The sequence below is a fragment of the Geotrypetes seraphini genome, chromosome 1 (assembly GCF_902459505.1).
Source record: "Geotrypetes seraphini chromosome 1, aGeoSer1.1, whole genome shotgun sequence".
In the NCBI taxonomy this organism is placed as follows: Eukaryota; Metazoa; Chordata; class Amphibia; order Gymnophiona; family Dermophiidae; genus Geotrypetes; species Geotrypetes seraphini.
In genome coordinates, this window is record NC_047084.1 from 8,484,519 (window position 1) to 8,556,607 (window position 72,089).

Genomic DNA, 72,089 nt, shown 5'->3' on the forward strand with positions numbered 1-72,089 from the left:
GCTTGCCATAAGGCTTTTCTTGCACATGAAGCCCGCATTAGGGCTTAGTGCACTTTAGTAAAAGGGCCCTTCCAAGTGATTTAGTCAGTAGAAAAACAGGTTCAGGGTACCAAGATTAAGGGCTCCTTTTACTAAGCTATACTAGCGGTTTTAGCGCGCGCTGCATTGCCGCATGCACTAGACGCTAATGCTGCCATTGAGCTGGTGTTAGTTTTTACGCGTAGCATGGGGGCAGCGCGCGCTAATCTGCAGCGTGCGCTAAAAATGCTAGCGCACCTTAGTAAAAGGAGCCCTAGCTGTTACGAAGGTATGCTGAAAAGCTCTCAGCCCAACCAACTTCCCAAATTCCGAGCGTTATTTTGCCACCGTAGCTGAAAAGGGGGTTATCGTATTTCATTAAGTGCCAGTTTGCAGCAACAAAAATTTGATGTTTTGACATGGTTTCAGATCATTGACTGAAACATCTCCACACCATTCTCTTCTTGGTTGGGCTGAGAACTTTTCAGCACCCACTCGTACATTCTTTTTCTCATTAAATATAGTCTAGTGGCCCAGTGATAATGAGTCTGCATTTGCAATAGTGATACCAAGTTGTAAGATGTAGCGTATAAACTATCTCATTTTAGCATGTTGCCTCTCAGACACAGAAGAGGAGGGTATGGCGAAGTGGTTGAAGCTACAGCCTCAGCACTCTGGGGTTGTGGGTTCAAACCCCGCGCTGCTCCCTGTGACCCTGGGCAAGTCACTTAATCCTCCATAGCTCCAGGTACGTTAGATAGATTGTGAGCCCACCGAGACAGATAGGGAAAATGCTTGAGTACCTGATTGTAAAACCACTTAGATAACCTTGATAGGCGGTATATAAAATCCGAATAAAACTTGACTCTAGTATTGCCTTGAAAATGACATCTACTGCCCAAATTAAATACCATCGCTGGCTGCGGTAGAAGTTTCTAACGCGGCCCAACGAGGTAAGTGCTCCGATGCGGCTTTGTAAAAGGAACCGTATGAATATTAAGGAGGGATCTTTAAGGAAGCTGAAGCCAGCTTTTATCACTTCAGAAGATTATTTGCAGTGCATGACCTACATACACGAAGTGGTATGCAAGAGAGCTAGAGATAAAGTAAAAGCTTGCATAATGGAACTGCAATTAGTGCTATATTATAATTATAACTATTTTAATTTTAAGAATCACTGACAATGTACATGCTGAAAATAGATCAGTCAGTACAAGAAAACAGTGAATGCCTAAAGTAAGTCACATAGATACTACACAATGTTGATAATATTTCTGGCTCATAGCGCATACATTTTGAAATAAGGACTAGCACAGCAGACCGGTACTAATCTCACCAGGTAAAAGAAAAGACTCGGTGAAGGGGCTATTTAATTGTTAGGAACCAGCCCTTACTTTGCCAATACTCCAAGAGTGTTGGATATTATGGAAAATTAAACACTAAGCAGGAAAATATAAAGTTATTGCCTAAAAGAGCTGCAATAATTTGATTGTGGGATACATAATTATTTTGGCATAAATAATGCACCCTATATCAGGATGCTTTATAACAAATACATATTTTATGTTATTGTATGGTATTTTCTTAAAATAGCAGAGGATATGTGAGCAGTTGCACTGTTTATGTCAGCCCTTGGGGTAGTGAATTACCACAACTTTTCTTCCTAGTGATGCAAGGTTTGTGTTGCCATGGGAACATCAGGCTGCAGCTCTCTAGTGACGTTTCCTCACTGGCAGCCGTATATAGTTCATGCTGTTTTATCATCTGGCCAACCTATGGTACCATGAATGAAGCATTCCTTGGCTCTCAACATTTAGCTCTATACAGCTCTTGCTGTGTGGCAGCATTCCCAGAAGGTGTAGAGAATGCTCTTTTCTTCAAACACTGAATGCTGCATTTCTGTTGCTGCCTCCACAGCTTTGAGTCAACAAATCTTCTTCCCGATCAAGAATGTTGGAAAGGATAGTGGAAAGTGGAAGGGTTACTGAAAAGATAAGGAGGGGGGGCAGAAGGGAAGGGACTAGTGAAGAACAATAGGTAGGAAAAATCAAGGGTATTAGAGAAAACAAGAGGTGGGGGGAAGGGAAAATGTGAATGAGTATCCAGGGGGAGTGTTTTAAATTTCAGACAATAGGAAGAAGGAAAGCAAAGAATATGGCTGGATGTTGGGGGAGGAAGATGGAAATGTACTTGAGGTAGGGGGGGAAGGGAATACTAATAAGTGTTTGATGATTGTGATAGTGGATTGGGGTAGGTTATGCATTGCCAATTTTTGCCTATGGTTAAAAAAAAATGGACATCTGACTCATCTAAGTCTGTAAGCATGTGTGAAATCAAGGAACTGAAAGAAAAAAATTTACATGGAGAGATAAAGAACAAAACTGAGTAATAATGAAAACGGCAAAGATATGAACAGAAAAAAAAGAAAAGATATGGGAAAACAAATTCAAAGACTGAAAAAATGATGATAAACAAGAGGATTTAGGATATAGAAAGCACATGTTTAGAAACTAAGGATCCCTTTTACAAAGCCATGGTAGCGATTCCCATGCAGCAAATGCAACACAGCCCAATCAATTCCTGTAGGTTGTGTCGCATTTATCATGCCAATACTCGCTATCATGGCTTTATAAAAGGGACCCTAAAGTGGGCTTTTACAAAGTGGCTTTGCCAAGCAGCGTATGCTAAATGCCAAGCCACCCATAGAGATAGAACAGGCAACTCAGCATTTATTATATGCTGCTCAGCAGTGCAGCATTGTAAAAAGGACCCGTAAACTTTAAAAGCATAATTTTAACTACTCAGAAGGAAATGGCTATTTTTTCTCTCTCCCTCTCTCTTCATCTAAAAAGTTGGTTTATTTCTTACTGATGATGTAGTTTGTAGTTTAGGAATTCTATAAGTGTCAGAGCTGCTACTGCTGCAGACAACAGAAAAACCATGCTACGCTTTTGTAGAAAAGGGAGGGGGGGGATAATTATTAATGGAAATCATAAAAACATATGCCCTATCAAAACAACTGAATGAAGGCTCCCAAACTAACCTCAGTTATAGAGAATTGGCAAATTGTAACAATCCTTTAGATTTTGTTTTACTCTGATTTTTGCTTTTTAAAGCATAACTACAATTTTTTTAAAATAATTCACAATATCTTCAGCAATAATATAATCAAAGTAAATTAAAAGGCACATAAAATCAAGAAATATCCAGAATAACTTTTTATTTTTGATACCTACTGAGATAATCACTACTTACTGTAAATATTATATAATGAACCATGAAATAAGTTACATTTAATGCTATTTAACACCATTAAGTTGTTTTAATGCTCCCAAATTACATATTAATTACAATCAATATTTAAGGAAATGTGAAGTAATTATTGTAGTAAATGTTTATATTTACATAGAGACCGTTTATATATATATATATATATATATATATATATAAAGAGAGAGAGAGTATATATATATATTATGCTTTGCCTAGCAAAAAAGTTAATATTGATCTGATAATGAGAATGTCTATATCTTCTTTTTAAATGTATGATAAGAAATTATTGGCTCAACAAAATTTTAAATAAAGAATACATTTAAATGAAGAATATTACTCTTTAATCCAAAGATCTGTAAGATTCAATCTCTACAGCAAATGAATCATGATTAACTTACTTGTATTAAGCCAATGTAAAAAATACTGAAAGGTATTATCAAAGTGATAATTTATCATTTTGTGTTCAAATTTGTTTTATTATACCTTGACAATTGAATAGTTAGCAAGGGACTCCCTCTTGTGGTCAAATATTCTTCATCTGACGGATTTGCTCTGAACTTGGATTATTAGAACATTGGTCACTTGAAACCACTAAGATAAGTGGTTTCATTGAAGCATCTTACTGCAAATAAGAAATGAATTGTAAAGCATATGCTTTAATGTATGCTAATAACTAAAAATACTCACCATATTTTTGTTATAAATCAATTATAGGGATCTTAAGGTTTTCCCTTTTTTGTTCAGATGACTTTATCACTTCCATAATTAATTGGGGAGGGGGGAATTAATCAGCATGTACCCAAAGTAGAACGATTCCATTGAAAAGCTGGCATTTCTTGCTTTTCTGAACATTTTAATTTTTTACTAAAAAAAAAAAAAAAGTTTGTAGTTTGCTCCTGTAAAAGGCAAAATTAGTATTTACAATATATTGTTAGTGCTGGGTTTGCTACATGTCAGTAACACTCTTCTTTTAGTTATTTATTTTTTTCTGGCAATATGTTCAGTGTACTTCTGCATGAGGAAGTGCCATGCTCATTGTGGTAACATAGATAGCTGGCAATGCTGTAGCTCTGAACCTCTGCTCTCTGTACAGTTCTACATGCCAATCTCTTGAGCAAATTGGAATTGTAAAATCACTATCCTGTATGTCATGTTTATTTGCTTATGCCTGTCCCGATTCATGCCTTGGTGAAGAAACTGCAGGTCTAAACTCAGTAAACATTTAATTCAATTTGTTCAGAGTTACCGTACATAGAAACAACAATCAAATAATCTTGCTTTTTGGGAAACTATATCATTATTCTTTACTTCTGATAACACCTCTATAGTATGTCGGTTACTTCTCCTGCCTACTTAGAGTTTCTGTGTCTCTCTGTGAACTGAACAATTTTCATTTTTTTCTATAAACAGAATTATTAACTTAAACTAAGATGCATTGTGGACGTGATATCCCTAGGAGATATACTATTAGTCTGCTGATCTGTTGAAGAAGACTCATCAATCTTTTAAAAGTCAGTTCCTTGTTTCCTCCAGCTCTACGATGCATCTTTCCTTGTTAAAGTAAATGTTGACACGGCAGTGATTGCAAGTATGAGAGTAACTGAAAATAAAACAGGAACGAAAGCATATTTGGGAAGAAAAATAAAATGGCTTACTGATTTTCAAAGGTATACTATAAGGAAAAAAGCTGATATTCAATGGGATGACTAACTTATAAAGTTGTACTGGATTTTTTATCCATATGATGGTGTGCTATGGGGGTTATTTTAGAAGCCTTTTTTGAGATTTTCATGTGGAAATACTGGCATTTAAACATTTAAATGTCATCTGTATGGAAATTCTAATTTTGGGAAGATCACAATTTACACAGGGATGTGCAAGCTGTGCACATTTCCACATTAAAAAAAAAAAAAAGTGTGTCAGCATGGTATGGACAGTACTGAGGTTTACACATGTGGAGGGGCATAATCGAAAGGAACGTCTAAGTCCGTTTTTGTCTAAGTCGCAAGTCGTCCAAAGTAAAAAAACAGCCTAGGACACAATTTCGAAAAATACGTCCAAATTTTTTTTTGTTTTGAAAATCATCTAAGTATACGTCCTGCCGATCTGATCATCCAAGTCGCTAAATCGTCCATCTTTATAGCACATTTTCATCCAACTTTTTGTCCAAGTCAAAAATGCCTAGAACAAGCCCTGTTGGACGTGGGAGGGGTTTGTAAAGTGATGGACTAAACACCCAGACATGACACTTAAATAGTGGGGTACCTTACAGGGCACTGCTGTGAAATTCACAAAAAGGGTGCCATGTCTTCTTCTCACTACAGCTCCCTTATAGGTCATGGTGAGCCCCCCAAACCACCTCCAGAATCCCCTAGACCCACTTATCTACCACCCTAATAGCTGTTATGGCTGCAGGAGCCACTTATAAGCCAGTACAAAAGGGTTTTGGGGGTGTATAGGGGAGTGCACATGCTTCTGTATCAATGCAATGATTACAGGGGCTTATGGGCATGGGGTCTCCTCTCCATGGGTCCCTAACCCACTCTCAAGATGACTTAAGCCGCCTCTGTGCTGGACGACTAGGCTTTCCTATGCCAGGCGGTCAGGTGATGATGGTCTGAAGGCTGAATTTTAAAGATGTGATTAATATTTTTATGGAGGTGGAGGGGTTGGTGATCACTGGGGTAGTGTGTGGGGGGTCTGTTTTATGTGTTTGCAGTGCTTATCTGGTGACTTTAGGTGTTTTTTTGTGACTTAGACCATGTTTTACATGGTCTAAGTCACAACTTCCAAGTTCCGTCGATCCTGGGCTGTATAACTTTATACATGCAGTACGACTAAGTGTAAGCCAGCCCACGTCCCTCCCAACTCCCGCCCTCGACACTCCTCCTGAAATGCCCCATTTAGCTATGGTCATTCAGTGGCACTATGAAGGCCTAGGTCATTTAGAAAAACGTCCAAAACCCAGTTTGATTATCAGCACTTGGACGTATTTTGACAATGTTCGTCCAAGTGCCGACTTAGGACTTTTTTGGACGTTTTTTTTCTTTCAATTATGAGTCCCATAGAATTTTGCTAAGTATGTTAATGTAGAGGGCAATAATGTATATTTGAATGCCAGCTTTACAGCTGCTATATTATACATTACATATACATGCCAAATGTGGGAGTGTGTGGTACAGTGGTTAGAGCTACAGCCTGGGCACCCTGAGGTTATGGGTTCAAATCCTGCACTTCTCCTTGTGACCCTGGGCAAGTCACTTAATCCCCATTTTCCTAGGTTCATTAGATAGAGTGGGAGCCCACCAGGACAGTTAGGGAAAAATGCTTGAGTACCTGAATAATTTGTAGTCCACATAGAATTGTAGGATATGCAGAATATAAATTATGGGGTGGAAAAAAGTTCTTGTCTTTTGGGACTGCTTGCATTGTTGACTAGAGGAGTTCTGATTGTGAGTCTTTGGACTGATTGTTGTCTATGTGCATGTAGGTGTGGTTTTGGCTACCATATATTACCCCTTTCTGTATCCTGTGTCACATTAATCTTTGACAGCTTACACTGATGAATTGCAAGTGCATGAATTTGAGTTAAATTTTGTTCTGGCTATCCCTTATGATCTTTTTAATTACGATCCGAGTATCATTTTTTAGATTTTTCAGGAAATTATATTTCAAATAATATTTTTTCCAACATCCACAAAGCATGAATAGCTCTATCAAACATCAGTTCCCAACCCCCCCCCCCCCCAACCTATAGACCCAGAGCTTATAACATTTTTGGATATGGCTGTTAAAAATCTAACTTCATGGGAACATAGTATGTTGTCTTAAGCAAACAGGCCTAATATTTATTAAGCACAATGGTTAGCATTGAATGATTTGGGAGATAATAGAACTATTATAATCACACAAGCTCTTAAAGGGGGATCCATAGTTCTTCAGTCTATTTCTCAATATTTGATTGAAGCAAATAGACAACTTTCAGATACTACATATGGTAAACTCCCAGAGGATTCTGTTGCAACTTTGTGACATGAGCTTAAATAAATAGTTCATCAATTTGTGCATTGTGGTATGTTAAATTATCAAGGAAGCATCATTTTTGTGTCCTTCATATCCAAGTACACCAAGGATATATTTTCTACCTAAAGTTCATAATGACATTAATGATCATTCAGCAAGACCCATAGGGGTAGATTCTATAAAGGACGTCTAACTTTAGGCATCCACATAATGGATGTCCACCAACTTAGGTGTCCAAATAAAGTAGACAATAAGCCCAATTAACGACTTTATTAAGGATATTGAAACAAGGGGTCAGCGGGGGGGGGGGGGGAGGTGCGTCGAGGGCAGGAGGGCCTGGGATCCCTCTTGCCCGTATTTAAGTGAGGGGGTAGTGGCTTCGCCTAGGCAGGAGCAGTTGAGCTCCCTCCTGTCCAATCTGGTAGGGGGGGTTGTGGTCAGAAGGGCTTGGGCTCCCTCCTGGCCATATCGTAATCGGTGGGGGGGGGGGGGCTGGGGATCGCTGGGGCAAGAGGGCTTGAGCTCCCTCTTGCCCCAAAGCTATAGTGGACTTCTGGGGCTGATGGGGCAAGAGGGCTTGGGCTCCCTCTTGCCCCAATGCTGTCGGGGATGTTTGGAACTGGCGGGGCAAGAGGGCTTGGGCTCCCTCTTGCCCCAATGCTGTCGGGGACGTTCGAGGCTGGCAGGGCAAGAGGGCTTGGGCTCCCTCTTGCCCCAATCGTTGAAGGGAAGGGGGGTGGATTTAGTAACCAGTGTTGTTTTTGACAGACACCGATTACAGAATCCAGCTTTTAGGCGAAGGACTGGCTCCTCCTTCACCTAAAAGCTCTGGTTTTGGGCGTTTGAGAGTTAGTATAGACATAGTGGTGCTCTGGGCGTTTAAACAGATGAACGTAGTGGCAGGCCATTATAAAAAAACACTCCTTTTGAACGTTTTTTTTTATAATGGACATTTTCCTTGCTTCTACTTTCAACGTTTAAGGCCTTAGGCCAAAAGAGGTCTTAGACTTTTTTTTTTATTATGCTCCTCCAAGCGATACATATATTCGAATGCCTCAATCAGCAGCATTACATTTGATTGAAAGGAATTTATAAGCTAGTCTGGAAAGACAACATATTTACACACTTGTCTTATTTGGTTATCTCTAAAAATTGCTTCTTGTTTCAAGGTGAATACTTTCAACAAATTCAGGGAGTGGCCATGGGAGTCTTTTTAGCTCCCTCAGTGGCTATTCTCTTTGTAGCTCATTTTGAAGATATGTATATTTACAGTTCTGAGTGGAAGAGGTTCCTGGATCAAGCTATTTTTATTTGGAATGATACAGAAAACCACTTAAATTTTTTTTTCTTATTTTAACTCTTTGGATCCATAGTTAGAAATTATCATCCATTATCATCACTCCTCCATTGATTTTTTTGGACATACATATTTTAACAACAGATAATTGTTTGGAAACTACTCCCTACTCCAATGTAATGTAATGCATATTTGCATTTCAATAACTTTCATCCTTATGATTTAAAATCAAGCACTTATTGGTCAATTTTTATGTGTCAGTATATTATGTTCTTCTCTTATGGAATTTAAAATCAACCTAAAATATTGAATCATCATTTTTTGGATAGGGAATATTCCCTCTCAGGAATGGATTTGTTACTACTTGCACTAAAATCCGATAGGCCACTGTCACGGCCATAAATGTAACAATTTGAAAAAGATGAGTCATTCTCCAAAGCCTGCACATGCAAATGAGGTTCACAGAGACTCATTGAGGGTCGTTAAATATGCATGGGATGAATCACTGGTGATAGCCATTGGCACATGTGCAGAATACACCTGCAAATTTTTTAAAAAGAGACTCCAAATCAAATAGCAGGACAGATGCCCACTCCTTCCCGCCACTGCTGTCACACAACCATAGATGACACTCCCCCCAGCAGCAGGAGTGATGTCCACTCCATCCTGTTGCCATGATCACCACCGCCCAATTCCTCTCCCCCAACCCCTCATACCTCGATGCTCCCTACCTTCTTCACAAAGGCCTGCCGGAGGGATGCCTACTCCTTCCGGCTGCAGGCCCGCCTCTTCAAAATGGAAGGTCTTCCCCTTCCCGATACATTCTGGGATGCGCTGGGGAGGGACCTAAGGCTCTGATTGGCCCAGGTTGCACAGGGAAGGGGAAGGTCTGCTATTTTGAAGAGGTGGGCCTGCCATCTGGAGAGAGTAGGCATCCCTCTGTCCGGCCTTTGTGAAGAAGGTAGGGGGCGGGAAGGTCATAGTGGGATTGTCGGGGGCACGGGAGGTTGTCCTGGGGTTGGGCGACAACAATTATGGTGGCAGGAGGGAGTGGGCATCCTTCCCACTGCTGGGGGGGGTGTCATTGGGAGTTGTGCAACAGCAGTGGTGAGAGGGAGTGGACATCCCTCCTGCCGATCTTCGATTTGGGGTCTGTTTAAAAAAAAAAAATTCCATTGGGGGAGGTGTCTGAGTTGTCAAACCTTACTTTCCTGTCAGTGCCTGAACAATCAACCCTCAAACACTGATTGGAAAATAAGGCTACAACAGCTCAGACCCTGCTAGAAAAAATCGCCAGCAAATGTGCTACAACGAGGTTAGGGAATCAGCTGGCGATAATAGAGAATCACCCAGAGTGCTCATTTTAATATTAATGGCCTCATACTACATTTGCACGGCAGAGTCAGAGACAGCTAGGAAGTTTGGAAAAGACCACAGTGAGCAGTTCTGATAATCGCCCAGTAAAATACTGCCCCGCTAAACTGGCTGGAGCAGGTTTAGCAAAAGTGTTGAGAATCTTCCCCTCAGTTATTAAAAAGGTATACACTTCTCTCTCCGTATTCGCTGTGATAGGGACAAAACTACAAATACAGAAAAACCATGAATAACTTTTTCATATGTTATTCGCTGTTGTCTATTAAAAATCATCGTGAATCGTGAATCAAAAAAAACCACATATACCACACGCAAACATATCGACCCAACCATTTTTTGGTCAAATGTAGACGAAACTATCCAAGACTGCGACCCAAAAAACTTCATCTCCCACTGGAAAAATGTGTCCACCAACATCCTTGATGATCTGGCCCCCCTACAAACCAAAACCAGAACCAGCAGGAAATCAGACCAATGGTTTGATAATGAACTACTCCAATTCAAAAGACAGTGTAGAAGATTAGAAAGAAAATGGAGAAAAAAGAACCAAGATCAAACAAAAACCGAATGGAAAAAAATCAACAAACAATACAAAAATCAACTAAGGGATAAGAGGAAAAGCTACTATACTAATCTCATAGGCACGGAAACCCAAGACTCCAAAAAAATATTCCAAATCCTGAAAGAATTAACAGACACCAAACCATACACAACCACCACGAACACACCTCCACCATCACCCACCCTCTTAGCAGAACACTTCAAGAACAAAATTACCAACACCAGAGCCACTCTCATCCTTAACCCATCCCATCAAAACCCAATCACAATCCACCCTTCAGGAAAAGAGGCAACTGCAGCAGACAGAATTTGGACTCAATTCCCCAACATACAATGGTCAGAATTCAACAAATTCTACAAAAAATACAGCCATGCCTCCTGTGACCTCAACCATTGCCCCTCATATCTCCTTACCACCTCGAGTGTAAAATTCCGCACCATAATTCTACAATGGATTCAATTCACGCTCACAGAAGGCACATTCCCTGCTGACCTCAGCGAAATCGTCATCACCCCAATCCAAAAAGACCCAAAAGCACCACAAAACCACCCATCTAACTTTAGACCTATAGCCTCAATTCCGCTATATGTCAAAATTATAGAAGGCCTAGTAGCCAAACTCCTCACCAACTACATAGATGACCACAACCTACTCCACCCCATGCAATCAGGCTTCAGAACAAATTTCAGTACAGAGACACTACTAGGCTCCCTTATGGATACCGTCAGACAACACCTTAGTACAGGGAAAAAAATGCTTCTCATACAACTGGACCTAACTGCGGCATTCGACTTAGTGGATCACAACATCCTTCTACAGATCTTAGACGCAATAGGCATCTCAGATAAAGTATACTCTTGGTTTGAAGGATTCCTAAAACTCAGAACCTACAGTGTAAAATCAAACAAAGAAAAGTCAGAATCCTGGTCAAACCCCTGCGGCGTACCACAAGGATCTCCACTATCCCCCACCCTCTTCAATCTCTACACTGCTTCTCTAGGAACGCATCTGGACAATCTGGGCATAACCACCTATAGTTATGCTGATGACATCACCATCCTCATCCCATACGATCATTCTAAACCTACCATGACAGACAAACTTCACCAAACACTTGAAACAGTCACAACCTGGATGAAAAATCACAAACTTAAACTCAACCAAGACAAAACAAAATTCATCCTTCTCGAAAATGACAAGATCCAAACCACAACCAACTTAGACATAAACGCAATCAAATATCCCATCCAAACCACCATAAAACTACTTGGCATGACCATAGACAGATGCTGCACTATGCAACCGCAAATAAATAAAACAATTCAGAAATCATTCGCAGTCATGAGAAATCTGAGACAAGTCCGAAAATTCTTTGAAAGAACACAATTCCAACTTATAGTACAATCCCTAATACTAGGTATATTGGACTACTGCAACATCCTCTTCCTTCCTTGCCCTGCAACTACGATCAAACAACTCCAAACAATCCAAAATACAGCATTGAGACTCATCTACTCATTGAAAAAACATGACCACATCACTGAAGCCTTCATCAACTCACATTGGCTTCTAATCCAAGAAAGAATCCAATTCAAATTCTACTGCATATTATTTAAAACCCTACACGGAGACAGCACATCATACTTGAACAATCGCCTCATCCAAGCACCCACTACAAGACACAGAAAAACGCACTCCCCATTCATACCCCCCCCCAATCAAGGAAGTAAAAAGAACAAAACTACACGACGGCCTCCTAGCCACCCAAGCCGCAAGGCTGGACAACAAGATCTCCAACCTCTTGATGACCACCCCAGACTATAGGACGTTCAGAAAAGAATTAAAAACCACACTTTTCAAGAAATTCCTGAAGCAGCAATAACATCACGACCGTTTAATAACTCTAAAACTGACATTTGACCTACCCATTACTGCACTAATAATAACAAAAGAACTTCCACTATGACCACCTATTAACTCTTTTACAAACCACCTCACCCTCAACAACCCGCTAAATGTTTATAAGATCTACAACTTACCTCTCTTGCTAATCATTGTAACTCTGTTTTTTTTAAATTAACCTTTTGTAATCCGCCTTGAACCGCAAGGTAATGGCGGAATAGAAATCCCTAATGTAATGTAATGTAATATGGTGAAACTGCGAATAACAAGGTGGGAGACCTGGCTTGTTTCTGAAAGAGAGGCAAAACATGGTGAAGAAAGAGCCGTTAATCGGAGATTTTTCTCTGTAAATGCTCGGAATCAGCGATTTCTCTATGCAAGCTGATGTAATTTGGGGGGAGGAGTCAGCAAGCTAAGAAACGTGAATAATTGAAACGGTGATTACTGAAACTGCAAATACGGAGGGAGAAGTGTATTTGTGTGCCAGAAATGTACACTGTGAATTGATGTTGACCTATAAAGAAAAGAGAGGAGGAACTAGTAGAAGTGTTTCTATATTTTTCAGAGTTCTCCTCTGTAATTGCAATTATTTTGAAACATTGGCAAGTTTTATCTTTATACTCATTGTTTTTGGACAAACCTGCTTTTGCCTTTCAGCGAGCTAAAAACATTAGATGGATATTTTACTTATAAGAATATTGATTTTATTTCTTTAGTTACCATATTTTTATGCCGCTTTAACCAAAGCGGATTACAAAAATACATACATAATTAAAATCAACATACAATACTATAACAATCTTTGTCATTGTTTAATCTGCAGCAGTTTATTTTCACTTTTCATAAAGCAACTCTTTGGTTTTGCTGATTTTGCAGCACATCTCGTTTTTTTCCGGTCCACACTTTACTTATAGCAGCAGTGCACCAGCAACATTTTCCTTTAATATAGCATGATCCTACTTCCTGTACCCTATCCGCATTTTTCCTCTCCTCCTTACACCCAAGCCGCAATTAGCTCTCTTTCTTATGCACTGCTTAACAGTCTCTGTATATGTCACTACCTTTCACAATCTTCACATTGTCTTCTCACAACCCCTTTCTTGTGCTCTGGTCATGATATCTCCTCCATTTTCACAATCCGTTACCTCCATTTTCATAATTTGTTACCTTAACTAATTTTCTTTCATGTTATTTTATATTTTTATCTGTTGTCCTTAATGAATACATATTTCCTTTTAATTATTTCCAATTGTTATCCATAAGGTTTTCCCGTATATGGTATATTTTTGGTATGTCTCTTCATCTCTCTCCTGTTATTTTTTGCACTGGTCTCTTCACATATGGTATATTTTCATGTCCCTTCAACTCTTTTATGTTTTTCTTTGCACTGGTCTTTATGCCTCCCCATTTGTATGGTCTCCTTGTTCAATATGGCACCATGTTCCATTACATAGTTTCACATGGTTCTTCGTTTTCTATTTGATTCAGTCACATTCGACCATTATAATCACATTTTTGCCTAGCAAGTTTACTATCATACCTCCACAAATATGGCATGTGAAGTTCTTTACCACTATCACTCACAGGATCATCCGATTACATAGTCTTGCTGTCACCATTCTTATTGAATATACACATATTCATTCATACACATTTAATTGCTCACACTAGGACCCCTGAGGAAGGAATGTTTCTTCGAAACACAGACCATATCAGATCCATGTTCTCCAATCCTTGTGAATACAAAGGGGCTCATAATAAAAAAAAACACGTCTACAAAGTGGCCTAAATGGGTACTTGGACGATCAAAAAGTCTGATCGTCCATAACCAAAGCTAGTTTTAGACGCAGGGTGGGGGGGTCTGCAGGGATCAGGGGGGCTGAGCAAGGGTTCAGGGGGTGATCATGGGGGTGTATGCAATGAGGGCAGGATGGCCTGGGATCCCTCCTGCACGTATCTTAGAGGGGGTGGGGGTAGGGGGTTTCACTGGGGCAGGATAGCTTGGGCTCCCTCCTGCCCCGATGTTGTCGGGGAGGGGGATGAATCACAACAGGGGAGATGAGCCATCTCTCCTGCCGCGATCGTTGCTGGGGGGAGGGGTGTGGATTCTGTAACCGGTGTTCTTTTTGGCAGACACCGGTTACAGAATCCAGCTTTTAGACGAAGGACTATCTCCTCTTTCACCTAAAAGCTTTTGTGTTGGGCTTTTGGGACTTAGGCTTTTTTTTTTTCATTGATTATATGTGGTAAGTGTAGACGTTGTGGTGGTCTGGGCATTTAAACAGATGAACGTAGAGGCGGGCCATTCTAAAAAAAACTCTCATTTTGGACAGTTTTTTTGAGAATGGACATTTTCCCTGTTTCTACTTTCAGCGTCTAGGGCCTAGGCCAAAAGGGGACTTAGACGTTTTGTTTTTTTTATTATGCCCCTCAAACTGTTTTATGACTATATCTTTGATTAAATATATGTTTGTTCATTAAAGACGTGGTGTCTTGTGCACCATTCCTGCAGTTTTTTTCTTTTGTTTTTTCGATTCGATATATCCGATATATCACTGCAGTTTTGTTGGATTCTTTGCTTGTGTTAATCGTCACATACACATATCTATACTTTGTATATATTCCTATGGTTATCTATACATAGACCCAGTCAATTTCATCGCTCCAGAAAGGCCTTCACAAAACAATGGGCTTCTAAGAAGCTTTTAAATTGCTTCATATTTGCACAGTTCTAGAAACCCTTCATTGCCAGCTACACCCTAGCACCAGAACATAATCAGAAGGCCAAGTCAAGTGCTACAGCTGCTGGAACTAGCAGAGGAGGAAAACCTGTTGTAGTGGATGTGGTTACCCTAGAGGCCAAATAGAAAGCTATTACTGACTTAAAGACTACAGCGAATTCCAGAATCGATCAAGTAAAGGGTGAGCTTAAAACTGTGACTAATAAACTTATGGAGCTAGAAGGAGGGCAAAGAAAGTAGATGAGCTACACAAAAATTTTTTTTAAAAAAAATATCATTTTGAAGCCATAAATAAGTGCAACATATAATACAATCATATTACACTATAAAAGCACTTAAATACAATTAAAATTGTAATCTATGACAAATAGATATATCAGCCCCCCCATAATTATATTCAAAAAGTACACTCAAATTAAAAAATTAAAAATATGTTCCAACCCCGCTCCTACCCACCCACCCTGGACGTGCATGATCAGAGCAAAATCAACCATCACTCACTCATTGCAAAATTTTGTCAATGGCTCCCAAATCTTCAGAAACTTCTTATAATGTCCCTGTTGCATAGCCATAGTACGTTTCATTTTCAAGACGTAACACAGGGACTCCCACCAAAAGGTATAGTTCAATTGATCTCAGTTTTTCCAATTCCTTAAAATAAGCTGTATGGCAACCCCTGCCATAATCAAGAGAAGTTTGTTATTGTGAGATGATATTTGGCTTTTAGCTCTCATCAAAGTGCCAAATAGCACAGTGTCATATGTTAGTGCCACTGGATTTTCCATTACTTTGTTCACCTGATCCCAATTGGAGCTCCAAAATTGAAGTATCAAGGGACAATAAAATAATAAATGATCTAATGTCCCAGGTTCAATATGACAGTGCCAACATCTATTAGACTTGGAACTATCTAATTTCTGTAATGGTATTTAAGAAAATAAAGACTTTAACAGCAGGAGAGGGAGGGGGATGGTACTGAGTCAACCTTTATAGCCTTAATATTGCTAAAATGTTGGAAACCTTCTTAGACAGAGTAGAAGTTTGAGCAACTCTTGTTTCTTTTGTATTTGAGACAGATAATAATCATGTTTTGAACTTATTTTTTAAACATCATGCAGAGTTATTTTGGGGAATAAAAGATCTGAAAGCCTCCTCCAGGTGGTCCAGCAGGGGTCTTTGAGGGAAAGAGTATAGACTCCCCCCTGGTGGAAGTTTTTCATAATGTCAATAAACACACTGGGAGTATACAATATATCTCTGGGATAATCTCTAATTGACTATATGAAATCCCAGGTTGAAATTCAAACAATATTATCAATTATACAAGTGACTGCTCAGACCCACAACCCTGTGATGTAGTATAAAACCGAACCAGAGCTGCCGTCAGGACCATCATAGATAGTCACAGTCCCTACCGCCTTGGTGAAAGATAGTGCTTAAAACATGAAACAAAAAAATTAAATAACGTCATAAATTTAGCTGTAATGTGCTGAGGCGGTTGGTGAATCACTTGAATCGGTGACTGCTTTGGATCTTAGGGCTCATGGTAGAGGTTTCTACTACTGGCTGGCGAGGTAAACGCTCTGATGCTCATAGGAATTCTATGAGCTTCAGAGCATTTATCTTGCTGATCTGCAGTAGAAACCTCTATCGCAGCTTTGTAAGACCTTATGGTCTTAATTTAGAACTTAAATGGATGTCTATTATTTTGAGCAATAGTAGTTCATTGGTTGATTTCTGTCATGTGATTGAGCATCATCAGGCTTTCTTTCAAAAGAAATGGCAGCTATCTTCTATGGACTGCACTTAGACGATCTGTGAACATTCCTGTTAAGTTTTGTTTGATACATTTCTTTTTATTTAATTATGTGATAATAGTCACAACTTTTGAAATACACAATGAATTGATATTTTTGCAGGAAACCACTTATCCTGAAGAAGGCATATAAATCGTAGCTATGTCAGGAACAGGTTCTCAACAGGTGCTCAAAATATTGTTTGAATACTATTGAATATGGTTTTGTAAATTTTGCAAGATTTTGTATAAACTAAGGGGCTCATAATTGAAACTTAAATATGTCCAAAAACCCACCCAAGTTGGCACTTGGTCATCCTAAAAGACAAGTACTGATAATCAAAAAGGCTTTTTGGACATATCCAGGGACATTCTAGGCCTCTGAATCTCGCTGTGTGCCCAGAGCTGAAAGGGGTGTTTTTTGGAGGAGTGGTTAGAGCAGGATGTGGGCCAACCTAGACTTAGTTGTCCTCCAGGGATAATCAATTGTTTGATGAGATTGCCTAGAGCAATGGTCCCAATCCCTGTCCTAGAGGACCACCAGCCAGTCGGGTTTTCGGGATAGCCCTACTGATTATGCATGGGGCAGATCTGCATTCCTATCATCTTCATTACATGCAAATCTCTTTCATGCATATTCATTAGGACTATCCTGAAAACCTGACTGGCTGATAGTCCTCCAGGACAGGGTTGGGGACCACTGGCCTATAGTCTAGGCCAGACATGGGCAACTCCGGTCCTCGAGGGCCGAAATCCAATCGGGTTTTCAAGATTTTCCCAATGAATATGCAAATAGATCTCATGCATATTCATTGGGGAAATCCTGAAAACCTAATTGGATTCCGGCCCTTGAGGACTGGAGTTGCCTATGTCTGGTCTGGGCCCTAGACAAAACTTATAAGTTATAAATTAGACTATGTAAAGACAGGTTTAAGTGTCCAAAAGGTATCTAAAGTGACCAGATAACCATTGCAGAGACAAAATAAAGACCCCCTCCATTCTCCCCCTGTGTTCACTGACCCCGTAGCACTCCCACAAAGTTCAAAATAAAAACGTACATACCTTCCTCCGGAACATCAGCACCTGGCATAGGAAAGCCTAGTAGAGCAGCACAGAAGTGGCTTAAGTAGTCTGGGAGGTGGGCTAATGAACCATAGAGAGGAGGACCCAGGCCCATTAGCCAAGCTAACCAGTACATTTATGATGGAAAATGTAAGCCCACCAAAAAAAAAAAAACAACCTATCATATAGGTGGCACCTACAGCAATAAGGGCTATTGGGGTTGTAGACAGGTGGGTATAATTGGTTTTGGGGATGTTTTGGTGGGCTCACCATAATCTATAAAGGTAAGATGTTTATGTGGCACCCTTTTGTTTAAGTTCACAGCAGTTCCCTGTAAAGTGCCCCACTGCTCTGTTGCTATATCTGAGTGGCCAGTTCAACACAAAGCTGGCCCCTACCATGTCCAAATGGTCTTGTTCTGGACATTTGGGACTTGGATGAAATTTTGGTCGAGAATGTGGTATAAAGATAGACATAGTGGTGGTCTGGACAATCAAATACCTGGTCATACAGATAGCCGATTTTTGGAAAAAAACCCCAACATATTAGACATACTTTTTGAGAATGGACATTTTGCTGCTGTTGACTTTGGGTGACTAGCACCCTACGTTCAAATCAGATTTAGATGTATTTTTTATTATGACCCTCCACGCAAACAGCAAATACTGATGGTAAAGCTTTGGATTCTTGCCCAGAAATAGCTAAGAAGAAAAAATTAAAAAAAAAAAAAAAATTTATTGAATCAGGTTGGGCAGACTGGATGGACCATTCGGGTCTTTATCTGCAGTCATCTACTATGTTACTATGTTACTATGATAATGAAATAAGGTGACTGTTGTGATTTTTTATATAAGCTCAGTGAATAGGGGAACCACAAGTTCAGTAATTATTGTGTGATGAGTGATTGAAGGTACTACGATAAATCAGATGCAGAATCACTACAAAATAATAAATAGTAGTTCATAAAGATAATATCAACTTATAATGAAACCGTGCTCAGAGACATGGAGGTGAAAACAAGGGGCGAACCCCTAAACTATTACCTCACTACCCAATCATCGCATATTCAATATATTTTCAGTTGATATCTTAAAAATCTTCATTTCACTGTGTGCCCACAGGTTGATACTTTCTCATATTGTAATGGTTCAATAACTCTTCAAAAAAGGACTTATCTTAAATCCCAGGTTCCAACGTGTCCTGTTTCGATCCTGCATCAGGGAACCAAAAAGTTTGACTCCAAAATGGTGCTTCAAGGGATGTCTCTGAAACACAAGTAAATTTCCAAAACTAATTTATTTAGAAAACATATTTAAAACTTATATTTAAATCCTTATCAAAAGATCAAGGCACTCACCAAAAATTTGAAATCATTTAAAGCTGTAACTAGCACAATGTTTTTTCCACCAGTTCTAACAGCTAAAGGAATGCCATGAATCCTCTTCATTAAAAACAGCTGATGGATTGACGTTATCATGCAATCGTTTGAAGTGCGTGAAAGCAATGTAATGCTAATTTTTAAGAAAGGGAAAGTCTTTCTTCCTGATAGCTACAATACATTGTGAAACAGTGCAACAGACAAAGCTTTATGGAACAATGTTTCATAGACAAAAGGGGCAAGATAATTTAAATGTGGGCTAATCCAAAGATATATGACTGATCAAATTCCAATGAGGGTATGTACCCGATAGTAGAAACCACTGACAATCACAGGAATGCACACCATTCAATCTCATTATTGAGCCCCCCTGGCTGGAGAGTGGCAAGCTTATATATCCAACTTTGTTCTTTCACATAAACGTTCCTTCAAATTCCCCCCCCCCATCCCCCGGGAGTTCAGGTGCTTCCAACACAGAATATTGTAGCATAGTATTCAAATGATGTTTGTCTAACCAATGTTGCACAAGGGGGGCTTCCAAAATCTGCGTGGTAATCCTGCTAATATATTCCCCAATGCGGTCTCTCACACTTCTCATTCTATGGCTGATGTACAGCAGCTTGCAAGGGCATTGAATCACATATACTACCTCAGGAAACCCCACCTCCACTGATTGTTCTACCAGCGGAGTAGTGTATGTGATTCAATGCCCTTGCAAGCTGCTGTACATCGGCCATGAAAGTTTAACTTGGATTGATAACTTGTGCTGCCTGTAGGAAAGAATCCTTCAATTAATAAGATTAAGAAGAATTTGGTATGACTTCTTGTTCTCCTGTGAAAAGAGCTGTGAAAGTTTAGAAAGGATCCTAGCCTTACACAGTGGATAGATTGGAAAGAGATGTTGTCTAAAACCTCTTCCCTGCGAAAATTAATAGTATTAAAGACATTCCTGGTTAAGGATGTTTTAAAAGAATCCCTTGTTTCCAAACTGGGTTCTTCTAATATTTGAGATCTGAAAAGAAAACTTAAAATATCTGAGGTTATATTATTGGAAAACTAAATTGAAGATCTCATTTAAAAAGAAAACTTATTTTTGAAGTAATCTGAGTGAGTTAGACATTAAGGAAGAAACGTTTTAAACCTTGCCTGTCAATGGAATGTTGAGCAGCATAAGTAGCTGTACTGTAGTTATGCTGTGACTGAGGCCTAGATTCTCAAAAAAACGTGTTAAAAAATGATGGGCTACTATTGCAAGTCATTCTCCAAAAAACGTTCATGCAAATGAGATTGGTGGAGAGTAGCAACATTTGCATGTGCCTATCACTGGTGATAGCGATGGGCACATGCGCAGAATAAACACAAAAAGAAAAAAACAAACCAAAACCAAAAATGCAACAACAGTGAGAGAGATGTTCAATCTCTCCCACTCGCAACCAACCCCCTTCCCTTAGTAGCAGAAGAGATGCCTATTCTCTCCCACTGCCAAGTGAACCCATCTCCCCCAGCAGCGGGAGAGATGCCTATTCTCTCCCACTGCCACACAACAACACTCCTGTCTCCAAAGCATGGCACCCTCTCCCCCTTACCTTGTTTTTGGATGGCTGATTAGAGGGATGCCTACTCCCTCTGGCAAGCTGGCTTGCCTCTTCAAAATGGGCCTTCCTCTCCCTGGTGTATCCTGGGATACACAGTGGAGGGCCTGAGGTTTTGATTGGCCCAGGTTGTTTAAGACCCCTCCTATGGGAGGGGCCTTTTGCGTCTAGGCCAATCAGAGCCTTAACCCCTCCCTGGATGCATCAGTGAGGAGCCTAAGGCTCTGATTGGCCTAGATGCCTAAGGCCCCTCCTACAGTAGTACTCCTATGGAGGGACCTTAAACAACCTGGAAGCACCAGGGAGGGGAAGGCTCATTTGAAGAGGTGGGCCAGCTAGCAGGAGGGAGTAGGCATCCCTTCGGTCAGCCATCTAAATCAAGGTAAGGGGGAGTGGGTGCCAGGCATCGGAGGTAGGGGGTGTTGTGTGGCAGTGGGAGTGATTGGGCATCTCTCCCACTGTTGGGGTGGTTCACTTGGCAGAATGGGCATCTCTCCCACTGCTGAGATTTTAAACAGTGCTATAACTGTACTGGCAACCCTAGACCAGTCACTAATTTTTGTTGCCAAAAGATGACAACACTCTTTAAGAATGTTTTGGCAATTTTAACGAATCATTTCAATGTTGAAGAGCCCATTTGCATGGCAGTGTTGTAGATTGCTAGAAAGTTTGCTAAAGACAGAGATACACCACTTTGATAATCCGCTGCTAAAAAGCGTGTAGGCTAAATCAGCTTAGGGACCATGTTAAAGTTTTGAGAATCTGGCCCTGAGTGATTGTAGGTTCCAAAACTACATCAAGGAAGTGCTATAAATGGAATTTTGTCTCATTTGATGATTTTTAAGGACAAAAGCTGGTGTGACTACTGTCCTTGACTGAGCTTGAATGGGAAAGCAGCTGTGACAAATTACAGAGTGGGGAATCCAGAATAGGGACCCTTAAGTGATTTTATTTTTTTCTAGTTAGCAATACAAGGCTTAATGCTCAAGAAGACACTGATTTAGATCCACAGAGGGAGTTAAGGTTTTGCATACCTTTAATTTTATTTAGATTGGACAGTAGGTGGTGCAACTCCTGATCCTGATGGTTCATCCTGGTGGTCCAGTTCTGAATTAAGTAGCAGCTGGCAGAAAGTCATCCCTATGCAAGCAAGCAACTGAGGGCCCAAAGTCACCCTATGCAAGCAAGCAACTGAGGGCCCAAAGAAACAAGGTTTAAACATTTTTATTGGTGTGCACAACCAAGTTTTTCTACCTGAACAATACTTACCCGGCTTCTTGGAAGGTTTCATTGCTTGTATAGCAGGGGTGTCAAAGTCCCTCTTCGAGGGCCACATTCCAGTCGGGTTTTCCCCAGAATATGCATGAAATCTATTTGCATGCACTACTTTCATTGTATGCTAATAGATCTCATGCATATTCATTGGTGAAATCCTGAAAACCCGATTAGATTGCTGCCCTCGAAGAAGGACTTTGGCACCCCTGTTGTATAGGGATAGTAGAATAACACAAAGTTAGATACATTAAATTGGAAAAAGGATTACACTAAAGAGAAAGAAAAAGACAAAAAGAGAATACTTACTTATAAACAGGGTCTCCTTTATAGTGATACCTGTAAAAGAAAAAGACAAGATTACACAAAGCAACAGTATTTATCTAAGGTTCCTTTCCTTTTAATCACTTGCTGGAAACTGAGGAGAGAAGAGAGAAATTATTTGCACTTTATTCTGAAGATGAATACATTTTAAGATTTTATTGTGTTTTAAAGCATTTTTAATTAGAATTTCAAACTGAAGTACTTTATATCTAATTGTAAGTGTTTTTAACTGTTTTAAAACTGTATCTCAGTGTGGAATGTTCTTCTGAAACAAGATTTATCTGATAATTCTTGATACATTTTTGGTGTGTAATAAAAATTGTTAATTTTGTATGGGAACCTGGTGTCTTATTGGGTATCCTGTACATACCCGGAAGTTCTTTAAAACCTCAGCAGTGGATTAGTGGAAGTGGACCTTGTCCTAGGGGATTCCAACTTTTACCAGCAGACCACTGTGACATTAGATCTGTTTCTGTGTGTCTGGGACAAGCTTACACTGAAAATAGAAACATAGAAAGATGACGGCAGATAAGGGCTACAGCCCATCAAGTCTGCCCATACCATTGACCCCCTTTTAAGTCTACTGGCCCCCTTAACTCTACTGACCTGCTCTATTAAGTCTATATCCTAGCGACCCTATTCATTGGTATGACTCTCGCAGTGATCCCACATAGGTATCCCATTTATTCTTGAAGTCTGGGATACTGCGGGCCTCGATCACCTGTACTGGAAGCTTGTTCCAATGTTCTATCACTCGTTCCGTGAAGAAGTACTTCCTGACGTCTCCACGAAACTTCCCTCCCCTGAGTTTGAGCGGATGTCCTCTTGTGTTCGAGGGTCCTTTGAGAAGAAAGATATCATCTTCCACCTCGACCCGTCCCGTGATGTACTTAAATGTCTCAATCATGTCTCCCCTCTCCCTATGCTCCTCGAGAGTATAGAGCTGCAATTTGTTCAGTCTCTCTTCGTACGAGAGACCCTTTAGCCCCAAGACCATCCTGGTGGCCATCCGCTGAACCGACTCAATTCTGAGCACATCTTTACGGTAATGTGGCTTCCAAAATTGCACACAGTATTCTAGATGAGGTCTCACCATGGCTCTGTATAATGGCATCATAACCTCAGGCTTCCTGTTGACGAAACTTCTCTTGATACAACCCATCATCTGCCGTGCCTTAGATGAAGCCTTCTCCACTTGAGTAGCAGTCTTCATGTCTGCACTGATGATCACTCCCAAGTCTCGTTTTGCTGTAGTCTTGGTCAAAGTTTCTTCATTCAAGGTGTAAGTTCTGCATGGATTTCCATTTCCGAGATGCATGACCTTACATTTCTTGGCGTTGAAGCCCAGCTGCCAGACAGAGGACCAACTTTCTAAAGTACGGAGGTCCTGTTCCATAGTATTCTGCAGATTGTAGCCGTTTATGATATTGCATAGTTTGGCATCATCAGCGAATAAGGTTACCTTACCTTGAAGCCCCCAGGACAGGCGGAGGAAACTGACTCAGAAATGATGGAGGAAATCAAACAAGAATGCAAGACAGGCAATATAATTATATTGGGAGACTTCAATTTCCCAGGGATAGACTGGAAACTAGCAACCTCCAACTGCGGCAAGGAGGCCAAGTTCCTGGAGGTGCTAGGGGATTGCTTCCTGGAACAAATGGTAAAAGAGCCGACAAGAGGCAACGCCACCTTGGACTTGGTCCTAAATGGCCTCACGGGACCGATAACAGAAGTGGAAGTCATGGTTCCACTGGGAACGAGTGATCACAATGTAATTAACTTTAAACTTGACATCGGGAAAGGGAAACATGCCAAAACCTTAACCACCACCTTGAACTTTAAAAAGGGTAAATACGATCACATGAGAGCCATGGTAGAAAAACGACTCGAAAAGAAGGTGGACAAACTTGAAACGGTAGATCAGGCATGGTCCCTACTGAAAAATACTATCACAGAAGCACAAGATCTCTACATTCCGAGGATTTCCAAAGATCGGAGATCAAAGAGCAAAAGAGAACCGGCATGGCTTACCAAACAGGTGAAGGAAGCCATAAAAGAAAAGAAGGACTCTTTCAAAAAATGGAAATACATAAAGACAACCGAAGCCTGGAACAAACATAAAGATGATCAGAAGAAATGTCACAAGGCGGTGAGGGATGCAAAACAGGAATATGAGGAAAAAATAGCCCAGGAGGCCAAAAACTTCAAGCCCTTCTTTAGATACGTGAAAGGGAAAAAACCTGCAAAAGAGGCAGTCGGACCCTTGGACGACCAGGGAAGAAAAGGGTACATCAAGGAAGATAAACAAATCGCAGACAAACTAAATTCTTTCTTTGCGTCCGTCTTTACGAAGGAGGACACCTCAACAATACCTGAAGCGGAGAAAGTGTTTGCAGGAGAAATAGAAGACAGCCTCACCACAGTTGAAGTGGACTTAGACCAGATATACTATCAGATCGACAAACTTAAAAGTGACAAATCCCCTGGACCGGATGGAATTCACCCGAGAGTCTTAAAGGAATTGAAGGTTGAAATCGGAGAGTTATTGCAAAAACTTGCAAACCTGACAATCAGAACTGGACAGATACCGGATGACTGGAGGATAGCGAACGTCACCCCAATTTTCAAAAAAGGATCGAGAGGGGAACCGGGCAACTATAGACCTGTGAGTCTTACGTCTGTCCCCGGCAAGATGGTTGAAGCACTGATCAAGGATAGCATGGTCCGGCACTTGGACGCACACGACTTGATGAAACCCAGTCAACATGGATTCAGGAAAGGGAAATCATGTTTGACGAATTTACTCCAATTTTTTGAGACCGTGAACGAGCAAATTGATAGTGGGAAGCCGGTGGACATAATATACTTGGACTTCCAGAAAGCGTTCGACAAAGTTCCACACGAAAGACTTCTCAGGAAACTACAAAGCCATGGCATAGAGGGGGATATACAAAGATGGATAGGCAAATGGCTGGAAAACCGAAAGCAGAGAGTGGGCATAAATGGGAAGTTCTCCGACTGGGAGAAAGTGACTAGTGGTGTACCCCAGGGCTCGGTACTTGGGCCGATCCTTTTTAATATTTATATCAATGACCTGGAGGAAGGAACATCCAGTGAGATCATCAAGTTTGCAGACGATACAAAACTATGCCGGGCGATCAGATCGCAGGAGGATAGAGAGAAACTCCAGAGCGACTTGTGTCGGTTAGAAACATGGGCGGAGAAATGGCAGATGAAGTTCAATGTGGAGAAATGCAAGGTAATGCATTTAGGCAATAAGAATAAGGAATACGAGTATACAATGTCAGGTGCAACTCTGGGGAAGAGTGAACAAGAAAAGGACCTGGGTGTAATGATAGATAGGACCCTGAAGCCGTCGGCACAATGCGCGGCAGCGGCAAAGAAGGCAAATAGAATGTTGGGCATGATAAAGAAAGGAATCTCGAGTAGATCGGAGAAAGTTATAATGCCGCTTTATAGGGCAATGGTCAGACCACACTTGGAATACTGCGTCCAACATTGGTCTCCCTACCTAAAGAAGGATATAAAACTGCTGGAGAGGGTGCAGAGACGAGCAACAAAACTGGTGAAGGGTATGGAGAAACTGGAATACGAGGACAGACTTATAACACTAGGATTGTTCTCCCTTGAGAAAAGGAGACTGCGTGGGGATATGATCGAGACCTTCAAAATACTGAAAGGAATCGACAAAATAGAGCAGAGAAGATTATTTACATTGTCCAATTTGACACGGACTAGAGGACATGAAATGAAGCTAAGAGGGGACAGGTTCAGGACTAATGTCAGGAAGTTCTGCTTCACTCAGAGAGTGGTTGACACCTGGAATGCCCTCCCAGATGAGATTATTGCGGAATCGACCGTCCTAGGCTTCAAGAGCAAACTAGATGCATATCTCCTTAAGAGAGGCATGTAAGGATATGGTGGACTATAAATTACGACAGGTGTACACCTGCCAGGGCCTCCGCGTGTGCGGATCGCCGGACTTGATGGACCGAAGGTCTGATCCGGAGATGGCATTTCTTATGTTCTTATGAATCAAATCCCTAATGAATATGTTGAAGAGGAGTGGACCCAGGACTGAGCCCTGCGGCACTCTGCTGGTCACTTCCGACGTTTTGGAGAGGGTACCGTTAACCATCACCCTCTGAAGTCTGCCACTTAGCCAATCTTTAACCCATGCAGTTAGTGTTGCTCCTAACCCCATCGATTCCATCTTGTTCAGCAGTCTGCAGTGTGGGACGCTGTCAAAAGCCTTGCTGAAGTCAAGTTATACAACGTCTAAGGACTCTCCCGAGTCCAGCCTTCTTGTTACCCAGTCAAAGAAGCTGATAAGATTGGACTGGCAGGACCTACCCTTGGTGAATCCATGTTGACTGGGGTCCCGGAGATTCCCCTCATTCAAGACCGTATCTAATTTATGCTTAATTAGTGTTTCCATGAGTTTACACGCTATTGAAGTGAGACTCACCGGTCTATAGTTCGCAGCCTCAGCCTTGCAACCCTTTTTATGCAGAGGAATGACGTTGGCTGTTTTCCAGTCCAATGGAACTTTCCCCGTGCTTAGTGAGAGATTGAAGAGCACGGCCAACGGTTCTGCCAGTACATCTCTCAATTCTCTAAGCACTCTTGGGTGTAAATTGTCCGGTCCCATGGCCTTGTTCTCCTTGAGCCTTGTCAGCTCGCTGTAGACGTCTTCAGGTGTGAACTCAAAATTCTAAAACGGGTCTTCCGCAATTTGTTTTGCCTTCAATTGTGGTCCGTGTCCCGGTGCCTCACAGGTGAAGACTGAGCAGAAATATTCATTTAGTATTTCGGCTTTTTCAGAATCCGCCACTGCGTAGTTTCCGTCCGGTCTTCTAAGGCGTACTATGCCGTCTGTGTTCCTTTTCCTATCACTAATATACCTGAAGAAAGATTTGTCCCCTTTTTTAATGTTTTTTGCCAAAGTTTCTTCCACTCGAAGTTTGGCCTCCCTAACTGCTGTTTTGACCGCTGCAGACCTGGTCTTATATTCTACTTTGGTTTCCCTTCTCTGCGTAAGTTTGTAGGAAAGAAATGCTGTTTTCTTCTCCTTAATGAGGTGCGAGATCTCCTCAGTGAACCATTGGGGTTTATTGTTTCTTTGCCGTTTGTCTACCAATTTTATGTAGCGATTAATAGCTTCGTGTATGGATGATTTCAGGTACGACCACATAGCTTCCACATTACCGGTCTCTGCTTGGTCCTGCAGCGTCTGATGGATGAAATCTCCCATGCGTGTGAAGTCGGTGCCCCGGAAGTTAAGTACCTTTGTTTTTGTGATTGATTTAGGGAATCCTTTCCTAAGGTTGAACCATACCATGTTATGGTCGCTGGAGGCTAGCGTATCTCCTACCAAGACCTCTGAGACGCTTTCCCCGTTGGTGAGTACCAGGTCGCCTGGGCCCTAGTGGGCTCCTTTACCATCTGTTTTAGTTGTGCACCATTTATGGAGGCCAAAAGCCTCTTGCTGCTACTGGTGGTTGCTGAAAATGTGTTCCAGTCTGCATCAGGGGGTGCAACTAGGGGGTGCAACAAAGTCAAGAAAACTGGTGAGGCAAGATTTCTCTTGGCTGAACGCATGCTGATATTGTCCCATTAAATCATGTATGTTTGTGTTCCATAATTTTATTTTTTTAAATTGTTTCCACTGTTTTGCCCGGCACTGAAGTTAGGTTTACCAGTCTGTAATTTCCCAGATCTCCCCTGGCAACCTTTTTAAAAATTGGCATAACATTGGCCACCCTCCAATTTTCCATTATTACAGATGATTTTAACGACAGGTACAGATCACTAATAGCAGGTCATGATAACTCCTCCCTTAGAAAGGTAAGAGGCAATAAACTATTTTTGTTTCTTGGGGGGTGGGTCTGATTAGTGACATTACAATAGTACTAACCCAAGGGCTGCTGATCAACAGATATCTCATTTTTAATGATTATTCCTCCAGCATCTCTCATCCTTCTTCATGTGCCACTTTATTAGTACCAAATTATTAGAGTTACCATATTTGTGAAATCAAAAAAAGGGGACACATGACCCTGCCCCTGCCGCCGCTCCACCCGATCCCTATCTCTGGCACACATCGCACTAGTTTCACCCCTGCCCTTCCCCCCTACCTTTCACCAGTCTTGTCCTTGCACTACCCCACCTTTCACCCATTTCCTTAGTCCCCTTTTCCATCTTCTATACCTTTTTAATGCCTCTCTCTTGTCCTTTCCTTCAGCCCTCACCTCTGAAGGTTCTTCTCTCTCCTTCCAAGCCTCCATGGGTGCTTCTCCCCATAGGTAGGTGCTTCTTCCTCTGTCTCCACAAACCTCATCTCCAGTGGGTTCTTCTCTTTCTCTTTCACTCCCCCCCACACACTCCCATGGGATGGTGCTTATCTCTCTCCCCTGTCCCCCAGCTACCTCCTCACTGAAATTGAATCTTTGTGCCAGCCGGTAGAAGTAGCAATGAGGTGTGCCTACTGCCATTGGGCTGCTTCAGAAGCCTTCTTTCTGGAGTGACTTCCTGTTCCCGCATAGGCGGGATGCTCTACTTCTTTCTAATTCTGCAAATGGGGTATTCTGATCTACATCTTTCAGGTTGAAATCTCGCTGCAGAGCACCTCCCTTTTCATTCCAAAGTATTGATTATCTATGACCAGATCTTTGTCCAGCTTCTCCACTTATGTTGGAGATCTACAAATGACACTGTGTAGATAGGCATTCCATTTCTTTTTCTCAGATGAACTATATAACTTTCTTCTTTCACCAAGCCTTTTATATTTCAGCTGTTTCAACATTGTTTTTCACATGCAGAGCTACTCCTCCATCTTTTCTGCCATCTCTATCCTTCTTAAAATGATTATAGCTCAATATGGTTGTGTCCCTTTCATGGGAATCATTGAACCTTGTCTCTTGGATAGCGGTAATATCTAAGTCTGCCTCTAACATAAGACAAACTTAGATATTGTTGCTTGAACTGTGAGTATTTTACAGCTATATTTTGTTGATACTTTCCTCTTCTGCATAGCTTTTGGTCAACTCTCTTTCTCTACTTTGTTAATAATAGGGGAATTATTAAATATTTTGTTATATTATTATTTTCTCATCTCCTGTTACACCTTCCACTTTCCTGAAGGTGACTTTCTGAATTCACCTGTTTCCTTTTGCAACCTCCACCCTCTATTTTAAATAAAGAATTCTATCTGTATCTTTTGGTATCAAAAAAGATGTTTTCTAAAAATGTATACCACTGTCCATCTTTAAGAATGCTTTCCTAGAATAACATTGGCTGTACAGAAGAGATAGAGTGGGGCAGAAAGGTGGAGGTGTTGCACTATATGTTCGTGAAGAAATAGAATCTGTGAGAGAGACTATGACAGAAGAGAAAGAGAAGCTGGATTCCCTCTGGATAAAGATTCCCAGACACAACGGAGCTGACACAAAGATTGGCCTTTACTATCGACCGCCAGGACAAATGGAAGAAACAGACGTGGAAATGATAGAGGAAATTAAACACGAATGTAAGACAGGTAATATCATAATCTTGGGGGATTTCAATTTTCCTGGAATAGACTGGAACCTGGGAATTTCAAATTGTGGCAAGGAGGCAATGTTCCTGGAAGTGCTAGTGGACTGCTTTCTGGAACAATTGGTGGGAGAGCCGACAAGAGGAAATGTCACCTTGGACTTGGTCCTAAACGGCATTACGGGGCCAGCAAAGGAAGTAGAAGTCACGGTCCCACTGGGGACGAGCGATCACAACATGATCAACTTCAGACTCGATGTCGGGAAGGGAAAAACTACAAAAACCTCAACCACAACTTTAAACTTCAAAAGGGGAAGATATGATAGCATGAGAGCCATGGTGAAACAATGGATCAAGAAAAAAATGGGCAAAGTCAAAACGGTAGAACAGGCATGGTCCCTTCTGAAAAATACTATCACGGAAGCACAAAGCCTCTACATTCCGAGGATATCCAAAGCAAAGAAAACCAAAGGCAAAAGAGAGCCGGCATGGCTTATTAAAGAGGTGAAGGAAGCCTTAAAAGAAAAGAAGGACTCCTTCAAAGCATGGAAACGCATGAAAACAATCGAAACTTGGAACAAACACAAGGGTGATCAGAAGAAGTGTCACAGGGCAGTGAGGGATGCCAAAAAGGACTATGAGGAGAAAATAGCGCAGGAGGCCAAAAACTTCAAGCCCTTCTTCAAGTACGTGAAAGGGAGAAAACCCGCAAATGAGGAGGTGGGACCGCTGGACGACCAGGGAAGGAAAGGGTACATCAAGGAAGACAAACAAATCGCAGACAGACTAAATTCATTCTTTGCGTCTGTTTTTGCAACAATTCCAGAAGCAGTGAAAGTGTTCAAAGGAGTAACAGAGTACAGCCTTACCACAGTAGACGTGGACTTGGACCAGATATACCGCCAGATCCACAAACTCAAAAGCGACAAATCCCCTGGACCGGATGGAATTCATCTGAGAGTCTTGAAAGAGCTAAAAGTGGAAATCGGAGAACTATTCCAAAAACTTGCCAATCTGTCAATCAAAACAGGGCAGATACCAGACGACTGGAAGATAGCGAATGTCACCCCGATATTCAAAAAAGGATCAAGAGGAGTACCGGGCAACTATAGACCTGTGAGTCTCATGTCGGTCCCTGGGAAGATGGTTGAGGCGCTGATCAAGGTTAGCATAACCCGGTACCTAGACACACACGACCTGATGAAAGCCAGCCAACATGGATTCAGGAAAGGAAAGTCATGCTTGACGAACCTACTTCAATTTTTTGAGACAGTGAACAGACAAATTGATAATGGAGAACTGGTGGATATTATATACTTGGATTTTCAGAAAGCGTTCGACAAAGTTCCACATGTAAGACTCCTCAGGAAACTGCAGGGCCATGGAATAGAAGGAGATATACTAAAATGGATAGGCAAATGGCTGGAGAACAGAAGGCAGAGAGTGGGCATAAATGGGAAGTTCTCAGACTGGGAAAATGTGACTAGCGGTGTGCCCCAGGGCTCAGTACTTGGGCCCATCTTATTTAATATCTTCATCAATGACCTAGAGGATGGAACATCCAGTGAGATCATCAAGTTTGCAGATGACACAAAGCTATGCCGGGCCATCAAATCGCAGAAGGACAGTGAAGAACTCCAGAGTGACTTGAGCCGATTGGAGAATTGGGCAGATAAATGGCAGATGAAGTTTAATGTGGAAAAATGCAAAGTGATGCACTTAGGCAGAAAAAATAAGGAACACAAGTATAGTATGTCAGTTGCAACTCTGGGAAAATCTGAACAGGAAAAGGACCTGGGAGTATTAATCGATAGGACACTGAAGCCGTCGGTGCAATGTGCGGCGGCAGCGAAGAACGCGAATAGAATGCTAGGCATGATAAAGAAGGGAATCACGAGTAGATCAGAGAAAGTCATAATGCCGCTTTATAGAGCGATGGTCAGACCACACTTGGAATACTGCGTCCAGCATTGGTCTCCATACCTAAAGAAGGATATTATACTGCTAGAGAGGGTGCAGAGACGAGCAACAAAGCTGGTGAAAGGTATGGAGAACCTGGATTACGAGGAAAGGCTTAAGAGACTTGGGTTGTTCTCCCTTGAGAAAAGGAGACTACGAGGGGATATGATCGAGACATTCAAAATACTGAAAGGAATCGACAAAATAGAGCAGGAAAAAATGTTATTTACAATGTCCAATGTGGCACGGACAAGAGGACATGGGCTGAAGCTAAGGGGGGACAAGTTAAAGACAAATATCAGGAAGTTCTGCTTCATGCAACGAGTGGTGGACACCTGGAATGCTCTCCCAGAAGAGGTAATATCGGAATCCACCATTCTAGGATTTAAGGGTAAATTAGATGTACATCTCCTTATGAGTGGCATGAAGTAACATGGGTAGGGGTAGGCTAGTTGCACTTTTCTTTACGAGAAGCTTGGAGCGATATGGGGACCAAAACTATGCCAGGGTTCACCTGGCGGGGCCTCCGCGTGTGCGGATCGCCGGACTTGATGGACCTAGGGTCTTTTCCGGAGATGGCGCTTCTTATGTTCTTATGTTCTTATGAACAACCTCAAGGCAGCAGGAGCGGATTAAAGTAATTGTACTATTAGCTCCAAAGATCTAAAACACCCAAAAAGAACCAACAAAGCACCTAAGAAGGCTACTATCATTAGTAGTAGTAAGACCTTAAAACATCATAAGAGAGACATCACAGCACCAAGATAGCTTGGAAGGACACATTTTAAATCACTCAAGAGGGTCAACACAGCAGCAAAGTAGGTTGAATGGTTCTGAACATGGAGGAGTGTGATAGAGGAGAGTGTGGCATAGTGGTTACCGCTAGAGAATGACACGCGGACAAATTTTTCCCCGTCCCCGTGGGAAATCATTTCCCCATCCCATCCCCACGAGTTCTTTTTGGTCCCTGCCCAATTACTGCAAGCTCCATCCTCATCTGCACAAGCCTCAAATACTTTAAAATCATAAGCTTTTGAGGCTTCTGAGGTTAAGGCAGAGCTTACAGGAATGGGGCTAGGACAGGGACAGTGACAAAACTCACTGGGATGGGACATGGAAATTGAGTTCCTGGGGGATGGGGACAAATTCCTCCCCGTGTCGTTCTCTAGTTACAACTACAGTAATCCTCCATTGCCACAGGTACATTAGATATATTGTAAGCCCACTGTGATAGATATTGAAAATGCTTGAAGTACCTGTATGTAAACCACTTTGAGTGTGGTTGTAAAACTTCAAAAAGGCAGTATACAAATCCATTTCCCTGAAACATCTGAAGAAAGGCTACACAGCATCAGCAGTCACCACAAGAAAGGCATTATACAAGTCCATACCCAATCCCTTTTCTCTTAAAAACATCTAAAATGAGCCAGAAGAACACTTAGATATTTTGGAAGGCCTTAAAACACATGAAGAGGATCAACAAGAGCAGCTAGACAAATTGGGAATTTTTAAAATGTGTGTACTTGAAACAACAAACAGTGGTAAGAGCAACCTGGGGAATGCAAAAAAAAGTTTAAAATAGCAATAACAGTGAAGTTAAAACTCTAGGTACCAAAAAAGGTGCAAAACAGGAAAAAAGAGGAAGACTGCATTAGACCACTAAGACATCAGACACAGATCAACACAGCAAGAAGAGTGATAAAATCCTAAAGAACACAAAGAGGGTGAAATAGCAGAAAATACACTAGGATGAAGACCTTGAGACACCCACAAGATGCCAAGCAGAAGAATGAGGATGGGCACGTGGGATCTCCTAGTGAGAGAAAGAGATAATGGTTACTGCAGTTGGGCAGACTGGATGGGCCATTTGGCCTTTATCTGCCATCATGTTTCTATGTAACCCCCAAGGTTACTGCTTGCAGAGCAACACTAGAAAAAAGTATGAACTATGCAAAGCAGCTTCAATGGGCAAATGGCACAATAACCAGTGGCGTAATAAGGGGAGGACAGTGGGAGTGGGATCTGCCCCAGGCAGCATGTTGGTGGAGGCCATCACCACCCCTCTTCCCCTCTGCCCCACCTCTTCCCACTCCTCCCCTCGCCACACACACGCCCCCTTCCCTTCCCCCATATCTCTAGTTGTTCACCACTGCAAGCAACAACTTTAGCGTGCTCCTTGTGACCGCATCATCTCTCCCGCTGACATCACGTCCGGGTGCCACGCCTAAGAAGTGATAAGTTCTTGTTGCTTACGGCGGTGAACAACTAGAGGTACGGGGAAAGGAAGGGGGTACGGCAGGGGGGATCGGGGAAGGTGTGAGGGTGGAGATGAGGGCAGGGAGGGGCACCACCACCCCGGGTGCCTCTCACCCTCACTACACCACTGACAATATCAACCAGGGGGAAGGGGGAGGGGGAAATGCAGCACCAATAATAGCAAGGACACCTTAAGCATCTTGAAAAAGACAAAGGGCTCCTTTTACGAAGGTGCGTTAGGGCCTTAATGCACAGAATAGCGTGCTTTAGCTGCTACTAGTTCCTTTTAAGCAGGCGGTAGATTTTTGGCTAGCGCGCGCCATAGCACTCACTAATCTGATGCATGCGCTAAAAACGCTAGCACACCTTTGTAAAAGGAGCCCAAAGTAGCATCTTAAGTAAGTTTCAAGTTTATTTCGTATTTGATTAAATCACTTTTTTCAAAGATTACAAAGCGATGAACAAAAAAAATATATATTTTTTTAAAAGCGGGAGACATACAATATAGGGATAGACAGACATGCATTTCATAGGGAAATCGGGAAAGAACTACAGTTTAATATAGAAAAGAGAACAAGTAAAGATAAAACAATAGGAGTTATTTTATATTAGACCAGTACTTGCCTACTTCAGGTGGAAATATTAACTCAGTTAAGAAGGCAAATTAATTAAAGGCTTCTCTATACAAGAAACTTTTTAGTTTTGATTTAAAATTTTTAAAGGTTCTTTTCTTCTCTTACCTGAGATGGTTCCACATTTGGAGAGCAATGACAGAAATGAGTGTGGTACATCTAGTATTTATAACTGAAATTCCCCAAAGCTTGAGGAGAGGTACAAAGTTACCTAAACAAATGAAACACCCTAAAGGACCTGAATAAATTCTTCCATCTGCATCATTCAGTAACAGGACATTTTCTTAAGAAGTTTTACATCACTACCCATCTCTAGGAACAGAAAAATACTGTAACTAAAGACCTACAAACACACACACACACTCCTAGTTCTACATGGCCCTCTGTGTGCCCATTTTAATAAGAATACTGACAGACAGACACCCCTGTGCCTTGCAGTGTCGAGTGTTAGCATGAGCTAAGCCCATTTCCTACTGTCCTTCAATAGACATACCCCTTATTCTACATATAAAAGTGAAAGAAGCAACTACTGTACATTAATATAATGCTGGACTTCTAAAACACATCTTACTGGAAAATAGTTAATTCCCTCTATTACCCTATTAAATAAAATTTTAACTTCATTTGATACATTATTGGCCAGAATGTTCCAAATGTCCATCTTATTATATTTGCGCACTTGAAATATAATTTCCTCATCTTTGTCCTGTCATGGTTGAAATAGCAAATGATTGTGCTCAATCATGCTAGACATATGGGACTCAGAATAGCTACATCATTTACACCTATGCAATTTAAGCTTATAAATAAGAATTACTGACTTTTCAATTTATCCTTTTTTTTTCCCCAATATATTGAACAAGGAGTTCAAATTCATACATTTTTTTCTATCCTTGAAGTATAATTTTTTACCTAACCTATTTTTTAGCCTTTATGACTTATCTATCCTATACTTATTGTAGTTCCTCCCCATCTGCCCTATTGTCGCAGTATGTTTTGAGTAAGTCATTTGTCTTCCCTGTTTTAATATGTTTAATTTGTTTTTATGTAATTTTATTATGTTAACCGCTTAGAAGTTGGATTAAGCGGTCAAACAAATTTTTAATAAACTTGAAACTTGAAGTAATACATTGTTACATATTTAGCTTTCCATTGGTAGCTCAAAGTGAGTTACATGGTATAGTGCAGTGGTCTCAAACTCAAACCCTTTGCGGGGCCACATTTTGGATTTGTAGGTACTTGGAGGGCCGCAGAAAAAAATAGTTAATGTCTTATTAAAGAAATAACAATTTTGCAAGAGGTTAAGCTCTTTATAGTTTATAAAACTTTCCTTTAACAGTTTTACCTTATGCATAATTGTCATTTCTTTAATAAGACATTAACTATTTTTTCTGCGGCCCTCCAAGTACTCTATTTTTTCTGCAGTACTCACATTTAAAGTTTAATATATTTTCTTTCTCAAAACTGGCACATTTCAATCACTAAATTGAAAATAAAATAATTTTCCTACCTTTGTTTGGTAATTTCATCAGTCTCTGGTTGCACTTTATTCTTCTGATTGTGCATCCAATGTTTCTTCTCTTCTTTCAGCCTCCTGTATGCTTCCTCTCCTCAAGACCTCATTCCCTCCCCCAACTTTTTCTTTCTTTTTCTATGTCTGTCTTTCTCTGATTCCTTGTCCCATTTTTTGCTTTGTTTCTGGCTCCTTGTCCCCCCCCCTTCTTTCTTTTTTCCTTCTGTCTCCCTGCCCCCCCCCCCTTCTTTCTTCCTTCCCGCCCTCCCCCATGCCACCGCCGCCGGGGAATAGGCTGCTGCTGCTGCCGCCATCAGGAACAGGAAGAGATCTCCATGGGGCCGACCAACTCTCGCCGCCCAACGTCAATTCTAACGTCGGAAAGGACGTTCCGGGCAGCCAGGCAACGATTGGCTAGCCAGAACGTCCTCTCGATGTCAGAATTGAGGTCGGGCGACGAGAGAAGCAGGGAGATCAAAGAGCATGGTGCCGGCCTGTTCCCCGATGGCAGCGGTGAGAAGGGAAGGGAAGCAGTTGGGCACCACTGCTCTAGACGAGCTGCGAGCCGCACTCTAGGAAGAACAGTGGAGGGTGACCTGCTGTGCGGACTGCCCCCCCCTTGGTACGCCACTGGAGCAGCAGCGTGTCTGGCCAGCTCATTCCATTCAAAGCAGCGGGTGGCGGCTCCTTGCGAGATCCACGCCTGCGTCTGAAGCCTCTCTGATGTTGTGACGTCAGAGAGGCTTCCGATGCAGGAGCGAATAGCGCAAGGAGCCGCCAACCCGTGGCTTTGAACGGAACGAACCGACCAGACCCTCTGCTGCTCCAAAAGGAAGGAATTATCCAGTCCAGACCACGGGCCGCAAATAAAACTTAGAGAGCCACATGTGGCCCGCGGGCCGCATGTTTGAGACCGCTGGTATAGTGCATACTTCCTGTCCCAAGAAACCTTACAGTAGAAGAGCCATTTTCAGTGAACATTTTCCTACAGATACAAAATGAAGGAAATACTTTTACCTGAAGATATTGAAGGGACTTGCCTAAGGAATATGAGTGAAATTTGTTGAACTTCAGTTTTAGTTTATTTATTTTATTAATTTGGATTCTAACTAAACACTAATGTGGATTACAGTACAGCTTACATAACATGAATACACTACTTCAGTGGTTATTAACCCTGTCCTGGGGGACTCCCAAACCGTCAGGTTTTCAGGATATCCCTAATGAATATGCTGAGAAAAATTTGCATATAATGTAGGAGACAGGCATGCAAATATGTATAACGCATATTGTGTTAGGATCACAACTGAGGAGTATTAAAACCAGCCAAGACCCCTGCCTAGCTCCAAGCTGAGCGGTTCCCTGGAGTAGCCTTAAAGTGTAGAACTAAAAATAAACAACTGGGTGAGATTTCTTCTTTACAACTCAGGTCAGGTTCTAAAAAGTTTAACGCCTGCAGCGGGAGAGATGCCCACTCTCTCCTGCTGCCAAGCAACACCCACTTCCCACCTCCCCCACCCCCCACAGCAGTGAGAGAGATGCACATTCTCTCCCGCTGCCACACAACTCCCCCCCCCTGCAGCTAGAGTGATGCCCACTCTCTCCTGCTGACAAGCGAACCCCCCAGCTGTGGGAGAGATATCCATTCTCTCCCGCTGCATCACAACACCCCCATCCTGCCTCTGATCCCTCTGCTCTGTACCTTTAAATAGATTTACTCAGTAGTTGCACCCACACTTTGGAACACCCTTCCCCTCTTCTCTTTTGTTTCAAGTTACATATGTGAATTATAGAATACTATAATACTGTATCTTCCCCAAATCTAGGCACAAACATGTACATCAGCTCTATGGTGGGCATTAAGGAAAAAATTCTGTAGATTGTTATGTACATGATGTGCAGGAATGTGCATAGAAAAATGTTATAGATATGCAAGCATTGAGGCCTTTATTTTAGGAACATTCTCATAGGTAAATACCAGCATTTAAACTTTAGTAGAGGACCAGATATTTAATTGCCATTTGAAAGCTGGGGCTATTCTTATGTAGGGAATCTCAGTACATCTACATGGCAAAGTGATCATTTTGGATGGGCTAAGATATAAGTTAGGTGGGCCTAAGATGCTAGAAGAGATGTCATGTTGAACTGTTCTCCACCCATGGGGGCTTTCACCATAGGGGCCTGACACAAGATGTTGGTGTGCCTTGAGGAGGTTTATGCTACACTGGGGTATGGGTACCTTGGGGTAGGAGGAGGGGAAGAACTGGCTTCGGTGTAGGGGATAGATCAACGAGAGCAGAGCTAATATTAAGGGGGCTACCAATGGCGTAGAAACTACCAGTGCAGCAATCTGAGTCTTTTACAATGGGATCAGCATTTTTTTTTTTAGAAAGCTGTTCCAAATTCTATGTATGTATGTATGTGTTGGGAGGGAGGAACCTATACCTGCTGTTTCCTGCTTTGCCATGTGGACTTGCACCTATTTTAGAAAAGCCTCTTTTAAAATAGTATGAAAATTCCTTACTTCTTGACTTGAACCTGTGACTTCCACTTTCTATGTTTTAACTAAGGGCTCCTTTTATCAAGCCACGTTGGCGGGGTTAACGTGCATGACATTTCATCATGCGTTAACCCCCGCGCTGGCCTAAAAACTACCGCCTGCTCAAGGGAGGCAGTAGCGGCTAGCGCGGCCGGAGGTTTAGCGTGCGGTATTACGTGCATTAAACCGCTAGCGCAGCTTGATAAAAGGAGCCCTAAAATTTGCCGCTATAATTTCTAATGTGCGTTTTAAAATGTATTAATATAAATGCGGGATAGAAACTGAAAAGTTCAAAAATAAGTGAATAGGGCAAACATTAAAAAAGAAATGGAATATTTTTCCCTGTATATATTCCTACCAGCCTCTGTCTGCTTTCCTATTTCCATAAACTTATCCTTTTCTTTTTTCCCCCAGTTTCTGACTCCATTGGTGTCTTTAGAATACTTCATTCACTATTCCACATTAATCTCTGCCAGTCCTGTCCTTAAAGATCTCACCCACAGGTGCTCCTCTGTTCTTTGTCTTCCCTGGGAATTCTAGGAAATGTGGTCCTGTTCTTTTTCTTAAAGACAGACTTTACTCTGTTATTTAACTGATCTACCCAGAACTTTACCCTAGATTTTAACCAATCCTTCCTTTTTCCAGGTGTTGACAGAAATTATAGTCCATAACAACATGTACAAAAAGGTAATATTTATGCCATGAATTAAATGAATAAATTGCAACAACATACTCATATCAGTGAAATGATTTGCCATTATTATACAATTTAATAATTAGAACTGAATATTAATTAAAAGCCACTCTAATAAAATGCTTTTACGTTTTGGGTTTAAGACACTATAACACTGAATTTTAACATGTGGTAAGCCTAGAAGTAGAACTTACATTGCATCAAGAAGTGTTGTTTGTGTATTAACATTCAGATTTTGGTGAGTCTGGATGCTGCTAAGGCATTCAACCAAATTAGCTGGAACTTCATGTTTAGAACATTAGAATATGTAGGCATACAAGTCTGGTATTATGAAGCAATAGCCAACTTGTACAAGAATTGAATGGCTGTCCTCCTGGCGAATGGTAAGCACACTGCTCTTTAGCTAAGGGCACCAGGCAGGGATGTCCCATTTCCCATTTTGTTTTTACATCGGAGCCCTTTATGTGTATCTTGAGATGTAAGGCCTTAGTATCGGGTTTAAGGGTGGAGAATGAAGAGTTCAAAGTATTGGACTTTGCAGATGGCATTCTGTTAATTTTAACCCAACCTCAGAGTGCTTTACCAATGGCTATAGAGATGATTGAAGGGTATGGGTTTTTGGCAGGGCTGGTTTTAAATCTTCAGAAATTGGTGGCCTTGCCTATGAAGCCATCTGTGCACTTGGAATGGGAGGGGCAGTTTCCCCTTCAGAGGATGGGTGAATGGCTTTGCTATCTGCAGGTTGTGATACCAGCAGGCTTGAGGAGACTTTTCCCCTTGAAAATTCTTTCACTGTTAAAGTCAACTTGTCATATACATTTGTACTAACAACTCTGTAGGTGCTAATTTAAGCACAGTCAATTAAGACCTTACTAAAGTTTCTTATAACCCAGATCCTCAGAGGCACTTTCATTTGCCTAGTGATTAGCGTGTCATTTTGTCACTGGATCTATATTTTAACTGTGTAACTTCTTGAAATCCCAACTTCGTGAATAAAGTATTTCGATACAGTTCAATTCCTACTTCTTATTTACAAAAAGTAGTACTTAGCTTTGTGGTCATTAGACTAAGGATCGGTACGCCAACATGTTTCTCCTTGGGTGCTTTTTCAAGGCTTGAGTCCCTATTATTTACTCACCACCCTTTTCGACCACATTTCCCTTGAAAAAATATGCAAGGTGAAACATGTTGGTGTACTGATCCCTAATCTAATGACCACAAAGCTAAGTACTACTATTTGTAAATAAGAGATAATAAGAATAGAACTGTATTGAAATACTTTATTCACAAAGTTGGGATTTCAAGAAGTTACACAGATAAAATATAGATCCAGTGATGAGATGACACGTTAATCACTAGGCAAATGAAAGTTTTTGAGCCTAGTGTGGTATCTCTGAGGATCTGGGTTTTAAGAAACTTTGATAAGGTCTTAATTGTCTGTGCTTAAATTAGCACCTACAGAGTTGTTAGTCAGTAGCTAACCTTATCTCTAATATTGCAAGTGCATAGTATTGAATTCAAACATACATATTTGTACAACATGAGGTTGGTGCATTCCAGCTTCCTGTAATGGCCTTAGTAGTGTTTAAAGAATGGCCCATCTTTTTTATCTGAAATCTGTACCTGTATACAGACCATTTAAATAATTTATCATTAATTTTCTGCTTTCTATCTTATTCTTAAGTTCTGTAGCTAATCTATGCTTATCTCTTCAATCTATCCACCTTAAGAATTGATTTCTATTCTTTTCCCCTTCCTTTTTCATCTCCTACCTGAAAATTTAATATTTATTTACATTATTCTCTTCTCCTTTGACCCAATCCTTTCTTCCCATGACTAGTGAAAATGAAAAGTCATATTTTATAATAAATAAAAGATTGGCCTTAGTTTATAAAATTCATCTCTTCTATATGTGATGGGTGAACTGGGGTGGGGAGTACTAAGAGAATACAGAATATAATGGCATAATTCATATAATGGCAGGGAATTGTGACTTCTTTCTTAAATGTAATATTTTAAAGCATATTGTAATTTGGATTTCCTTTGACCTAAATTAGTCTAAATTGTAATTTCTAATATCACTGCTTATTGATTAAGGATCCATCTTTATGAAACTATTTATTTTTTTCCATCAGGCTTTTGTTGTTTTTGCTGTTATGTAAATGTAAATATTTCATAAGCTATACAAATGTAGCAATTCAGAATAGAACTGAGAACCAAGAAAGGAAAACATATAAATAAAAAAATACAACAGATACAGTAATGAAATTGTAGATAAAAAGAAAATATGCCTTTGGCATGTAAACAATTTATATGAAAGAAGGAACCAAGATGACCTGGAGGAGTAGCCTAATGGTTAGAATGGCAGGCCAAGAACCAAGGAAGCCCAGCTCAAATCACACTGTGATTCATTCAGATCTGGATAAATCCTTTAATCTTCCTTTGTTCCAAATATAAATTTAGAGGCCTGTGATGTGTTCTAGAGCACAGTTCTTCAACCGCCGGTCCGCGGACCGATGTCGGTCCGCAGGAAATTTTTGCCGGTCCGCGCAGGGCCGGCAAGATTGACTTACTTCAACTTCCTGCCGGTCCACGCAGGGCCGGCAAGATCAACATCTCAAGTCTGCGCTGGGCCGGAGAGATCTTGGGGAGCCTCCGACAGTAGCTTTCTCCCCTCTCTGCAGCTCTCCTTTATTTCCCAGCGCAGCGATTCACGAAGGCAGCCTCGGGGCTTTTGCTGAGTCGCGGCTGCCTCTGATGATGCAACTTCCTCTTTCCTCAGAGGTGGCGCGACCCAACAAAGGACCTGAGGCTGCCTTCGTGAATCGCTGCGCTGGGAAGTAAGAAGAGCTGCTGGCAGGGGAGAAAGCCACTATCAGAAGCTGCTGGGCAAGGGAAAAAAAGGGACAACTGCTACTGGAGAGGGAGAAGGAGAGATGCTTCTGGGAGTGGAGGAGGGAAAGGAATCTGGGAAGCTGCTGGGCAAGGAAAAAAAGGGACAGCTGCCACTGGAGAGGGAGAAGGAGAGATGCTGCTGGGAGGGGAGGAGGGAAAGGAATCTGGGAAGCTGCTGGGCAAGGAAAAAAGGGACAGCTGCTACTTGAGAGGGAGAAGGAGAGATGCTGCTGGGAGGGGAGGAGGGAAAGGAATCTGGGAAGCTTCTGGGCAAGGAAAAAAAGGGACAGCTGCCACTGGAGAGGGAGAAGGAGAGATGCTGCTGGGAGGGGAGGAGGGAAAGGAATCTGGGAAGCTGCTGGGCAAGGAAAAAAAGGGACAGCTGCCACTGGAGAGGGAGAAGGAGAGATGCTGCTGGGAGGGGAGGAGGGAAAGGAATCTGGGAAGCTGCTGGGCAAGGGAAAAAAGGGACAGCTGCTACTGGAGAGGGAGAAGGAGAGATGCTGCTGGGAGGGGAGGAGGGAAAGGAATCTGGGAAGCTGCTGGGCAAGGGAAAAAAGGGACAGCTGCCACTGGAGAGGGAGAAGGAGAGATACTGCTGGGAGGGGAGGAGGGATAGGAATCTGGGAAGCTGCTGGGCAAGGAAAAAAGGGACAGCTGCTACTGGAGAGGGAGAAGGAGAGATGCTGCTGGGAGGGGAGGAGGGAAAGGAATCTGGGAAGCTGCTGGGCAAGGAAAAAAGGGACAGTTGCTACTGGAGAGGGAGAAGGAGTGATTCTGCTGGGAGGGGAGGAGGGAAATGAATCTGGGAAGCTGCTGGGCAAGGGAAAAAAGGGACAGCTGCTACTGGAGAGGGAGAAGGAGAGATGCTGCTGGGAGGGGAGGAAGGGAAGAGAGTTACTGCTGGACAGGAGGAGGAGGAAAGGGAGAATGAAAAAAGGAAGGAAACAGCTGGCAGAGAGATTAGAGGAGGGGAAGGGGAGACACAGGCATGAGAAAGTAGAGAGATTGATGATAGAAAGGGGTCAGCAGAAAAATAAGCAGAGAGGGACAACGATGATAGATCTGGTATAGGAGAGATAAAAATGAAGAGAGCAATGAAACTGGAATGAATCATGTAAAAAGGAGAGAGGGGCACAAGCTGGATGGAAAAGGGAGAGGGGCATAGAAAGAAGACAGATACCATATGGAAGGGGGAGAGGACAGACAGTGGATGGAAGGGGCAGATGCTGGATTGAAGAGACAGAGAGGGCAGACGCTGGAAGGAAGAGAATGAAAAGAAGATTGAAAGCAGAAACCAGAGACGACAAAAGGTAGAAAAAAATAATTTTATTTCTATTTTGTGATTAGAATATATCAGATTTGAAATATATATCCTGCTAGAGCTGGTGTTAGACATAACTGTGGACTGCAAAACCCAGGAAGTGCTTCTTTAGCTTCCAGCTGGCTTAGGGCGCTCTCTGACCAGGGGACAGTTGCCCTAGTTGCACTCCCCTAAAACTATTCCTGTCATGTGTGACTGCAGTATTCTGTTAGCATGATATTTCTGTGTAGCATTCTGTAATAATTTGGCTTGTTCAGTTTTCTTGATAGTAGAGGGGATATACGGTATGAGGAAACAGGGGTTTTGTTGATCCTTGCTCTGTATTATTTGTATTTATAAAATGACAATTGTACAGAATATTGTTTCTTTTTATACTTTAATAAAATACATTCAATATAAAATCATAACTAGGCTTGTGTGGATGGGATCAGATGATTTGTGGGGACCGAGCTCGCGGAGATGGGGCTGAAACTGGGTTTTAAAATTTTAGTCCTAGTAGTTTGCCGGTCCACAAAATAATTCTTTTTTTTCTGCCGGTCCACGGGTGTAAAAAGGTTGAAGAACACTGTTCTAGAGGAGAGGAGTGGCCTAGTGGTTAGAGCAGCTGCCTCAGCACCCTGAGGTTGTAAGTTCAATTCCTACTGCAGCTCCTGTGACTGGGCAAGTCACTTCATTGCCCCATGTAAACCACTTTGATTGTAAAACCACACAGAAAAGGCAGTATATTAAGTTCCATCCCTCATCTCATGTTACTTAGAAAAACACAGGGCTATAAGAAAAGGATAGAAGTATAAATAAAACTGTAGCATGACATGATTTATTTTGCTTGGTTTAAAAATAAAGGATGTTTTTGAGATACTGAGTTATCTGCTTTCAGAAACCAAAAGGTATCAAACATCTATTTAGTGGAGAACAAAGGAATGGCCAGGTATGTGCCCAGTATCTCCTCAGACCAATCAACAAAGCAACAGTGTGAACTACCCCAGTCTGCATGGACAATGCTTAGTAATCGGAGGATGGGACGCTTTTTAACCTTACCAATACATAGCAGAGCCTAAGCCATTCTAAACTGAGATAAGACAGATTTACCAGAAACTTCCAGACAAAAGACCCTTGTCAGCAATCAAGGAACAAAGCAAATCAGATGACCTCATACAGTCAGGAACAGGAAAAAAAGTTTTGAATTTAATTTCTAAGCTGTGATTGGAGACTATGCCAGACTCATGGAGGGGACATCGCCCCCGGGTTCCTGCCTTAGGATTGGGCAATTGATCCTGGGTTCCTCCCTCAGAAACTGGACAAAACTTAAATCCACCAGAATCCATAAAAGTGGAAAGTTCACGTAAGGCTCTCTCTTCTTTTCGACCATCGCTGGAAACATTTTCTGTGCTCTCTCTCTCTCTCTGCTGGACAATCAACAGGCCATGTGCTGCAATTAAAAGAACTTTGCAACCAACAAGGACCTGCATCGTCATGAGTAACTTTTCTATCTAGCTGAGTTAATCATTTTGCTTCTCTAGCAATATTTTATCTTGTGGCTCATTTTCCCTTGTTTAAAGATCCTAAATTGTGACTGTGTTTACTGCTTGCCCGCATGATCTTCTAAATAATTTTGCTAAATAAAATTATAATTCCTTTCAAATGCTCTAAGTTCTGTTCTTTAATATTTTATAGAGCTAAGCTTTAAGCAGGCAGGGCTTTCCCCAAATTAATATTTCTTTATAAAATATATTTCTCTCTTTAAGACGAATATATTTTATTGGTAGAGAATTATTCTTATAAGCATAATAAAACCAAAGAATCTGCTCCAATCTCTGTAGGCGATTACTAAACAGAACTGGAATATAAAATCCAAGATCCATCTCTAAGGAGAAAGATAGATGAGTGAATCACCTGAGACTTAAGGGCAGGGCCACTAGTTCCCCAAATAGAAGCAATAGATCATTATTCTCTTCCAGTCTGGCTGCTGGGTGAGACTTAGAGGAGAAGTCTACTGTCCTATGAGAAGGAACTTGTGGCAAGTGTAACAAACCCACTACCTGTAGCGGCTTTGTTCCTAGGAAATGTGTAAAGTTTAGCTCCAGTGCAGAAAAGCTGACTAGGTCAGTGTGCTGGAACTTGCAGGTGATGACTATCTCAGGAATATCTAGGATGAGACAGGGAAAGTTCTGCAGGAAAGCTTGTATTCTTGTGTAAAGCCTTGAAATCCTGGCAGGAGACTTATTCCTGAAATGCTTGTTGTTCCTTTAAAAAAGGAGCAGGAAAATCTGACTTATGGCAGATGTAGCAGTTCTCTAGTGAACTGATTCACCTCCCCCCCCCTCAGCCAGGCAGAGGGGGCATGGTTTTGAACTCCCTAAAATGGAAGCCGGCAGAGACCAGAGGGAAGAGGAGAGCAGATAAGGATGAGACGGGACGTTTGCTTTCCCAGTCAGATTGTGAGAGGCTGGAGGTCTGGGACAGGTGAATACTTTGAAACTTAAGGATTTTGAAACAGCAGTGAGTATACCTGAACCTAGTGTGGAACTGAGGAGAATCAACTGCTGTAAAAGTGAGTGTATGGACTGTGCCATTAACTCTCTGAGGAGGACATTATTTTGAACTGCGGTTTTGTTTGGAATATTTTGCCTAGAAGAAAGTGTCTTGTGTTGGCAGAAGTTTTTCCTGCTCAGAGAAAATGTTAGTTTTTTCCTATTTTTGTTTTGCTGAGGTTTTGGCTTTGAGGTACATTTGAACGGTGTCAGGTCAAAAGCGCGCCCAGACAATTGAGCGCAGCGCGGAGGTGCGCGCCGCTCAAAATTACTGTTTTTAGGGCTCCGACAAGGGGTGTGTGGGGGGGAACCCCCCCACTTTACTTTTTAGACATTGTGCCGCGTTGTGGGGGCGTTGTGGGGGGTTGTAACCCCCCACATTATACTGAAAACTTCACTTTTTCCCTGTTTTTAGGGAAAAAGTTAAGTTTACAGTAAAATGTGGAGGGTTACAACCCCCCAAACCCCCCATAACGCCGGCACGATGTCTATTAAGTAAAGTGGGGGGGTTCCCCAACAAAACCCCCCGTTGGAGCCCCTAAAAACAGTAATTTTGAGCGGTGCGCGCCTCCACGTTGCACTCAATTGTCTGGGCGCGCCTTTGTCTTTCGTGCCGTTGTCTATGAACCCATTTGAACAGAGGCAGCTAATTAGCAGCAGTGCAGTGCAACAGCTGTGCCTAGAAGCCGTTCTGAATGCTGAGCCAGCCTGTGTAAGAACTGTCCTTTGTATGACTGCTAGTTTGTGGTAAAGCTTATATTTCATTCTTTTGCTTCACTTATAACCAAAGATAGTTATTTAAGAACTCTTTGGACAAAAGCTGCCTGCATGCAAGATACCTTGGTAAAGTTAAGCATTGCTACTAGCTATCTTAAGAACCTGCCTGAAAGTATGGCTATACTGTACCTCTCTGTATCTAGTGTTTATACCTAGCATAGTGCTGATCAAGAAGCTAAGATCTTTGGAAGTTTGCCTAATTGCAACAGCTGAGGTGGCTATTGATCAGTTGCTGGAGGAAAAGCTGTATTTTTGTTTATTGCTGAAATTCTTTGCTTTTGTTACTTTTGAAACAGTTGAATTGTTCTGTGAGAAACAGGGTGCTTTGAACCCAAACAAGAAGCCTGGCCAGTGGCTAAGAATAATAAATCTTTTAAGAACTTGAACCTTTGGTGGAAGTTTCCTTCTTTTTTTTTTTTTTTTGCTGGAAAGGGAAATCCTTACCCAAAATACTGTTGCCAGGCCTGAAAGGTACCCCAAGCTAAAGGGGACACACCAGGCCAATATTTTGTTGCAACCCAGCTGTGCTCATCAGAGATCCCGGGTTGTCAAACAGAGCACAGTATCCCAGCAAGGAGGCCATGCTAAAGGAAGCTGAAGTGGAATCTGAAGATTAGAACACCTACTATAAGATATGGGACTTTTTTTTTCCACTTTTACTTGTGGTTTTAGTTTCCCTACAAACTATTTATTTTGTTCAAATCTGGAATAAATCCAAATGACAGTATTTTCTTGCCCATGGGTCGTACTAATGGTAATTCAGAGCTCTCGACAAATTTTTTGTCAAAGAAAAGTTTTGCATGCTCTCTCTTCCAACACTGTATACCTTGATGGATCAAGGTAATTGGTTATGGTCTCTAGATCTCAAGGAGGCTTATACTCGTATCCCAATTCATCTAATCTCTCGCAGATTCCTGAGATTTTGAGTGGGGAATCTCCATCTTCAGTAAAGGGTCTTTCCTTTCGGTCTCGCCTCATCTCCCAGAGTCTTCACGAAGTGCCTGGTGGTGGAGGCAGCAGCCCTGCGGACGCAGGGCCTTCAAGTCTTTCCATACTTGGACGACTGGCTCATCAAAGCATTGTCTCAACAGGAGGTTATTGTAGTGACCCAACAGACTATTACGTTTCTCCAAAGTCTGGGGTTCGAAATCAATTTTCCAAAGTCCCAGTTATGTCCTTCTCAAACACTACAGTTTATTGGAGCTATACTGGATACTGTTGAACTCGGAGCATTCCTGCCTCAATCACGTCAGGACACTCTCATTCACCTTTGCCAAGTGTCTTCCCTCATGTCAATCTCGGCAAGACAAATGATGGTTCTTCTCAGTCACATGGCTTCTATAGTTCATGTGACTCCTTTTGTCAGACTTCACCTCCAAATTCCTCAGTGGACCCTGGCATCTCAGTGGCAGCAAGCCTGCGACCCACACTCTCAACACATTACAGTAACTCCTTCATTGAGACAATCTCTCCACTGGTGGATGCTCTCTTCCAATCTTTCCAGAGGTTTGCTATTCCACACATACCCTCATCAGAAGATTCTCATGACCGATTTTTCAACCTACGCTTGGGGGGCTCATCTCGATGGTCTCCAGCATGGATCGTCAATGCCACATCAATCTGTTGGAACTCAGAGCGATCTTCAATGCTCTCAAAGCTTTACAGCATCTGCTTCACGACCAGATAGTCCTCATTCACACAGACAACCAAGTCGCCATGTATTATGTCAACAAGCATGGAGGAAAAGGATCTCTCCCTCTTTGTCAAGAAGCTCTGAAGCTTTTGACTTGGGCAATTCTTCACAACACCTTCCTCAGAGCTGCCTACATACAAGGGCAGCAAAACTGTCTGGTGGACAAATTGAGTTGTCTTCTACAACCTCACGAATGGACACTCAATTCCTCGCCTCCATTTTTGCTCAATGGAGAACTCCTCAGATAGACCTCTTTGTGTCTCCCCACAACAACAAGCTGCCTCAGTTCTGCTCCAGGATATACTCTTCTCATCGCCTCGAGCCAGATGCTTTCCTTCTAGAATGGACGAATCAGTTTCTCTATGCGTTCCCTCCATTCCCTCTGATTCTCAAGACTCTTGTCAAACTCAAGATGGAGCATGCCACCATGTTTCTGATAGCTCCTTGGTGGCCCAGACAACCATGATACTCTCTTCTACTTCAACTCAGCACCAGGGAGCCTCTACTTCCACCAGTATTTCCCTCTCTGCTTACACAGAGTGAGGGGTCTCTACTTCATTCCAACCTGCAGTCTCTACACTTAATAGCTTGATACCTCTTAAGCTAACTGCCACTCTACAGTTCTCTCAATCTATACTGGACTTTCTAGAGGCTTCCAGGAAGCCATCCACTAGGCAGTGTTACACCCAGAAATGGATGATTTTCTACTTGGTGTACTACTCATCACAAGGAGCTGCAATCTACCTCCTTATCTTCAGTTTTAGATTACCTGCTGCACTTATCTCACTCTGGCCTCAAATCCACATCTATTAGAGTCCATCTGAGTGCGATTGCTATGTTTCATCAGCATATCAAAGGGAAACCCCTTTCAGCTCATCTTGTGGTTTCCAGATTTATGAAAGGACTTTTCAATATCAAAGCACCTCTCAAGCCACCTCCAGTGGTTTGGAATCTCAATTTTGTTCTTACTCAATTGATGAAGCCTCCTTTCGAACCAATAGATTTGGCTCATTTGAAATATCTCACTTGGAAAGTGTTTTTTTTTCTCATTGCGCTCACCTCTGCTAAACATGTCAGTGAGCTAAAAGCTTTAGTGGCAGATCCACCTTTTACAGTATTCCATCATGACAAGGTGGTCCTCCATACTCATCCAAATTCTTACCTAAAGTGGTTTCAGAATTTCATCTCAATCAATCCATTGTTCTTCCAGTGTTTTTTACAAAGCCTCATTCTCATCCTGGAGAAATAGTGCTTCATACTTTGGACTGTAAACGTGCTTTAGCTTTCTACTTGCAGCACACTCAACCTCACAGAACTGCTCCTCAACTTTTCATCTCCTTCGATCCAAACAAGTTGGGGCATCCTGTTTCCAAGCGAACCATCTACAACTGGATGGCTGCTTGCATCTCTTTCTGCTATGCTCAGGCTGGTCTCCCTCTGCAGGGTCGAGTCACGGGCCATAAAGTTAGAGCTATAGCGACATTTGTAGCTTTCCTCAGATCAACTCCTATTGAGGAAATCTGCAAGGCTGCCATTTGGTCCTCGGTTCATACATTCACCTCTCATTATTGTCTGGATACTTTCTCCAGTCAGTTTTACAACATTTATTCTCCTAAATTGCCAACACTCCCACCATCCCATTCTGGTTAGCTTGGAGGTCACCCACATGTTGAGAATATGCTGCCTGCTTGTCCTGGGATAAAGCACAGTTACTTACCGTAACAGTTGTTATCCAGAGACAGCAGGCAGATATTCTCACAACTCACCCACCTCCCTTGGGTGGCTTCTTAGCTAGCTATCTGAACTGAGGTACCTCACAGGAGATGCATGACCTATGTTCAGCGGGAAGGCACTCGCGCATGCACGGTGCAGCACTCGCAAACTTTTTGAAAGTTCTACAAGCAAGTCTGCTTGCGAGGCTCTCTGCTACGGGGCTCCGTGGATGACGTCACCCACATGTTGAGAATATCTGCCTGCTGTCCCTGGATAGTAACTGTGCTTTATGGGGTAACACTTTCTGAAAGTGAATGGCTCAGTCCTTTCTTTTGTGTTCTGTTGAATGGGGCATTTAACACCATTCTGAACAGATGGCTCTGCTCGCTCAAAGACCAAGTAAGAAATTCACTTTTAAATCTATCAAATTAATATACTTTAACTTAAATTCAGATATAAGTTCATTTTACTATACATCCCTAATTTAAAAGTGGTATTTGCAGATAATATCACGCTACACCTCTGCAACCTCTCCTGATAACGTAACCATTCTCCACAGTACATTGCAACTGCCTCCCCTCTTCCCTCAACAGTACTCTGAGACTTCTTCCTATTGAAGTAGTTCTTCCACCCCTACTTCTATTTGATGCAACTTTTCCCTATGTTGTTACTTAGGTCGCCTCCTTATTGTAGTGTACCACAAACGTTTTTAGCCGGAAGGCACACTAAACCCAGTGTCCCGGCTGGAAAACACCTGGAAGTGCATGGACGCTCATCTGGTCATGACCCTGAACCTGTCATTTCGGTGGGGAGTCCTGGAGGAGGAGATGTGTGGGGAGAGGAGGCGCGACACCAGAGAGGAGAAGAGTCGTCAGTGTCGGCTGACTGCATACAGGACGTGCCGCTCGCTGTGAGAGGCATATTTTATAAGCAGTCAGGCCACACCTCCTTACCAGCATCTTGTCAGGGTATAGTGTGTCACGGCACACCTGAAATCTGCTGCGGCACACTAGCTTGCCATGGTACACAGTTTGCGATACACTGCCTTAATGTAATGTATCTGTTTCCCCTCTCCCAACAATGCAACACTTCTCCATAATGTTGAGGGGTTTTTTTGTTTGTTTGTTTGTTTTACTGTAACTCTCTCCCTTTTATGATGTGATGTAACTTTTACCCATGATGTTGCATGGTCCTCTTATCTTGTAAAGCACCTTGAACCTATTCTGGAAGAGTATGATTATGAAATCCTGATTAGATTAGATATATCAAATGCCCTTTCCCCTGCACAAAGAGTTTACTCTTTCCTGATGGCATGCATGGTTTTCTGCATGTTCACACTATCGAAAGTGTGCACACTTTCTGAAAGAAAAGCCCTATTATACAGCCTCTTAAGAAATAAGGCTAATTCTTCATGAGCAGCGTACACTCTGTGAAATCATGCACTCTTTCAAAAGATTGCACGCTCTTTTAGAAGAGTCTGCACCATTAATAACACACACAATAAATAAATAATAATACACACAATAAATAATAACACACACTATAAATAAATAATAATAAATCACAATATTTCCCATGTCATTGACATTTCCTAAGGTGTTTCAAATCCATATGGTTTAATTTTATTTGATATGCAGCTATACATAAGAATATAGCACAGTGCGTGGTGCAGTGGTTAAAGCTACAGCCTCAGCACACTGAGGTTGTGGATTCAAACCCATGCTGCTCCTTGTGATCCTTGGCAAGTCACTTAATCACCCCATTGCCCCAGATATATTAGACAGATTGTGAGCCCACTGGAACAGACAGGGAAAAATGCTTGAGTACCTGAATAAATTCATATAAACCATTCTGAGCTTTCTTCGGAGAACAGTATAGAAAATTGAATAAAGAAAGGAAATCCAAATTATACAGGAAAGGTGTACCAAATAAACAATTTCACTTATATCAATAAATGTAAAACATTACCAACATTCTTCCAAAGCTAAACATGATTCATGGACACCTATAGCCAATCACCTATCTCCAAAATGCACCATCTTTATGGTCTTCAAGCTCATTGACTTGAACTTTTATTCTCATAAAAATCTGTATCCTTAAATACAAACCTTGCTGCTTCCATAGAAGAAAGGAAAGGGAAAGTTGTTGATATAGCCCACTTAGATACAAATGACCTGGAGGGCAGTATAGTCAATCATGCAGATGGGATATTCAGTCCATACTTTACTTTAACTACTACACTTATGGTAGAATCTGTGAGCCTTCCAAACTCCACCCAATCCCTATATGCAAGCATAAGGGCTTTTGGTGTGGTATAAAATTGGGAGTAAGTTTTGGAGGGTTCACCATATACCTTAAGGGGGTTATGGTGAGATGTGTACCTGGGAACTTTTATGTGAAGTTCACTACAATGCTCCCTGAGGTATCCTACTGCTCTGCTGGGGTATCTGTGTGGTTAGTATAAATGCTGCCTCCTTCTACATACCAATGGCTTCTTCTTTTGTTTGGATGTGGTTGGTAAAACATAGTCTAAGCCACAAAAACCCACCTAAAGTCACCAGAAAAGCACTGCAAACACATAAAACAAACCCCCACACACTACCCCAGTGATCACCGACCCCCCTCCACCCCCATAAAAATATTAATCACATCTTTAAAATTTAGCCTCCAGACCATCATCACCTGGCAGCTGGGCATATGAAAGCCTAGTCATCCAGCACAGAGGCAGCTTAAGTCATCTTGGGGGTAGGTTATGGACCCATAGAGAGAAGGACCCATGCCCATAAGCCCCTGAAATCACTGCAATGATACTGAAACATGTGCACTCCCCAGGGTAGGATTAATTCATCGAGGGCCCCTAGGCACACAAGTACACTGGGCCCCCTGCCCTGCCCCACCCCTCCCACCATGCGCCCAGGTGGAAACAGGAAACTGCGTCAGACGGAAGCTTTGGGAAAGCAGCACTGCTTCCACAATTACAGTTCATGTTGCCTTTCTTACCCACGTTGCTTGCTTGTCTTACTTTCCGTTGATGGGGGGGGCCCACGTTGCCGATCAGGGTGGGGCCTGCGTTTCTAATCGGGGGGATCCATGTTGCCAATCAATGCTGGAGGGGCCCATAGCCATTTGGAAAAAACAATGTTGATGCCCTCCTTCATCGGGCCCCCTGACCATTTCAGGCCCTAGGCACGTGCCTACTTGGCCTATTGGTTAATCCTGCCCTGCACTCCCCTAAACATCGCCAAAACCATTTTGTACTAGCATATAAGTGGCTCCTGCAGCCATAAGGGCTATTGGGGTGGTAGATATGTGAGTCTAGGGGATTCTGGAGGTGGTTTGGGGGGTTCCTGTAACCTATAAGGGAGCTGTAGAGAGGAGAAGACATGGCACCCTTTTTGTGAAGTTCACATCAGTGCCCTGTAAGGTTCCCCACTATTTAGATGCCATGTCTGGGTGTGCAGTCCATCACTTTGCAGACCCCTCCCACATCCAACAGGGCTTGTTCTAGGCATTTTGGACTTGGACAAAAATGTGGTATAAAGATGGACGATTTAGCAGCTTGGATAATCAGATTGGCAGGACGTATAATTAGACGATTTTCGAAACGAAAAAACAGTTGGATGTATTTTTCGAAAATGTGTCTTAAGCTGTTTTTTACTTTGGACGACTTGCGAGTTGGACGTAAATGGACTTAGACGTCCTTTTCCATTATGCCCCTCAAAATCTCTAATGACTATATTGCTAAAAGAGCTACTCTGTTGGTCACCTTCAAAACCGAATTAGAGAAGCAAGCTGTGATAGGCCGGAGCACGTTACAGGGCTTCAAAGAAGGTTTGGATAGGTTCCTAGAGGATAAAGGAATTGAGGGGTACAGATAGAAGTAGAGGTAGGTCATAGGGATAGTCAGGGACCACTGCTCAGGCAATAGGCCTGATGGGCCGCCGCGGGAGCGGACCGCTGGGCGAGATGAACCTCTGGTCTGCCTCAGCGGAGGCAACTTCTTATGTTCTTATGTTCTTAAACTTTATTTTTCAAATAGACAGACCTTGTTCTGCGGGCAAAATATAAATGTGTTCCCTGATGTCTCCAAGCAAACACAATATAGACAAAAACAGTTCCTACAGCTAAAGGCTCACGTCCTAGCTCTGGGCGCTTTATTTTTTCTTAAATTTCCCTGTAAATGCTTGGTCACACATGAGAACAATAAATACATTTTTGTTGATCCATCTCAGTTGGATATATTTTTGCAAGATAAATCTAAATTGGATAATTTACCCCAGACTAATTCAGAGGTTTGAAGAGAGGAGATATAAAAGAAGATGAATACATTTCCTGCCTGTAGATAAGGTGATTATATACTTTAGATACTTTTTATATTAATTATTTTATATGTGTTCCTCCACTGGGTTAACAGCAGTCCTAATAATGTGGACTAGAAATTTAAGCTGATGTATGATTTCTTTTTGTTTCCTGGAACTGTTTTGTAATTGCTTACAGTTTTTATTTGTTGTAATAAATGAATAATCTTATAAATAAATTTTTTTAAAAATCAAGATAAGAACATAAGCAGTGCCTCCGCCGGGTCAGACCACAGGTCCATCTCGCCCAGCAGTCCGCTCCCGCGGTGGCCCAAAACAGGTCAAGACCTGTCTGAATCATCAGAAGGGGCTCCCTTGCCACCTTGGTTTCCCATTTAAGTCCTTCCTTCCTATCGAAGTCCTAGCCCTCCGGTCTTGCACATGCACGACCAGGTTAGTTTATAATAATAATAATAATTTTATTTCTTATATACCGCTGTACCGTGAGGTTCTAAGCGGTTTACAGTAGAAACAGAAGAAATGCAATAAGTAAGATTAATTAAGATGAAGAGAAAGTACTTAGAGTTCCCTGACTGTCCCAAAGGCTCACATTCTTGCTAAAGTACTTGAGAAAAATAAATTAGTTAGGTTATAAACATAGAGTAGAAGAAGGTAGGAAAACAGTTCATAGGAAAATTAATTTCGAATACATTATACAGTATATATTTATACTCATTACCTGATTAACTTCCTATACTTGTGTTACATCCCAGCTCCTCCCTCAGTATCCCACGATCCCTTTATCCCTCAGGAATCCATCCAATCCCTGTTTGAATCCTTGTACCGTATTCTGCCTGATCACTTCCTCCGGTAGCGCATTCCAAGTGTCCACGACCCTTTGGGTGAAAAAAAACTTCCTTGCATTTGTTTTGAACCTGTCTCCCTTCAGTTTCTCAGAATGCCCCCTCGTATTTGCTGTCCCCTTCAGTCTGAAGAATCTGTCCCTATCCACCTTCTCTATGCCCCTCATGATCTTGAAGGTCTCTATCATATCTCCCCTGAGCCTCCTTTTCTCCAGAGAGACATGTTTTTTGTTTTTTAATCTTTATTCATTTTTAAACTTTCAACAAGTACATAATAATACCATCATATTCACTTTAATATAACTTATTAATCTTATATAGACATGAAGTTTTGATAATGCACATGTTTGGCACTGAATTTTTGTGTGTGTTCTGCAAAACATCTAAACTCAAATTTAGACGTCTCATTAAAACTGTCCCTCCATGTGACATAAACATCTTCAATATACGATTGAAAAGCTGGCGATAAGAAGTTTAGGGCTCCTTTTACGAAGGTTCGCTAGGGCCTTAGCGCGCGGAATAGCACACGTTAAATTGCCGCGTGCGCTAGCCGCTACTGCCTCCTTTGAGCAGGCGGTAGATTTTCGGCTAGCGTGCGCTATAGCGTGTGCTAATCCGGTACGTGCGATAAAACCACTAGCGTACCTTCGTAAAAGGAGCCCTTAGTTTTGAATATCTTGTTGAATGAAGCAGTTTGTGAAATGATGTTACATTGCCCTGTAGGGATGATCTCTGTCTGGGAAAAGAAATGTAACCAGACAATAACGAGAGTATATATTAGAAGAGTAAAATTGCGGATGAATGCAAGTTAAATTAAGCTGTCACTCCTAACAAATAATGGTCTCTATTAATTAAACATCCTTTTACTGAAATATGTTAGAATTCACACTTTATGTTCTGTAATGCAAGATATTATTGGGTTGTAATGCAAAACTAATATAGCTACAGTCAGGGCCAGTGTTGGGGGGGAGGGGGTAAACAGGGCATTTGCCCTGGTCCCTACAGCTACAAGAGGCCCAACTGCCTGGTAAAGTGAGCTTCCCTCCTTTCTGTGCCTGTCATTCCCTCCCTTCTACGCCTCTCCTGCCATTGCAACGGCAGCATGCAAACAAATCTAACCTGCACCCCGAGGCTCTAATGTGCATGCTGATACCAATTCCTCTCCTCTTCCTTCCACAAAATAGGAAGTTACATCATGAGGGGGAGGAAGGAAGCAATCAGTGGCATGCACAGCATTAGGGCCCTGCAGCATGAATTACTTTTGTTTGCATGCTGTGGCGGTGGTGAGTAGAGAGAGCAAGTGAGCGACAGGCAGAGAAGGGTGGGAAACTGGAAGCAGCATGCATAGGGTTCAGATTCCTCAGCACAGGTGACAGGCAGGGAAGTGAGCCCCAATTTCTATAGGCATACCAGAAGAAAGTGATCAGGAAGAGGCTTCCATGAGTAACCAGGAGGAAGAGGGGGAGAGAATGGGACAACAGTAGGGTGAGAGGAAGAGAGATGGGACCATGCAGCATGATGGGGGAATGAAAACAAGGGGGACAGAAGTATTGGGGGAGAGATAGATTATGCTGAATTGGGGAGGGGGGAGACAGGGTAATGCTAGGGGATGAAAGATAAAAGGGCATGTTAAATGAAGAAGCAATAGCAGGGCAGGATTAATCGAGGGCCCATAGGGACACAAGTACACTGGGCCCCATACCCTGCCCCACTCCACCCCACCCCACCACGCGCCCAGGCGGAAATAGGAAGCTGCGTCAGAGGGAAGCTTTGGGCAAGCAGCACCTCTTGCACAATTACAGTTCTCATTGCCTTTCTTACCTGCATTGCTTGCTTGTCTTACTTTCCGTCGATGGGGGGGACCCGCGCTGCTGATTGGGGAGGGGCCCGCATTGCCAATTGATGCTAGAGGGGCCCATCGACATTTGGAAAAAACAATGTTGATGCCCTCCTTCATCGGGCCCCCCTGACCATTTCGGGCCCTAGGCATGTGTCTACTTAGCCTATTGGTTAATCCTGCCCTGAGCAATAGAGAAAATGTTGGATTGTAGGGATATAAGAGAGATGCAGAGAGACAGAGAAGATCCTGGATGGTTGTAGTAGAGAAGGGTGGAGGGGATGGGGAGAGACGAGATTCTGATTGGGAGGTGGGAAAAGGAGCAACACTGATTGGAAGTGGAGAGCGAGGGAGGAAACAGTGGATGGAAGATGCTGGCTTGACAAGTAGTGTTTGTAAATCTTTGAGATCCCCAGCCTTGATAAAGATGTGCGAAATGCGTTGGCACTGGGGAGCTTCATTCTAAAGTTGAAGCATGTTCGCTATGAAGCTAAGTTCATTTAAACTATTTAAATTATTTAATTAAGTATAAAAGAATAAGAAAATCACAAAAAAAAAAGCATTATATATAAAACATATACAAAAATGCATTACGCAGGGATGAATGAGGAAATGACATAAATACAAACCGAAGAGTGTTAATACTCGTAGGTCATATCTGATATCCCGTTGCGCTACGCATATGAAATCAGTTTATGTACCAGAGATAACTCCCATTTGTTATGGGGTTAGAAGGGAGAGCAAGAGGGAAGATATTGGATGAAACAGGAGGAGAGATAGAAGATGGAAGAAGGAAATGACATAGTTTTAATGAAAGTGTGAGAAATATGAAGAAGGAAGGAGAGAATAGGAGAACTAGAGTGAAGGAGATGGAGACCTTTAAGAGAGATGTAGTAAAAAGAAGGAAATTGAAGACTGGGTAGAAGTAATGAAATCTGGATAGAGAGGCAAATAAACGGAAGAAATTGAAAAGAAAAGATCAATGCTGTAGATGGATGCAATGGAGGAAGTGAAGAAGGTATGAGAAGAGAGAAAAATGGCAAATGGACAAGAAACCTTGGCAAGACAGAGTTAAGAGAAGACAGAGGAAGGCAGAAACCAGAGACTGGAATCAACACGATTAGAAAAAATTAAGGGCTTCTTTTATCAAGATGGCGACGTAAATGCTCCGACGTTCATAGGAGTGATAATTCTTACCATCACAAGTCAATAAAACTGTCTTATTAACTAATAATTTTAAATATATCTGTGTCAATTATAATTTCAAAAATTGTCTTTCAAGATTCACAGTAAAGTGCACAACATGCTAATATAGAAGGCTTCCATGTGCCAACAGAATAGTTTAATCAATTACATATTTTTCTGACCATTAGACCCACTTTTTCCACCCCCAAAAAGGGGGTATAAAAGGGGGTACGTCTTATGGACTGTATACACTGTGCCCCCCCAGCACCTTTTTTAGTGGCCATGGTCCAGCGCGATCTTCTGGACGGTTGCCTTGGTCTTTAGAAGAGTGATGCACAACATAGGAGCTCGACCTTTGTGCTTCCTGCCTGGTTGCACTGCTCTGTGATTGGCTGCAGCCAGTTACTAACTGCAGCCAATCACAGAGTGGCATGGGACCAGGCAGGAAGCACAAAGGTCACACTCCTGCGTTGTGCGTCGCTCTTCTAAAGACCAAGGCAGCCGTCCAGGAGATCGCGCTGGACCAGGCCACTAAAAAAGGTACTGGGGGAGGGGTACAATATATTCGGACCATAAGACGCACCCCCTTTTACACCCCTTATTTGGAGGTAGAAAAAGTGTGTCTAATGGTCAGAAAAATACGGTAATTGATTGAACTATTCTGTTGGCACATGGAAGCTTTCTATATTAGCATGTTGTGCACTTAACTGTGAATCCTGAAAGACAATTTTTGAAATTATAATTGACACAGATATATTTAAAATTATTAGTACCGGGGCTTCCCAGCATCAGACACACCTACATGTAGAGGAGGAAAAACTAAGAAGAAAAATTCTGAACCAATTTTTTTTTTCTTTTTTTTCTTGGTGTGTCTTATGGGCCAGTGCGTCTTACGGTCCAAAAAATACAGTATGCCCAAATGGGAACCAGTCTTTGGAACTAGGAGATTCTGTAATGCCTCATGGTGATGTGAATCCCTAACACTGTAAGGTATAGTTTCAACCCCTGAAGCAGCCCATGTCGGGCAAAATACTCACCATGTCAAGCAACATCTCTAATCTGCTATAATAAAGATTTTATCTACCATGTCTGCCTCCACAATTTCTTTCCATTAAATAAAAAGAGCCATTTTGTTTAATGCCACATTAGCAGAATAGTGGATTTTCCCCTTCAGCCATTGAGCAAAACTAGGAGGTCCTCTGAAGATCTATGCCCTGTCTGTCAGGAATTCATCGATGTCAGTGCCAAGACCCTTCTTGTTATGTGAGTGCCAGTCGATATTCATCTAGAGCCTGTATGAACTCTGGTGACTTGCTCTATATTAATTAAGTCTGGATATAAAGGGCCAGATTCTGTAAAGGATGTCTAAATATTAGGCATCGTTTAGACGTCTAGGAACAGAATGCTGAGCGCGATTCTATAATGCATTGACACACTGTAGAGAATCGCACTCAGTGCACTGAGCGAATCTAAATGGATCTATATTGTTAGACATCCTTTGCAGAATTGCCTTTTAGGCATTGCATAGACATCCTAATAATGTCTATAACGTTATCGTGTGTTAGCATTATAATGTCATTAAAACGGCAGTCTTATGCTGTTTTATTTTGTTTTTTTACATTAAAATAGTATACCTGTACAGTAAAATGCTGGCACTACTATTATATTTTGATTGTAACAGGTTTCCGGGTCTTACCACGTCTGTGTGGAAAGAAACGACATTTCAGCCATCTTGCTGTGGCTTTCTTCAGGGTATGGTGTGAGGTCTGCAGTGTGTTTTTATATAGACCTGATTGAGAACAGGGCAGTCTGTGGGTCAAGAATTTTGAATTTTTGGTGGGGAAGTTTGTTGGGCTGACCTAATTGAGAACAGGGCCATCTGTTGGTCATGAATCGGAATTTTGGTGGGAAAGTTTGTTGGACATCCAGGATAATTATTAGAAAAGAGATATAGGGGAAAGGCATTTGTTCTTGGCCCCAGTCCTTTTTGCACTAAGGGCTCCTTTTACTAAGGTGCGCTAGTGGTTTTAGCGCATGCTTAGCGTGCGCTACAATGCCACGTGTGCTAAACGCTAACACCTCCATAGAGCTTGCGTTAGTATTTTTCATTTAGTGTGTGGTTAGTGCCCGCTAAAAACGCTAGCACACCTTAGTAAAAGGAGCTCTTTGTGTTTATCTGCATTGAAGTTATTGGGGTGTCTTGCAATTTCTATGCCTCTTTGATTCTTCTTGGCCACCAGCGGTCTTCTTTCTCCAGAACGTTTGTGTTTTAAATCTAATTGTATGACCAGTTTCCCTGCCATGGAGGGCTACAGCTGATTTTTCTGTGTTGCATAGCTTGTGGTGTCTCTTGTGCTCTTTCAGCCTTTCCTCCATAGTTCAACTGGTCTAAACAATTACAGACAAAAGTACAGAAGAGGTTTTTAGCACTGGCTGGTGCGTTGAATGCTCTGTGCTACTCTGACACTCATAGGAACTCTATGGCTGTTGGAGCACCGTAGAGAATTCAGGGTAAACCTATTCCTCGCTTTTGTTAGGTGGGGGGGAGGGGGATAAATAAATTAAAGCTTCCCCAATACATTTCCTTATCTATAAATCAATGTCTTAGTCGGTATTCCAAAACAAAAGGATGATAAAATGTATGTTTTTCTTTCTCTTGGTTTAGTTCAGACATCTTTGGGAATCTCTTCAGGTAGTAGTTATAACGTAACCTTTTTTGCTCTAGGGTTGACTTAGCTTTCTGACCTTGTTATGAAAACACAGAGTTCATGTTAACAAATGTAGAGGTCATGTAGCCTCCAGCGCAATATTTGCTTTTGTTTTAGCAGTTTAATGAAAAGGTGAAGTGGAGCTCTCTAGAGAGTGCCTATAATAGCTTTATTGCCTTTTTTGTTATTAAGTCCTTTTAAGATAATTGTTTATAAAATCATAATATAAGCTTTTAAGGACCTCCGATTTAGGAGCTGATTTATGCCGTCCACGATTGTATCTCTGCTTCGTTTCACACTGTGTTAATTTTCATTAAGTTCATTATGTTTGAGAACTCTGAAGGGATTTATTTAAAATTCATTTCTTGATTAGTCACATACTATATTTTTCAGTATTATTACAATATCAGTTCTTTCCCAAACATAACAAGATATGAGTTATGGTTGTAACACTATTCCGTAGAGAGTGCAGATCAGAGCTCTTGGTGATATTGCATGGCTATAATAATGATTATTATTGTTGCTGCATGTTAAACATAAAACTTAGGGCTCCTTTTATTAAGCTGCGCTAGCGGTTTTAGCGCGCGCTGCATTGCTGCGCTAGACACTAATGCCAGCATTGAGCTGCCATTAGTTCTTGGCGCGTAGCGCAGGGTTAGCGTGCACGGCATTGCCGTGTGCGCTAAAAATGTTAGCGCACCTTAGTAAAAGGAGCTCTAAATGGAAAAATTATATATTAAATAAAACAGAAGTAGTGAAATAATTTCTACCCTAGAATAAATTTGACAAAATCAGTTCAGAAAAGGGTTGCAAACAACAATACACATACTTTTACATGGAGAAAGGGTGGGCAATATAAATAAATAAATAAATGGGGAGTTTGTGGCACAGTGGTTAGAGCTACAGCCTTAGCACCCTGAGATTGTGGGTTCAAATCCCAAGCTGCTCCTTGTGACCCTGGGCAAGTCATTTAATCCCCCCATTGCCCCAGGTACATTAGATAGAGTGTGAGTCTGCTAGGACAGATAGGGGAAAATGCTTGAGTAACTGAAAAAATTATATAGATAGATAGATAGAGAGAGAGAGATGTAACTTAATGGCTAGCACATTAGACTAATGGCAGTGATGAGGAGAGTTAAAACATTCTTATGACCTTGGTCAAAGTACTTCACTGTCCACTGCTTCAGGTATAGCTTAGATTGGAAATCCTTTTATGCAAGGGAATAATTCCAGTAACTACATGTGGTAGCATAAGTGAGGGGTGGCTGCATGTCCTCACAGAAACAGCCAGACAGATATACAGAAAACCTGTTGCTTTACAGAATTAATACTGTGTCAATAAAATCTCTTGCAAATCAAAATGAAACAGTATTGCGAGCAGTGCCGCTGTAAACTGTGCATACTTTGACTTTAGTCACCATTAGGTGCCTCTGTAAGACCTGATTATGGTGTCCTTTTATGGAGGTGCCTATGGGCACCTACTTTTTTTAAAGTGACATTTGAATTGGTTTTAAACCAATTGACACCAATTAAAACAATTATGCTAGACGGTGGTAGGGCGTCTAATGCATGGTGCCATTTAGAGAATTTGAGCCTCAGTGCTTCTATCTTTTTGGCCATACAATAAGACTAGCCTTAGCCTTACTGGGTCAGACCAATGGTCCATCTAGCCCAGTAGCCCGTTCTCACGGTGGCCATGCCAGGTCTCTTAGTACCTGGCCAAAACCCAAAGAGTAGCAATATTCCATGCTATCGATTCAGGGCAAGCAGTGGCTTCCCCCATATCTTTCTCAAAAACAGACTATGGACTTTTCCTCCAGGAAATTGTCCAAATCTTTCTTAAAACCAGCTAAGCTATCCGCTCTTACCACAACCTCTGGCAATGTGTTCCAGAGTTTAACTATTCTCTGAGTGAAAAAATATTTCCTTCTATTGGCTTTAAAAGTATTTCCCTGTAACTTCATCAAGTGTCCCCCTAGTCTTTGTAATTTTTGATAGAGTGATAAATCAATCCACTTGTACCCGTTCTACTCCACTCAGGATCTTGTAGAAGTCAATCATATCTCTCCACATACCTCTAGTAGAGCTATAGAAATAAGTAGTAGTAGCTTGCTTTCCTTCAGTTACTATGAGCCTTGTTTTTACTATCTGAACCACCCAGTATATATAGAGAGAAAGAAAAAAAACAACAAACTAAGGAGAAAAAGTCAAAATAGTGATCAAACATTTATAATCATGACCAGGCCCCAGAAAGAGGCAACGTATCATGAACACTTAAGGTATTATCATGCCTTTCTGTGCAATTTGTCTGCCTTGACTACAGTAGATTGTAAGCTCTTTTAAGCAGGGACTCTTCTGTACAGCACTGCATATGTCTCTTCTGCATATGTCTAGTAGCGCTATAGAAATGCGTATGTCTCTTCTGTACAGCATGTGTATGTCTGGTAGCGCTATAGAAATGATTAGTAGTAAAATGGTTCAGGCTTATACATCAGATGTGACTTTATAAAATGCAGAGAAGAACGATTTAACTAATTCCCTTTTGTAGTGTAAAGTTCTAGTGCTCACATTGATCCTGAAGGAAAGTTGTGGGATAAACAAAGATGTTCTCTATATCAGTGTTTTTCAACCGCTGTTCCGCGGCACACTAGTGTGCCGCGAGATGTTGCCTGGTGTGCCGCAGGGCCGCCATCAGGGCAGTACTACCAGTCCTGCATTCAGGGGCCCGGAGCTGACAGGGGGCCCCGAGGCAGGGGCGCCAGTAGCTCGCCAAGGCAAAGTGAGTCGATCACCCAGGACTCACTTTGTCTTGGCGATCTAATCTATTGAGCCGATAAGTCTTCTTCTCCCCGACGTCAATTCTGCAGTTGGAGAGGAAGTTCGGGCCAGCCAATCGCTGCCTGGCTGGGCGGAACTTCCTCTCCGATTGCAGAATTGACGTCAGGGAGAGCATGCGTCGGCGTCGGCTTTGGGGCCTATTATCCATTGGTGGGTCCTGTTCCCCGATGGCAGTGGCAGTGGCTTGGGGAACGGCAGGGAGAAAGAAAGAAAGGGGGCAGGCAGGGAAACAGAAGGAAAGAAGAGAAACAGAAAAAAAGAAAGAAAGGTCAGGGAGAGAGGAAGAAAAAGTTGGGGGAGGGAATGAGGTGTGGAGGAGAGAAAGCATACAGGCTGATAGAAGGGAAGAAAGATTGGATGCACAGTCAGAAGAAGAAAGTGCAACCAGAAATCACCAGACAAGGTAGGAAAAATGATTTTATTTTAAATTTAACAAAGTGGAGGCAGTATTACCACAATTTTCAAAGGAATTTGCCCAAATAACTTAATAGTTAACTGGGTAAATTCCCAGAGATGAAAACTTCCCTTCACTTACTATGCACAGTTTTGAATTTATATCTGCTGTCTATATTTTACAATATGGTCACCTTTTACTAAACCGCAATAGTGGTTTTTAGCGCAGGGAGCCTATGAGCGTCAAGAGCAGCGCTGGGCATTCAGCGCAGCTCCCAGCGCTAAAAACTGCTATTGTGGTTTAATAAAAAGGATGGAGGGTATATTTGTCTATTTTTGTATGCTATAAAAACCAAATACAGAGAGAGACTGAGAGCTGTTGACGAAGAGCTACGTGTGTGTCTTTCTTCGATTCCAGCCAGAATATCAGCTTTGTGTTCAGCCAAACAGGCCCAGGTTTCGCACTGATTAAAGTATTTTATAATTTTTCACTATTCTGTTTACTTAATATTTCATAATAAAGTAATTATAAAATACTTTCTTTGTGTTTATTTGATTCCTATTCAAGAGAATTACTTTATATATAGTCAATATAGGCACAGAGTTACATTTTTTAACATTTTCTAATGGTAGTGTGCCTCGTGATTTTTTTCATGAAACAAGTGTGCCTTTGCCCAAAAAAGGTTGAAAAACACTGCTCTATATGACATACAGATGGAATAAAAGTACTGAGCATTTCCACTCATGGAAAAACTTAAAAACACTTTCTCTTGAAACTCCTAACTCCCACTCACCATATGATACCTATCATTCTCTCTGCAAGAAACTCCCCAACCCCTATCTGTCCCATTTGTTCTGTCTGTCCTAATTAGATTGTAAGCTCTTCTGAGCAGGGTTCATCTATTACATGTTGAATGTACAGCGCTGAGTATGCCTTTCAGCGCTATAGAAATGATAAATAGTAGTAGTAGTAGATGACACCCCAGGTTATTTAGATTTATAGAGCTGTCAGCTGCCTCTGCATTTCTCTCTACTCTGGCTCAAAGTCATAGTGATATTTGTATCTGGTACTTTTTAATGTGATGTTCACTGCTGTACCTCTTAGAGTTTTCTCCTATCAGCTCTAGTTTTTGAGATACAGACCATGTTCCATATACCACTCTTTACTCTGCTCGCCCAATAAAAAATCAGAAAATTTTAATGTACTGCTTAAATTAATATTTTTTAAACATGAAGGAAACAAATTAAAATTAGAAGAAAAGTGTTCAACATGAAAATCAACTTATTTCATACCAAAAGCACAAGTGTATGATACAAACTTTCCAGTCATTTGACACACAAGACTTCTGAGTGGGATCTGAGAGTGGGATCTGCCAGGACAATCCTGTATAAGATTCCAACAATATTCTGCCATCATGTGTGCATCCTAGCTTCCTTGGTATCTGGCTTCCATTGTTTTTATGTCTTGGTGAAATCTTTCATCTCGCTTTTCTTAAGTCACCAAAGTTCTCTGGAAAGCGATCAAAAGACTGGGCAGATAATGGACTTTAAACACTCATGTTACAGCCGAGCCTCTACTAATTGTGTGTATTTGTCTGCCTTCTTGTTACCAATAAAGTTTTTCACAAGAACAAATGAAGACTAGGCACATGATTTGATTTCATTCATTGATGCTATGAAATGTGGGTCATTTATAAGTTGTCTGATCTGTGGACCATTAAAAATTCCTGCCTTCAGTTTTTCCCTGGTAAGTCCATGTAACATATGCATTATGATGTTCATAATCAAAACAGAAATACATCTAAAACCCGCCTAAATCAGTACTTGGGACGATCTATTAGACAGATCATCCAAATGCCAATAATCAAAACAGGTTTTAGATGTATCTAAAAGCAACTTAGGCCTTTTCACTGCCGCTGTGTGCCCAGAATGAAAAGGGGCATTTTTTTGAGGAGTGGTTAGGGTAGGAGTTAGGCAGGAGGTGGGCCGACCTAGATTTAGTCATCCTGAGGTGATAATCGAAAGTTTAATGAGACTGCCTAGACGGAACTTATGTGTTGTGACTTAGGCGATCTAAAAACAGGTATAAGTGACCAGATGACCATTATAGGGACAAAGTACAGACCCACACACACTCCCCCCAGCATACAAATCAGAATAAAAACATATATACCTGCCTTCAGAACATCAGCACCTGGCATAGGAAAGCCTAGTAGAGCTTCAGAGAGGTGGCTTAAGTAGTCTGTGGGTGGGCTAGTAAACCATAGAGAGGAGGACCCTGTCCCATAAACCATTCTAACCACTGCATTCATGGTGAAAAATGTGCACCCACCAAACCCCCCCTCCCCAACTGTACTGCCCTTTAGGTGCCACCTGCAACCATAAGGGCTATTGGAGTGATAGACAGGTGATTATAATAGGTTTGGGGGTGTTATAGGGGACTCAACCTGACCTTCAAGGGAGTTGTGGTGAGATGTTTATGTGGCACCTTTTTTGTGGAGTTCATAGCGGTGCCCTGTAAGGTGTCCCACTATGTTATCATGTCTGGGTGGTCAGTCTATCACTTTGCTGACCCCTCACATGCCCTAAAGGTCTTTTTCTAGGCATTTTGGACTTGGACAATTTTTTGGACGAGAATGCTGTCTAAATGATCAAACACCTGGACGTAGAAGTAAACAATTCTCAAAAAAATAATAATATTTTGGGTGTATTTTTTGAGAATGGACTTTAGATGCTGCTGACTTTGGATTAGAGGTCTGCACGGGAATGGGGACTGTGGGAATCCTGCGGGTCCCGTGGGACTCCAGCAGGGATAACCCCAGATCTACAAGACTCCAGCAGGAATTCCCCCAGGTCTATGGGACTACCTCAGGGATTTCCCCCCCCCCCCCCCCCCCACCGGCTCACAGGACACCCAAGGGAATGGAACCTGTGTTCCCAAGGCCTGGAAAGAGAATTAGTAGAAGATATACAAAAGCAGAAACTTGGGACTAAGATGATGGAAAAACTAAATGTCCCACCAGCTACAGCAAGGGAGATGTTTATTTTGAGGGGGGAGGGGCTAAGCTCAAAGTGGGAGGCCCAGCCCCCTCTCATGGTTATGACACCAATTGTGTTTAGTACAAAATGAAGTATTTGCTGACTTTGCTTTGGGGTTTCTTGTTCAGTTTTGGCACATTTTTCATATGCTACCATTGTCCTGAAAAGCGTCTCTCTCAATTCAGCTTTAAATGATTTTGATGCTGTATTGTTTGATTCTTTACTAATTGCTGTATTAAAAACCATTTGTGGATCTTGGAAGGACCTCTCGCAAGTTACCTATGCCAGATGGTGGAAACACATTTGTTTGCTCTACAGATATGAGCTTTATATTGCCAAAAAATCCCAACTATTTTATTTATTTTAAAAAGAAATGGTCGACCCTACAGTCGTATGACCTAATGTCTATTCTAATTCTTTCCGGTGAAGTATGCATCTCTTATTTCTGTTCACTGTTATTTGTTTGTGTTGCATTTTATTGTTGATTTAAATAAACTAAGACTTAAAAAAAATCAAAACTAGTAATTGCTGCTTTTTTGGGGGACAGATAACTTTTATAAGGGGATGTGCAGGGACAGAGGAGATTTCTCCTTGGGATGGACGGGGAAGGAGGAGATTCTGATGGGAATGGGCGGGGACAGGTGGGATACTGGTGGGGATGGGCAGGATTTCTGTCCCCGCGCAACTCTCTACTTTGGACAAGTAGCGCCTTAGGCCCAAAATGGACTTAGGCTTTTTTTTATTATGCTGCTCCAAGTATTCAATGCACAAATCGTTTTTATTCAAAGCCTTTACAAATTGTTTCATCAGACCTAGCTTTATATGTAGTTGTGGCAATATGATTCTTCTTGTGCTACCAATAGTTCATTGATTTACATTTTGTCATCCAATCATCATATATTCCCTCAGAGGCCAATCTTTTTTGCCCAATGTTCATGTTTGCTCTGGTATCCGAAAGACATAAATTCAACCATATTTAAGAAACTAGAACTGATGTGGTCTATTCAATACAATTTTCTGAATCAGTGCCCCAAATAACCCTAAGAACTGTTCAAAAACCCAAAGCATCAAGAAATTTTTTGTTGTTGTTGGCTTGTTTTTAACTGTATGATTCCTAATTTAACTTTGATGGTCTAAAATCTGGGCTCTTGAAATTCATTTTGCAGTATCAATGATCATCAGAAATATATCAGAATGTAAAGTCCAAAACAAATCCATAAGAATATAAGAACATGAGAATTGCCACTGTTGGATCAGACCAGTGGTCCATCGTGCCCAGCAGTTCGCTCACGAGGCGGCCCTTAGGTCAAAGACCAGTGCCCTAACTGAGACTAGCCTTTACTTCTTCTTGAAACCAGGAAAAAGCACACTTATAAACGGTGAACAGTTGCTTTTAAAACACAGTACAACTATGTACAGATTATCCTTCTCCTTCACTCCTTGATGCTGTCTTTAATTTCCAAACTCCAATTTCAGTGATCATGAGGTGGGCTCTGACTAATAGAAGCCAAACTTTTCCTAATCCAATTATACTGGTTAGTTGGAAGGTTCTGACCAAAAGATAAATCTCCTTTCCAAATCCATTCCTTAAAACTCCTCTGGAGTGAGGTCACAACTTAAGACCACCTTCCAGGAAATCCCAAGAACTGGTTGGGCTTCTCTATAGATTTTACTTAGGCTTCTGGAAACTGCTGGAACCCATGTTCTGAGTTCCTGTCAGTTTTAGAGGAATTTGCCTGTCTGCACATAGTCTGTGGTTCCCATAGAAACCCAGGTGCCTGAGCTTGATTTGAATTCTCTAAACTGGCAGCTCTGGGCAAATAGATGTATCCTCAAAACTCCTTACCTGGGCATACAATTTGCTAGGGCTATACTCTTCCCCTAGCGCATGAACAAATGGTTCTCTTAATGAAGGGAATCACTTGTGTTATCCTCACCCTAAACTCCTTCATGTTCTGAATCTAAAAATCAGTAGCAGATGGTACGGGGCGGAGGGGTTAGAGGATGGGAAGGGTTCAGGGGACCTCCAGTGACAGGAAGGAATGGGCATCCCTCCTACCTTTTTATCAGGGGAAAGGGAGAGGGTAGGGGATATTGGGGGGGGCGCCTGGCACGGTAGGGAGTAGGGTCTTTGGTGGCAGGAGGGAGTGGGCATTCCTTCTGCCATTTTTGTCTCAGGCAGGGTGGGCAAATGGCAGGAGGGAATGACCATCCCTACTGCTGACTTTTGCTAGTGTGGGGAAACTCCCAGTGCCGCATTCATCAGGGTCATTGGGGAGGGCTGTCATCCTTGGGGGGGGGGCTTTTTTTTAATGGGGCAGATATTGTGTATGTGTAACAAGCACACACATCTATACCCATAAAAAAAAAAGAAAGGAAACAAATGTTTCCTGCCTTGAACAGCTCAGTAGCAGGAGGATTTCCCCTGCCTCTCAGCTGTTTGGGCTTCCCCCAACAGCTCTTTGCATATGTAAGAGTCACTCTCAGAATGATCCATTGGATTGGAGAGTTAGGGATTACGGTAAACATTTGCATGCAAACTTTTTTTAGTGCATCAATAACTCTTTCTGAATCAGCCAAAAATCGGATTGGTGCAGAACCATTCAGTCTTACTGATCCTGTTAGTGCATCTAGCCTGAGTTGGGCTAAATTAATTTGTAATGAGTTTTAATGTATATGTTTGGAGAATATAAAGTGAATGTGATTAATGATTGAAGTGGGTTATTGAAATTAAAGATGATGATTATAATTTTTGTAATAATTTTGTAATCAAATGATAGGGCTGTACATCGATGAAAATCTTTGATCGCACAATTAATCATGATTAAAATTTTTAATTGTGTGATTAATCGTATAAAGTGTCCCCCTCACATTACTTCCTGTATAGTATAATACAAACATAGCAGACATATTCTCAAAACTGACACATTTCAACTCAAATGTAATTAACCCCCTTACAAAACTAAAATCATTTATCTTATTTGTTGTCTGGTAATTTTATCTTTCTAATCATCTCATTCCTCATCTCTTTCCCTATCTCTGCTTCTGCTTCCCTGTGCTATAACTAGTCACTCTTTTCTTTTTTTTCTCCTCTATACTTTCTGTCCTATATCCATCCTTTATGATCAACTTTTCTTCCTCCTTTTCAAATTTATCTAGTTTTGTCTCTTCTCTTTCCTTCCCTGCCATTCTTGGGCACCATCCTCTCCTTCCTTTTTCTTCCCTCTTCTCTCTCCTCCCTCTGCCCACAACTCTGTGCTCAATATTTCTCTCCTTCCCTCCTCTGTCACCATTTCCCTTGTTTGTTTGTTTTCCATCCTTATTTCCAGAATTTAGCTCTTTCAAACATCACCCTATTTCCTCTACTCTTCTTTCTCCCAGTAAATCTTCTTGTGATCCTATTCTCTCTTCTCCCTCCCTCCAAGGTTGAGTCTCTCCTCCCTCCCTCCTTCCATGGTCGGGTCTCCCTCCCTCTCTCTCCTCCCTCCCTTCTTCCATGCTTGGGTCTCTTCTCCCTCCCTCCTCCCATGGTTGGGTCTCCTTCTCTCCCTTCCTCCCTCCCTCCATGATTGGGTCGGTCTCTCTCTCTCTCTCTCTCTCTCTCCTCCTTTCCTCCCTCCATCCATGATCAGATCTCTCTCTCTCTCTCTTTCCCTCTCTCTCTCTCTCTCTCTCTCTTTCCCTCTCTCTCTCTTTCCCTCTTTCTTTCTTTCCCTCTCTCTCTTTCCCTCTTTCCCACCTCCATGGTTGGGTATTTCCATCTCCTTCCTTCCTCCCTTCCTTTTTTTTAATTGATCCCAGATGGCCTCAGGAAGACAGAGGCTTCATTTGCTGCTCAGGGATCAGGTAAATGATCAAAGCCTGACCCTGTGACTCCTTCTAAAGTGCCATTGCCAGGTGACTCCATGGAGATGTTGGAGAATTTGATGGAGAGAATGAAAAATGTGTAAGAGCTTTTACAGGGCAACTCATCAAAGTTAGTCTCAGTCCAGGAAAAACTGACTAACCTGACTCAACAAGTAAAGATCTCCAATTCCAGGCTTGATGAATGTGAACAGCGGATCACTGAATGTGAGATTAAAATGGTCCAGTGCCAGCCGGATCATAAAACTGTCCTTTATCTCACAAAGAAAGTTGAGGATTTTGAAATCAGGGAGAGGAGAAATAATTTTAGACTTTTGGGACTTCCTGAAGGTAGTGAGGGAAAGGATGTTATAAGAATCCTGGAGGAC

At 41.8% G+C, this 72,089-nt stretch overlaps 1 long non-coding RNA gene across 1 annotated transcript; it reads right to left on the reverse strand.

Moving 5' to 3' along the window:
- Positions 1–18,320: 18,320 nt before the first annotated feature.
- LOC117354079 lies at positions 18,321–36,584 on the reverse strand. Its single transcript, XR_004538114.1, has 3 exons — positions 36,528–36,584; positions 22,599–22,628; positions 18,321–19,312 (listed from the first exon to the last, which is right to left on the reverse strand). It is a non-coding gene; the product is annotated as an uncharacterized LOC117354079 (long non-coding RNA).
- Positions 36,585–72,089: the final 35,505 nt, after the last annotated feature.